General features: G+C 39.2%; 2 protein-coding genes and 2 non-coding genes across 5 annotated transcripts; all 4 read right to left on the reverse strand.

The window, feature by feature from the left end:
* Window positions 1-7968: 7968 nt before the first annotated feature.
* On the reverse strand, window positions 7969-16194 carry LOC143632655 (putative serine/threonine-protein kinase WNK4). 2 transcript variants are annotated; one of them, XM_077101120.1, is made up of 8 exons: window positions 16084-16194; window positions 15797-15921; window positions 14421-14686; window positions 14115-14338; window positions 13782-13939; window positions 13368-13680; window positions 12567-12857; window positions 7969-8420 (listed from the first exon to the last, which is right to left on the reverse strand). In XM_077101120.1, exons 2-8 carry the CDS (start codon window positions 15887-15889, stop codon window positions 7978-7980), a joined length of 1788 nt encoding a protein of 595 aa, XP_076957235.1. In that variant the 5' UTR covers window positions 15890-15921; window positions 16084-16194; the 3' UTR covers window positions 7969-7977. The 2 variants fall into 2 exon arrangements, with proteins under 2 accessions (XP_076957235.1, XP_076957236.1); XM_077101121.1 differs by lacking the exon at window positions 16084-16194 and having other exon boundaries at window positions 15797-15957.
* Window positions 16195-42733: 26539 nt separating this feature from the next.
* LOC143632704 (small nucleolar RNA snoR114) lies at window positions 42734-42818 on the reverse strand. The gene has a single exon (XR_013153558.1). It is a non-coding gene; the product is annotated as a small nucleolar RNA snoR114 (small nucleolar RNA).
* A 6-nt stretch (window positions 42819-42824) lies between these two features.
* TRNAG-GCC (transfer RNA glycine (anticodon GCC)) lies at window positions 42825-42895 on the reverse strand. Its single transcript has one exon. It is a non-coding gene; the product is annotated as a tRNA-Gly (tRNA).
* Window positions 42896-43676: 781 nt separating this feature from the next.
* LOC143632657 (uncharacterized) lies at window positions 43677-50071 on the reverse strand. Its single transcript, XM_077101122.1, has 9 exons — window positions 49526-50071; window positions 48742-48927; window positions 48528-48620; window positions 48227-48409; window positions 48046-48148; window positions 47073-47258; window positions 46194-46966; window positions 45102-45466; window positions 43677-43968 (listed from the first exon to the last, which is right to left on the reverse strand). The coding sequence occupies exons 1-9, from the start codon at window positions 49751-49753 to the stop codon at window positions 43908-43910; spliced, it is 2178 nt and encodes a 725-aa protein (XP_076957237.1). The 5' UTR covers window positions 49754-50071; the 3' UTR covers window positions 43677-43907.
* Window positions 50072-68879: the final 18808 nt, after the last annotated feature.

Genomic DNA, 68879 nt, shown 5'->3' on the forward strand with positions numbered 1-68879 from the left:
TCGCCGGGCTGAGTTGTGATTCTTTTTCAGGTACTCATCCTTCTCATTGCATCTTGTTTTTGATTGTTTAAAATATTGCTTTCTTTTGTGTAATAATGGTAATTTGAATGACTAAATTTAAATTTAAATTATTGAATTGGTATTTGAGTTGAATGATTGAATATAGGTTTTATTGTATGACCCGATCCGAACCGGATTGCCGACCCAAAACATAGGGAGTGGGAGAAAATTTTTTTTGACATTCGTAAATTTCGGTCCATCCATGCTAGATATTTAAGATTCACCACTGGACACCGATGATTAGTTTTACATTTCGGATCAATATGTCAACAAACTTTTAATTGACAAGACATGTATTAAGTTACTCTCTGCATCACATCGTTGTTTTTTCTCCATCTCGGACACTAATTCCCACATCAAACCATAGTGTGAAACGACATTTTATCATACCCTAATATAAAGAAAATTAACTTTATTGCAACTTGTACATTATGCAACACACGTAGTACATTATCATATATATGACATTTAAGACATTAAAAGGTCCCACTCCATGTGTCTTATTGGACATAACCAAAAATACAGTCCTTCGATTTTAATATAAGTGAGTACTTTGTCACTACAAGAAATAGTTAAGGAGCCAAAATTCAAAGAATCTCAATTATTCAACTTTTTATCAAGATTTCTAAGATCTCTTTTCAATTTCTCATTTCAAAATTAGGGTTGAGGAAAATCAATAAATTAAATTACCACTTTTTTTTTGGAGGAAAAAAAGGATAAAATTACCAAATAAGAAAATAATTGAATTCATAACAACGATGTTATAATCTCCTGTACCTTATGCGTTCATGACAATGATGTGGTAATCTCTTGTACTTTATGCAGTGTTATTCCGCCACAACCGTGGGGCTTCAACGGGGCGCTAGAGCCCCTCCGCTCGCGCCCCCCAGGCGCTAGCACCACACCACCAGGGCGCTAGCGGGGGCGCTAACGGAAAAAAAGAGAGGCGTGAGCTGGTTAGCGGCTGAAGAGAGAGAGAAACTTGCATTGGGTTTAGAAAAAGAGCCGTTGGGCTCTTAAATATTAAAAAAAAAATATTTTCTTAAACTATAAATATATACCTTTATAAAATATACTTCATTTCACAATTATACACATTTCCTCCTAAAATTCTCTCAAAACTAACACAAAAAAAATGTCGTGGTACTCGTCTGATTCCAACTCCTCCGAAGAGGATGATTTGCTTCTTCATGTAGGGGGAATTTTGACGGCAACCGTGGTGGATCTCTTGCAAAATCAAGCCCATCAACCTCGAGTCCCGAGAGTTAGAGCACCATCTCGTGATCGTGATCGATCGGGTGCTAACGATACTTTGATTAGGCATTATTTTAGCCCTCAACCGGTATACGAGGAGTCGGATTTTCGAACTCGTTTCCGAATGAGCAGACAATTGTTCATGCGTATAGCAAGTGATTTAGAGGCACGGTATCCCTTTTTTCAACAAAGGGAGGATGCTAGGGGTCTCCCCGGTTTTACCTCTCTTCAAAAATGCACGGCTGCTATCCGTCAATTAGCGTACGGCATCTCGTCGGACGCTTTGGATGAGTATTTACAGATGTCGAAAAGGGTTGCACGTGAATCCCTTCATTTTTTCTGCCAAGGTAAAAAACATTAATTTTAGTTTTTATTAAATATTTATTACATTTTTTAATATATATTATATGTTTATAGATTATTTTATATACGTAGGAGTCATATCGATTTACTCTCAGAGATATCTGCGTAAACCTACAATGTATGACATCCAACGCATATATGAGGTGCACGCAGAAAAACATGGTTTTCCTGGGATGCTAGGTAGCATCGATTGTACGCATGTTGGATGGGCTATGTGTCCAACGGCCTGGCGAGGTCAGTTCCACCGTGGTGATCATGAAGGGCCGACCCTTATACTTGAGGCGGCGGTGTCACAGGATCTTTGGTTTTGGCATGCTTTTTTTGGTGTTGCTGGGTCAAATAACGACCTTAATGTTATCGATCAGTCACATTTGATCAACGACCTTATCGACGGGGTTGAACCACCTCAATCTTTTGTTGCAAATGGAGAACTCTTCAAGTACGGGTACTATCTGGTCGATGGTATTTACAACGAATGGGCTTTGTTAGTTCAAGCTTTTACAGATCCAATCGCCGATAAACGGAAGTATTTTAAGAAGAAGCAAGAGTCTGCTAAAAAAGATATTGAAAGAGCTTTTGGAGTTTTGAAAAAACAATATTATGTGCTGGCGAACCCGATACGTTATTGGACTCGGGAGAGGATAATGGACGTCGTCTACACGTGTCTGATCCTACACAACATGACGTTAGAAGACGAGGGCAAAGCTATCTGCCAAAATTACCAAGGTGACATTCCGCCACAACCGTCCACAATCAGTGATCAACAAAGACTTCATAACATAGCAAATATCAAGAGCCGTGAGATACACGGGAATCTTCGACATGAGTTGGTTGAACATTTGTGGGCGAGACGACCCGATGATCTTGTATTAGATTAGTGTTATTATTAAGTATTATTGTTTGTTTAATTTTTAGTATGTTTTTTTTTGTAATTTAAATTTTAGATATTAATGTGTTTTTTTTTATTAATGTGTGTTTTTTTAATAATTTATAAGTTTTTTTAATAATACGTTGTTTGAATATATTTATAAAAAAATAAAAAAAAATTTTCGCTGGAGCCCCTGCTGGAGCTTCTCCACACCAGGGGCCATGGCTCCAACGGGGGCTCCAACAACCCCCTTATCCAGTTTCTCTCTCTGCCACACGTCATAATATTATTGGTTGGAGCCTCCACTAAAGCTCCCATTAAAGCCCCCCACACCCCTTAGTCTTATTGGACATAACCAAAAATACAGTCCTTCGATTTTAATATAAGTGAGTACTTTGTCACTACAAGAAATAGTTAAGGAGCCAAAATTCAAAGAATCTCAATTATTCAACTTTTTATCAAGATTTCTAAGATCTCTTTTCAATTTTTCATTTCAAAATTAGGGTTGAGGAAAATCAATAAATTAAATTACCACTTTTTTTTAGGAAAAAAAGGATAAAATTACCAAATAAGAAAATAATTGAATTCATAACAACGATGTTATAATCTCCTGTACCTTATGCGTTCATGACAATGATGTGGTAATCTCTTGTACTTTATGCAGTGTTATTTATACATTTAATCACCATCAATTTCTTGTATGCAAAGGGAAAATGATCTCGATAGAGATGTTTAATATTCAAATCAAACTCGAAAAACTCAAAATTTGATTCCATTCCAAATTTTGGGTCTTATTTTGAACTCGTCTTTCAAATTTTCATTTGGAATTAGTCTTTGATTCGAATTTAGATTTCAAATGGAATGTGACATTCGTCAATTTCGGGTCTTGTTTGTATTCGTTTTTTTATTTGTTTATTATGTAAACTGACCCGATTTGTAAACCGAAGCTTATGTTATAATCAAAATGATGGATTTATGTTACAATATTTTTTCATACTTGTTGGGTCTTGAAAACATCCTATTTTTATTTGTATTTTTATTTATTTATTTATTATTTATTTATTTGTTGTTTTGTGTTTTTGTCTTGATCCATTTTGCATGAAAACTCTTGTGTCTCACACCCATATTTGACCACCAACATTACCCTATATATACACCACCTTTCCTCTTCATTTTCCCTTGCTACAACTCCAAAAAAAAAAAAACAAAAAAAAAAAAACTCTCTCAAACATCAAAGATTCAAGGTTATCTTCTTAAGTGTTCTTGAAGGATTTTGATCTTTCATCTTAATTAGTTTATGTAGCCTTATTAATACTTGTTTATGGTTGTGCAACATATATATATAATATACACCCCTTGTTTACCTTTGGTAGTTACTTCTCCGATTCCGGTCGGTGAGGTTTCGGAACCCATAAGGCAAGGCTTCATGGAAGACTTCGTGTCCTTGATATATATACATCTATATAACTTGTTCATACATATTAATCTTGCTTATTTTAGTTTGTTGGTCATGTTTACAAGTTCCATGGTTATGGTTTTTTAAAAGTCTATGCTTCGGTTTAACCGTAAATAGCTCTAAACCGTAAACCGAACTTTGTTACTAGTTTTGTTTGTTTAAACATACTTAGTGTTAGATCTAAGTTTCTAAAATCATTTTTACAAATTCTATGGTTATGGGTTTGTAGAATCTTACATCGGTCTTAACCCGAAATACGATCCGAACCGAAAACCGAACTTTTGTTTAAAGACTTTATTGTTAACTTTTGTTTTTTTTTATTTGTACATTATTATACAAGTTCTTTAGTGTTTGGACATGTGGAAACCATCTATGAACTTGTTGTGAGATGGAAACCTAATCAAACCGATTCTTGCTCGCTTATGACACACAAGTGTGTTTTTTTTTAGCCATCAAGACTTGTATATTTCTTTAAAAATAGTTACAAATTGATTTTTAAATATTTTCTTAAGTACTTGGAAATGTTGGATCCAACTTGATCTCATAACAAAGTTTGGACCTACAAAACCGAACACTCGCTTAACGTGCGTTGTTAGTTCTAAAACAATGGAACTACATACTTGGTTAAGTCTTATTAAATTTTATTGAGTTATCTCATAACATTCAATATTTTGGAAAGTTGACTTTGGGTTTGACCAATTATCAAGACCCGAACCGACAACCCGAACACTCGATAAAAAAACCCGTTTTAGTATCTTTATTCCAAAGGGATTTGCATTCTTGCATTTTATCCACCTTATTACTTAACATAGGTTGAGTAAATATTAAGGTTAGATACTTTAACCCGGTTTCGAGCAAACTTACATTTTTAAAGGGTTATTATTATAAATTCTTAAATAGTCACATTTTAAACCTTGAACTTTAATTATTTACATTTCTCAACATTTATTTTGTTTAAAGACCTTCAAGACAACCTTTCTAAATTCAAGACTTCTTTTCTTTTTAGGCATTGTGCGTTAAACTCGTCGTTCCGACAAATCTCCAAATTATCATCTTTCAAGTTTACCACTTGAAGGTGAGTACTTCATACCCCATTTTCCATCTTTTATTTTGGGGGGTGACATTTCATACTTATTCAACAAAATGCTTTATATTTGAATCTTAAACCACAAACGTAGTTGTATACTTTACCTAAATAATTGCTCGATTTGGTGTTCTATGCTTATATGCCTATGTGTTTATCGCTTTTGGTTGGTGGAACTATAAAATCCTAGACTATTTGGCATCCCCTTATAGCAAGGTGTCCTTAACGTAATGCAATTAACGATAACTATAAAATCCTAGACTATTTGGCATCCCCTTATAGCTAGGTGTCGCTAATGTGTTTAGCGATATCTATTTATCCAAATTACCACTTTTATTTATCGTTTCGTATGCAAGTTTTGTGGCTATCTTTATTATATACTAATATGATCAAACTTATGAATTGCTCACCGACCTTTGTGTTGACAAACTTTATTTTATGAAATGTTGCAGGTTTGCATCTTGGTTGATTTATGATTGTGAAGAAAACGACATCAAAGACCTTAGGATATTAGTAAAAATGAACAATATCAAGTTGCCATATTTTGTGATATCTTGTTTATGGTTATTTTATGGATAATTGTTATGTGACATTTTCGATGTTGTGAAATGAAATGAGTTTATTAAATACTGTCACTTTAATTAGTGTCATGTGCTTATAGACAATCGTTACACCTCGGCATGTTCCGCCGCCTTTGGTCGGGGTGTGACATGGAACTAGCCCGAGATATAGTATATCGTTATGGTGGCCAGGGGTCATTAACTTACCTTGACTGAGTAAGCCGGGTAGTATGGGGAAACCAACCCCTCCCAACAAAGTAAGTTCTTTTGAGTAGTTAGAGCTGAGTATATGTACTCAGGCTGAGTGTATTAAGTGCAGTTGGGATAGTTTTGGTTGACTTGAGGTGATATTATCTTATTGGTTAATTGCTAAGAGAGTACGTTGTTAGCCCCCCTCCCCCCCACCCCCTTTGTTTTCTCTAAATTGAGCAGTGTTGAGTATATTTTGGGTTGTTTTGAGGTAACATTACATTATTATTGGTTGAGTTTGGTTGGTTCACTTAGTAGTTTGGATGCGTATGTAAAATAACCCCCCACCCTAGACCCGTCACCCGACCCATGCCCTTTACTAGACGTGAGCCTTTTGTAAATTAGTGAATTACAACTCTCTTTGGGCCTGAACCGTTGACCACCACCAAGCCCTTGGTTAGTTGATTATGGTAGAGAAGTTTTACTTGTTTGTTTTATAATTTATTTTTTTTCTTTGATGTAACCCATCCTAAATATTTATTTAACTATTTAAGCAAATCAAATTAAAGCTGATAAACAATTATGAATAAATTTACATGTTTTCGGTTTAGTTTTTATTCGTCATGTAAAAACTTTTTTTCTTGTTTGCAAAAAAATTTTAACATTTTCAGAAGGTTATTTTGTTAGTGTTGCGACTCGAAGAGTACGTTCATCACAAATTCCATCATATGTTTGCAACCACTTGTTTTAATCAGCGATAGATTTGTTCCGTCGCACCATGTCGTTGTTAATGCTCAATTTTGTAGTTGTGATCCTGTGTAGGATCCTTAAAAGTATAAAATCTTCTTGCATATATCATATGATTGCGATCTTATCGATAATCATGTTAAATAAACTGAAAAGGCAAATGAATCAAAGTGTTATATAGACGTTATTCGCTTTAATAACTTACTTACCTTCAACCCTCCTAGAATCTAAATCTCTAAAACATAAATTAGTAACATATGTTATTATGTTAAATGTTAATTATAATAATAAAGGTAATCACACAATGGTTTCTTTTGAAAAAATCACACATATACTCCAACTATTTGCTCAACCATATAGCGTATTTCTAAAGAAACCATAAAAGACCCCACACTCATGCATAGCGTGGAACTACATTTAATCTGTCTTCTATGTCATTAAGAACAACGTTATATTGACCTGTACTTTACGCAATAAAGATAGTACTTTATCACTTATTTGACCATTTTAGACATCATAGGCCCACCCCATGTGTAGTCTTATAGCACAAAGCCAAAAAAAACAGTCCTAGGCATAAAAATTTAAATAGACAAGTACTTTGTAACTACCAGAAATAGTCTTAAGGAAAAATTCAAATAATAATAATAATAATAATAATAAAAGATCTATTAGTCAAGAAAAAAACATAAATTCAAAAATAAATTACCATCATGTCGACAAAAAAATTTCCCAATTTAAAAAAATAGCTATTTCATAACAACAAACTATATAATAAGTAATCTATTATTGTATAATAATAAATAAGTAAATAAGAGCAACATAATTTGTCCCACTTCTGTAAACCATCGTTTACCTTCGTCAATTCTATTAATCACTTAAATAATAAGTTTGTTTCTCGTTACTCTTTTTTAATTTGTAAATCATTACTTATATCATTTTATTTTCTCGGTTCTTTTTTTTTCCACCTGATAAATAAGCTTGTTTTACGTTTCTTCTTCTTCTTTTTTTATTTCTAAATCTTTGTTACTATGTAATATTTAACTTAATATTTTGTTTTATTCAACTCGTGTAATATACAGATGGAATATTAAGACTAAAATATTACATATTGAACCCTCTGAATATCACAAATGCTGGTTTAACATACACAAGGTTCTAGCGTATTAAACTGTACTTATGCAATTAATTTTATATATTATTATCAATTTTAATTTTTATTATTTTTATACACTAAGGCAGCCCTTTGGAACTAGCCCAAGATATATTATGGTCCTTATACTTGATGGGCCCGACCCAGCCTGGCCCGATATGAAACATGTCTTGTAAATTTACAATTCTTTCCACAACACACACATAAGCTTATTCAAAAGACTATTAACAAACCATTTTTCCCTAGTCAAACTCTTTTCCCTTTGTGCCTTAACCGTTGACCGCCACCGAGCCGTGACCTGGACCCGACAACTGGCACCTGGAACCCGACATCTTCAACGGTTCCAACCGTTTTCGACAAGCGGCGTTTACTAACCTCCTCCACTAAAGATTTATGAAGCAGTTGACTTCTCATGTCAACCATTGACTGGTTTCTTGTTAGCCTCGGGCCTGCCATTGTGCTAGCTTTAGATGTTGAAGCTTTATGAAAGTCAACTGTGACGTTTGACTGGTTTTCTTGATTCCTGGAAGCTTTCTCTTCATGACCAAACCTTGTAGAGTTGTGGGGTCCGTTTTTCGGGCTCAAAAGGTTGTGATTTTCGTGGTGGTTCTCAGCTGAAATGTAACTTAAATTTGAGTAGGTTCCTGAAACTACAGATCCTTGAGAACTTGTGTCATCAAAAACTTGATCTGCAAGAACTTTAGATTATAAAGATGGCTCTAAAATCCTCATAAAGAGTTTGTTTTGTTGCTAACTTGCAGTTCAAGATTTGATATTTACCGGTGGTAGGGTGTAAGCGACCCGAGTTTGGCTCGCTTATTAATAATTTATTAGTTAATTTATATACACTAATAACTAATTCTTGTATGTTCTTATAATTGTAACTTTTATATATAACATAAAATATATATTTTTTAGTTATTTTTATAATAATATGATAAATAATAACTATTATTGTGTAAATGTATATATTTAATGCACTAAATAAAATTATGTGATAATCAGCCCATTTAAGCTCACAAGCTTACTCAAGCTCGTTAAGTGAGCATTCGCTTGTTTATTAAAGGAGTTTATTTTTAGACTCAAGCTTTAGGGGTGTAAACAAGCCGAGCCAAGCATGACTAGATTCGTGCTCGGCCGATTATTAATTATTAGTTAATTTTTAATCATTTATAATTAATTGTTATATATAATTATATTATACTTTTTATATATAACTAGCCCTGCTTGCGGTGCGCACATATGATGTATATATGTGTGAACCCTCGGGTGGGCAAAAGTGAAATTGCACTATTTTGACGTTATTTTACTAATCTCGTGAAAATAACGTTAAAAGTGACGGACGGTTAATCAGGCATCATGTAGTGGCGTTGATAGCTGAAAGATAAGGGTACATGCACCGATCAGCCGGTGTCCCGATGATTGAGTGCTATGTGCCTTATGTCTAAGGCTTGATGCAAAACTACTATCGAGCCGGGGCTCTCACCGGAAGCAGCCTCTCTATCCCTATGGGGTAGAGGTAAGGCTGCCTACATCTTACCCTCCTCAGACCCTACCATAGCTTTGCTATTGGTGGGATATACTGAGTACGATGATGATGATGATGACTTTTTATATATAACATAATATATATATATATATATATATATATATATATATATATATATATATATATTGTTTGTTTATTTTTATCAGATCTTTTTTTTAACAAATACATAAAAACCTCAAAACTTGTATGATTGTTTATTGGATTACATCGAAACAGAAGGCAAGCGGGCAACAAGCTGCGCCGCTACTCCTTTTTGAATCGCAAAACCCAATCTTTTAAAAACTATATTTGCTGATCTTGGAGTCATAACATTATTATGCATAACCCGCTGAACACGGGTAAGTAGCTCCACAGCTTCAGGCGCGAGGAAACCAAAAGTGTCAAAAGCAAAAGGAATAAATACATGTTGGTTGTCAAGACACGCCTTTTCATGTTTTGCCACCTTACCTGAAGCAGCTTTTAATGCGGCTTGACCGACCGCGAAACCACTACTCCCTAAGCCCACCAAAGGAGAAACCCCTGTTAAATCCACACACACGTGTTTCCCTCCTATCCATCCAAACACCAAAATGTCAGCCGGTCGAAGAGATGATCTTCCCTCCGACGGGTCAGTCAGGAAATTCACAGGTGCTTCTTTCTTAACAGAATTTCCAGCTCGCCTGAATATATCAAAGAGCACATCCCTAACCAGATCGTGTCGGTACTTGAACCCCGGGAGCTCTTTACAGTGCACCGCGTGCTCCCCATATGAGTCTAAACACGCTTTACGACAAACAGGACATATCTCATCAACCGGAAATAGAGGAATCATAAGGCGATACTTAAGGATACTACGATACTCCACTTGAGACATATGCTGGCCTAACCCATCTATAGGGATAGCAAGAAGAAAATCTTGAGCATGTGGTGCTTGTAGACACTCAAAAATGGCTTTTTGTCTGCTTGTCATGTTAAAGTGTGACTCCATGTCGTGAACAATTTTACTAAAAAGAGTGCTCGCCAATGCATGCTGGGCTTTAGAGGGGGCGGTCTCTTTGTTAGAGAAACTACTAAAATCGAAGCTTGGAATCATATCACGAAGACAAGCCAGAGCACAAGAATAATCAGAATCCATCCCACATATACCACTGTCTCGCAAAATGTGATCCTGAAGCACCCACGATTGGGCTCTCGAGGCCACAAACGCATAAGAGGAAGCCTCTACTGCCGAATACAACCCCAAACCCCCATTCTTAATGGGTAAGGAAGCAAGTCGCCATTGGAGGTCTCCAAAGAAAGGACCTCCACAAACTACAATGTCCTCGATCGCCTCACGCAATCCCTTGTCAAAAAACACCGCTGCCTCCATCATGTGTACAGGTTGGCATGTTCTCAAACCGAAGAAAAGTTTAGCAATACCCATACATGATCGAAGCAAAAGTAACTCACTCTGCGGGTCACCAAGTTTTGGGAGAAGACGCATCAAATCAACAGCATTAGTAGCTCTCTTCTTTGCCAAACCCTTAATAAACCCGGTGTCTTTACTAACAGCTCCCCCAAGAAGCTTCACCCCTAATAATGGTCTCCCGATGTCAGCAGGGAATAAACCATCACGAGACTTCGTACCATCACAAGAAGGCCAAAATAGCTCAGTTTTCTTAATATTCAGTTCAAGACCCAAAGTTGGACCCGTCACCTTAATGATATCCAGCACTTTAGCCACCTCCATTGAATCTCCAATGACTGTCCCATCATCAAGATACCAGGCATGAAGAAGAAGCTTGCAATTGTCTCGAATCTGATGCACAAGGGGGTGTAAAACCAAGGAAAAAAGGAGTGGTCTCAATGGGTCTCCTTGTTGAACCCCTGTGGTGGACCAAATATTATCATCCCCAAGATATAGTCTTGATGGCTGCCCATATAAAAATTCCACCCACAAGGAAATAGAAGGGCATCTGATCCTTACCTCATGAAGTAAAGCTGATCTATCCACCATATTAAATGCATTAGAAAAATCAACTGTAAGCATTGCAAGAGACCCATCAGTGTGGCGCTCACTCAATACCCTGTCGGCGCTATGTAATATGGCCTCCGCACCACCCGACACACCAACCCCAAACTGGAAATCATTAAGGTATTTGGTCATTTCTTTGCCAACCCCTTTCATAGCCACCTTAGAAACCAAACGCCTCCATATAGTACCCACTGCAATAGGTCGGATCCCGTTGTCGGGTTTTAAAAGCGGTGTAAGAGGAGCAGACGCGACAAACTCTGCCAAAGTAGACGGACATCTCCCTCCTAACCATAAATTAACCATGCAGTGATAGCACATATGAGGTCAGTGGCAATAGCCGACCCTTCTCCACAAAGAGCATCCAAAATATGTTGCGCTAACCGTCTCTCCCACACGAAGTTCCTTTGGGAAACGATTTAATGCAACCAAGGACACTATCAACCTCTGCCACAAGAGGAGGCTCGGAATAAGTCATGTTCGGCATAGCCGGCGGCTTCTTGTACGGGTGTTTAGCTTCTAAAGCCTTTGTGGTATCAGAATTGTAAGGTGCAACACCAGATGAGCATAACACCTTTACTGCAGCAGTAAAGTGACCATCCGCAACTTTTCGAAGACACTGTTTAACGTTATTGTTGACAAGATCCCCCTCCTTTTGAATATCCATGTCACCTTGGCCTAAGGACCTCAAACTAGAACCATTTAACAGATTTTTAATTAACATGGTAATACCGTCAACTTTCCCCCATGTGGCTAAAGAACTCATTATACATATAAATAATCATTATACAAATATATATTTAACATATTAAAATTTTATATAAATACTAGGTTCATTTAGGCTCGCGAGCAAGTTCGAGCTCAATAAATGAAGCCCGGGCTCGTCTAGTGAACAAGCATATTTTTAGGCTTAGGCTCGGCTTCGGGCTCAAGCTTGTTTAAGCTTGGGTAGATTCGAGCTTTTAGCAAGCCGATCTCGAGTCGCTCACAGCGGCTTGGCTCGTTTACACCCTATCGAGCTCATTTAAGCTCGGCTTGATCCAAAATTTTAACGAGCCGATCTTAAGTAGTTCATGAGCGCCTTGGCTCTTTTACACTATTCAAAGGTGCAAAAATGAGCAAATTGGGTAACCCGTCAAAATAACTAATTTTGTTACGGGTTGGGTTGACCCAAAACATCTTTTTTTCCGCAACATTTGAATAATAATGTGAAGTTATTATAATTATATATGTTTGACCTGTTAAGATAAAACATAACCCGAGTCAACTCATTAATAAGTATACGGGCCAAAATACCTTGTGACCAATCCGGTCCGTATGTCATTCCATCTATCTGTCGCGAGCCTGAAAACGATAACTGAGATGACGAGGAAGACGAAAACGAGTGGAACGAATGGCTGTGATCATCTTCATCTTGATTAATATTATTCCAGTCAGGTATGAGGCCGGAAATTTCACCTTCAATCATATCAGAGATATCACACGGGTCCCAGTCTGTGATCTCGAGCTCCTTAACCATTTCATATGCAACTTCATATGGGGTGTCATTTAATATATCAAACGGGAAGTAAACGTTTCTCACAGAACCTGCATACACATGATAACCAATATTAATAACACAAACCTTAAAAGATGCATCTCAGAGACATTTAGTAATTAGAGCTAGTCACACTAAAGGTAGTTACACTAATGGGCTTTTTCACTCAAACGTAACACGAGTGGTCCTTGGCACTAGCTGTTCTATTAAGTTTCTGTAGAAAGACTATAATAGCCCTTTTGTTAGAAAAATAGAAACTAGACAGAGAAAATAAAGGGGCATTTTAGTCATTTCAACAGAAACTTAACGAAAGAAAAACTAATGACACTTGGTTCCAATGACCATTCGTGTTACGTTTGAGTGAACGTTGGGACCATAAGTGTAACTTCCCAGACATAGGGACTAACCTGCATTTCAAGGACCATTTGTATAAACCAACTATAAATTTATAACTTTTTTTTTTTTTGAGATAAGCATTTTTATGCATATCTGGCATCTGATGTGTCAACTGACATGGCAAAACCGACAGCTCCAAAACAACTAATCCAAATGAAAATTACCTTCACTATCTACAATTTGAACCCGAAGAATAATGGTATCATCATCCGGATTCAACTTTCCTGCAATGGACATATTGGTTCGTGGCGGATACCCGTTCAAATGCAGCCTCTCAATTTCAATATCATCATTCATAAACGGTTTCTGATGAATATATTCGGCTGCAGGGGCCCGTTCAACGTCATCCATGGCTAAAAACGGGTCAAGCATTAGGTCCTTAGCCGATAACCTATTTGAAGCGTTGACCAAACATTTTCCAATGAAGCATTGGGCTTCAAGATCTTTGACTTTGTAGAATGCCCTTGGAAGCTTGCCCTGAAACATTTTATTAATAAAAGCTATATTATTATTGAACAAATCTTTGTGATACTATATGGCTCAATAATAACATAACATAACATAACATATGAGCGTACCGATGTTACTTTCTTGTAGATTTGTGCAGGATTAGTGCATTCACTATATGGATATTCATGAGTTAGCATTTCTAATATACACATGCCAAACGAGTACACGTCAACCAACTCGTTGTAGTTTTCTTCGTAGAGTTCTGGGGCCATGAACTCAGGTGTGCCTGAAACAAATTGGTCAAAAATAGTGTTATCTAAACCTTTCACTTTCACTCATTTGACCAAATAAGGATAAATAAGTCAACTTTGACTCTGTTTGACCAATTTTTGATTATCTAGTATTTATCAACTCAACCCATTTGGCTCGCTAACAAATCATAGAAATGGGTTCAAACATACCGATAACAGTATGTGCCCTACATGAGCCACGTAGGATAGCAGCAAGCCCAAGATCACCAATCTTTACTTGGCCCAAATGGCCATTAACAAAAATATTGTCACACTTAAGGTCTCGATGGATCACTGGCGGGTCATGACCGTGCAGATAAACCAGGCCCGATAAGATCTGGCGAGCCCAAATCTTTATAGCCCGTATATCCACTTTATCATATTTCTTTCTGTATCTGCATAAAACAAATGCACATCAAATTAGCATTAGAATCAAAGTTGACCAAGATTTGGTGATAAATGTAATATTATTATTACTCTTTGAGTGTTCCTGAAGTGAACATTTCGGTTATGAAATTAAAGGTTCTTCGGTCCACATCAATCCACGATGTGTAGAACTTGATGATTGATTCATGGTTAAGGGTGCCTAGAAGGTGAACCTCGGAGTATAGACGTTGCAAATCTTCGGGAGACCTAAGCAAGTCGTGAAGTTTGACTTGGCCCCATGCGACTTCCATACCGAGAACTTCATCGATTGCTTTGTACACGGTCTTCATAGCCCCTTTTCCAAGTACTTCCTTGAACTGAATATTTTTTATATGTCAATAAGATTAAAAAAGAAAAGATTAAACCAACATGAAACTGATGAAACAAGAATTCAATACGAGTAATTGTTTGAGTTGGGACAAAAGTTCAAGATCAAACATAACTTGAGTCGACCTGTTCACAAGTAACGGGTCGAATAAATGAGATTGATAAAAAAAATCCCACAAGAACTAGAAAAACAATATAGAATTTGGATCTGTTTAAGATTCATGTAGGTCCAAATAGAAGAAGCTCCAAATGGACTTAATTGAAGGCAATTAGGCAAAAGGTACAAGCTTTTTTAAGAATTAAATGAACTCCTTAAATCCAAATTGCCTTAAAAAAACTATAAAATTATCCAAGATTCATAAATTTAAAAAAACTTTTTAATCTAATTGTATTATTTAAGGTCAGACATTCCTTATGTATCCCATATCTCTCCTGTTCATCGCCGGTTCAACTATTATCAAGATTAATTATTATTGTTTTTATTTTTATATAATAAGTGAACCATTTAAAGAATTATTTTCAAGAAAGCTGCATCAAATATCCCTTAATAATATTTCAAGGCGCAAAAAACTGGATATTTCAAGAACATCACATTCCACCAAGTGGTAAATCTTAATTACAAACCTTCATAGGACTAAAACTTAGGGGCTGCTTAGTAGTCTTTTGATGGTCATTAAGAGTTTACCTCTTAATAGTTCATAGCGTTTTAATAGTTGAGAGGTAAACTTAAGTTTAAATGGTTAATAGGTAACATCTTAGGGGTTGTCTGGTAGCCTCATAGCCACTTAATAGTTAAGAGGTAACTTTAAGTCCGAATGATTAAAAGGCTAACTCTTAATGGTTACCTTTAAATATTCATAATAATGCTACCCCTTAACGATTAAGAAGTAGTATCTTAATGACCACTGAAAAGCTATCAAACAGCCCTTAATATTGGATTGATCAATTCTATCATACCAAGAATCCAAGATTAAACTTTACCACCATAATCATAAAACCTTTTAGCAAAAACCAAAAATAAAAACATTTTGCATCAAGAATCGAAAGCCCAACTCAAAACTAAGCATCTGCATGAAATGATGAAACATAAGACATCTTACCCGCCCGTATCGACCCGTTGGATCGGTCTCAGCATACCGATTACTACGACCATCTTGATCACCAAACCCAGACCTTGATTTGGGTTTAAGCATGCTTTCCTTAACCCCAAAAGTTGCTTAGAAAACTATATAAAATAAAGTTGAGAAGATACGTGTGTATATTATTAATTCAAGAATAATATTATGTAAAACAGAGGACAAGACATAGAGATAGCATAACAGGAACACCCACTATATAATATATCTTAATCTAAATATAAAGATTTTAAAGGGTATGTATTATTTACCATCACAGAACACGACACCAAACATGCACCAAATATGACAATATTAGAGGATTCAAAGAATCAGAACTACCCATCTCTGTTATCTTTGACAAGTCATGATTGTTATGATTAATGTAAGTATTTAGGGTGGTAAAAAACATTTGAGTTTGAGATGACATGGAGAATAATGTTTGGTGGGTCAAAAGTTTGGACAATGGAGATGAAGATGAGACACAACTAAGGACAAGTGATGACAATGATAAGGATCTTGGAACTTAAAGGATATGTGGTTGTCGTTTCTTGGAGCTAGTGCTGGTTGACTAGTGAGTAACTAGTATTTTATATTTAGAAGTTACATGAAAATCATTTGGAATTTTGGAGTTTATGCAATTATCATGTGAAGAATATAAAGAAGATGGTTTGAATATTTGTAGCACTTTGTGGTGTTGGTTTAGTGGTAAATGTTTTGGGATAGAGGATTAGAGTTTAAATTCTGGCGTGAGACAAAATATTATATTGGTAAGGTTTAGGAGTAGGAAGTTGATGAACGTATAAGTTGTCGTTCAAAATAAGTTGTATCATGTGATTCATGTTAAATAGTTAAATCATCTAAAATTACAACTTTGGCATTTCATCACCTTCGTCTTTCGACGTTATTGCTAGGGGTTGTAAGACGGGTATTGGTAATCATAGTCGCATACCTATCTATGTAATTATGTAGCATGCTCGCCCAATACACATGGGCATTGGGCATACCAATTTTCTTTCCATTTCTATTTTAATACTAATTTATATTTTCAACTATAAATAACATCATCAAAACAGATATTATGAAGGAAATTTTCATTTCGTAAAATCGAGCATACTATTGGTATCGGGTATATACAATCTTCCAAAATACTCAAACTTTTTGTCAACCGGTCTTAATAATGAATGGTATCTGACCTGATCCATGACGATGTTTCCACGGATTTTCGAGATGAACGAACCACGCCTTGATCTTCTTCTCCGGTTGCTTGAGACCTGCAATGGTTTTTCAGGGGTGTGGAGGTGACTGCTAAGAAATCTCAAAGATCTCTTGTTCACAGACACAAAAAAGTGGTGGTGGCTCTTATTGAGCATGACCCCTTAATAAGGAGGTGGAGACCTTCTTATATAGAGAGTCTCATGGCCACCATCATGGTACCCTAATGGGCCTAGCCCAGTTAGGGTTACCTCCACAAAACCCCCTCAGCCCAATAACATTGTATTAGTCCATATAATAAAATAAGCCAAACATAATAAATTTATGGTTGTAAAACCGGGTTTAGTACCATACCCCTACAGTGGCCATGAAGATCTTCGAGTCCTGACATCCACACAAATTTAGTTTTTGCATGTTGATGACAAAAAAATCTGGCTAAGGAGGGTAAGCATGCCCAAAAAGAACTATTTTTCTTTAGTGGTCCAGTGATTCAACTTCGGCTTTTATAATAAGATTGTTCAATATAAAAAGTTCAATTATTTAGAAATTGAAAGTATGAATCTACTTCTTTTTTTTTCTTTTTAATGAAAAATTGGATTTTAATCATCCAAAGTTCCAAACTATCACATGTATAAATCCTATGAAAATCCATGACAAAAAAAATCCTCATTTGGCATTAAAAATATTTCACAGCAGCAAACGGTTATATAATGTCTATGAAAATACTTCAAAGCAGTTAGAAAAATAATTCCTTTTCACTGCCTGAATTGATAAATTAGCTGGGACAATCCGTCCATGGATCGATCGTAGATGATTTCGTGAGCCTAAACCGAACAAAAGTATTCGGAACCCTTTTTTAAATTAAAAAAAGAAAAGAAAAAAAATTGATTTTTAATGATCTAAACTATCACCTATTGGTCGATAATACTCCATACTTATATTTTGACCAATGATAATCCTAACTTTCACTTTTGCTGCCAAAAGCAATCCTGGTAGCATAATTAACATAGCTTTTATAGTGACTTTATATTTGATCTATTCTCTATTTTGCTACTTCATTTCTCCATTCTTTCATAGTCACTTTTGTGAGAGAAATCGATTGATTTGAAATCGAGTGAAAATCAAGTTTACAAATAGATACCACAAATTCTCAATCGCTCAGCTAGTATCATCATTAAGGTAACACCAGTAACTTTTGTGAGAGAATAGTAGTCTATTTGTGTTTTCAAAGGAATAGCTTAAAGTGAGTACGTCCTGTGTTTTTTTTTTCTTTTTTCCCCTCCTTTTACAACTAGGAAGAAATGCATACATTTAGATTTTAGATGCTTCAAAAGATACATGACTCTTAAATTGTTTTTCTATGTGTTAAAAATGAACTTTAACAACTTAATTATGTGAATCTACGGACTTCTTTCAAGTCAACAAGCCATCAAAGTGTGCTAGTGAACAAACCAAAGTAAACAAGTTAAAAAGAATGAACACGTTAAGGCATGCGAATGAACTTGTCTTAAGTGTTTGAAGAGGTAGGTCCCAGCAGAGCCCAGTTGGACCCGCAAGACTCACCTTGAAGAGGGACGTCTGCGCAGAAACCAACTGGATCCGCAGGACCCACCATGCTCAGAGACGTGACGTCCCTACGCGCAGTACGCAAGCTGTTCTCGCAGGAAATGCCTCCCAATGGTGGACTCTGCCTGTTCCCGCAGCTGCGGATACAAGCCATCAGGGAAGGCCACCCGCGCAGCAAGGCTACACGCACAAGGCACTTAGCTCTCACTCAGTGTCACCTGAAGGAATGAGCAAAGCCGGGAACAATCCCGCACAAAGGCGGGAGGGGGAATACTCCCGCCCAAAAGCCAGTCCGTACGATACGGGAAGATCTTCTGTACTGTACCTGACGAGATATGGGCAAAAGATCTGACTAAAGATACGACAGCTTATTGACAACAGTATGGCGAGCAGCATGCTCCTGTACTGTATGTCACTATTAGCCGCTGCCTACTCACCAACTCCTGTCATACCACGTGCATAGCCGGCAGTTGGTGGAAAAGGAATAGTACACAGTAGGCCTGGTCACTATCAGCCGCTGCCTACCCACCAACTACCAGCAGGGCACGTGCGTAGGCCACAGTTGGTAGAACAGGAATACTATTCAGCAGGCCACACCTCCTTGGAAACCTACCTTCGGCTATAAATACCACAAATGGTATGATCATATTATCATCATATTATACCTGATATCTGCTCTAGCAATCTCTTAATATACATTTATATTTAAAGAGCAATCTAGTCTGATTCTCACGCCGGAGGGTGGTCACAAGGAGGAACCCCCCCCCTTTTCAGTGACAAGCTCACGGTGTCTGTTTTGCAGGTTATCAGAAGAACCATCTTTGCCTGGTCTAACCCCTCGTGGGAAACATCTATCTAACCCCCAGGTTACCCGTAATCTGCCCGGGGTCAGGTTAGTGTTTCTTCATTGGCGCCATCCGTGCATAAAAGCTAGAACTTCATTTCAGTTTTTTCAAACTTCTGGAAAGATGGTTAAAGAAACTCCGGTAACCACAACCCCAGTTACTGGGGGGAATACCGGCTACACAGTCTTTACAAACACTACCCCGGTTACCCAAGCCGGGGCAAGTGAAGTAAATTTTACAAACACTACCCCGGTTACCCAAGCCGGGGCAAGTGAAGTAAATTTTACGAACACTACCCCAGTTACCCAAGCTGGGGCAAGTGCAGTAAATAATCGCTCACTGGGATTCACCGATACCCAGTTAGAGAAACGAACAAGACTCCCCCGCCAAACACTCGATGAAGTTAAGGCATGGGCGGAGGCACGTCAGAAGGAATTCCAAGCTGAGTTGGACGAACGCTTGCGTTCCGTCCAACAGGCTGACGAATTCGAAGAATACTTGGACGATGACTCGGAGGAATCCAACACCGACGCGAACCCTCGCCATAGGGAAAAAGGGAAGCGTAAAGAAACGGACTCCCAACCGAGAAGGCGTTTTGGTGAAGCCTTCAAACCAAAAAACCCAGGTGGAAGCCCACGTGACTTCTCCAAAACATTTAGACCAACTGTTGCAAATGCGGGAACGTCCAAATTTGCAAGGGACATTGCGGAAGCAATTGCCCCAAAAAGTGCCAAACAAATGTCCAACATAGGCACATATGATGGTATATCTGACCCAGATGATCATTTGAACAGATTCATAGCGGGGGCAACCGTCAGCAATTGGACGGAACCTACGTGGTGTTACATGTTCCAAATGACGCTTGTTGGGCCAGCTAGAGCGTGGTTCGATCGTCTACCGGTCAACCACATCTACGACTGGGCAGACTTCCAGCAGAAGTTTAGCCAACACTTCAGCCAACAACGAAAGTATACCGAGGAGCAATGGACAATCCTCAAATGCATTCGAGAGGAAGATGAATCTTTGCCAGACTTCATCACTCGCTTCAACTCAAAGAAGCTAAGTCTGGGTAACATTAGCGAAGAGGAGCTCCCATGGCCAAAGCCTCCAATAATCCGACATCGTCACAATGCTGATCGGAGCAAATACTGTGACTTTCACAGGACAAAAGGCCACAACACTGAAGAATGCATAGACGTAAAGGACATGGTCGAAGCATTTGTCAGAGATGGGACGCTCGCGCACCTCGTGGCGCAATGAACGCTGAGCAGGCTGATGCGTGTAGAACCCCAGCTGGGGAAAACACGAATAAAATTGCAGCTTCAATGTTGGAGACTACATACTGCGCAAACAACGAGATCCTGAACCAGGTGCATATCGGCTCGATGGCACTCCCATCCCAACAACATGGAAGGGAGCTCAATTACACAGTTTGCATGTAGATCAATTCCAAATTTGTAAAGAAAAGGCCCAGAGCCACTTCTAATGGAAATGATTCTCCTTAGAACATCGACGCTGATGATTTTACATTTATACTTTATGAACTATCAACACTGATGCCGGTCTTCACCGCATACATAAGTGTGAAAGTCGTTGCATGGGGAAGGCGGCAAAACCCGCATAAACCCAAAAAACGACAAACCTTCACGCAGGTCAGTTAAAGGGCAAAGTTCAGTCATCCCACTAAATGAAAGTGCCGGTCTATCCGCATGAATCATGATAGAGGAAACTGAACACTAACCTATTAACAACCGCGCGTCGAACGGTTAATTTATTCAACACGGATATGCCGGTTTTCACCGCATAATTACGTGGAAAGTCGTTGCGTGGGGAAGGCGGCAAAACCCGCATAAACCCAAAAAACGGCAAACCTTCACGCAGGTCAGTTGAAGGGTAAAGTTCAGTCATCCCACTAAATGAAAGTGCCGGTCTATCCGCATGAATCATGATAGAGGAAACTGAACACTAACCTATTAACAACCGCGCGTCGAACGGTTAATTTATTCAACACTAATATGCCGGTTTTCACCGCATAATTACGTGGAAAGTCGTTGCGTGGGGAAGGCGGCAAAACCCGCATAAACCCAAAAAACGACAAACCTTCACGCAGGTCAGTCATAGGTAAGCTTTGGCCAACTAAATGAAAGTGCCGGTCCTAACCGCACAAATCATGAGAGGAAACCGAACCTATTGACAACCGCGCGTTGAACGGAAAACTTATTCAAAACAAAATTTCTAACAAAAGGATGAGGAAAACCTACACGCAGGTCAGATGTACGTAAAGTTTAGCCATCCTACTAAGTGCAAGTGACGGTCCTACCCACACAATCACGAAAGAGGAAGCAAAACTTCAACCTATTATCTACCACGTTCAAAGGTTAACTTATCCTAAACACTTAGAAATTTCAAAAAAGATGAGGAAAACCTCCACGCAGGTCAGATGGTAAAGTTTAGCCATCCTACTAAGTGCAAGTGACGGTCCTACCTGCACAATCACGAAAGAGGAAGCAAAACTTCAACCTATTATCTACCACGTTCAAAGGTTAACTTATTCTAAACACTTGGAAAATTGCTAATTTAAACTAAGTATGCAAGTCGTATAACGTTTATAAAGCAAGGAATACAATGAAAATAGCGGTCTTACCCGCACAAAGATTTATATTTCACAATGATTCATTACAAGAATGGCCGGGTAACTACCCGCCTACAAGAAAATAAATCTATACAAGCTAAATCTATCCTAGCAGTGGGAAGGGATCTTCAGGATCAAGCTTCAGGGCCACTTCCACTTGGACCAGCACCATCAGTAGAGCGTGGCAGTTCAAGGAAAGCTTTAAGGATAGCTAGCCCATCATCAGCAGCAGCAACTTGGTTCACCTTCTCCACCACCGGATGCGGGAAGGCAGCATACTGATTCACTGCTTGGTCATAAACAGCTTCAGTATCAACATTATACAAAGGGAAGTTGGAAGGCGGGATGCCTTTCTCAACGAACCCTAGACCAAGCAGGAAGCCGGCCTTTTCCCCATCCTCGTGAGAAGCGTTGAGGGCTGCGCTCATAGCATCGTCGTAAGACGTCTCCGTGAAGACTCGATGCACAACCTACAAAAAAGAAAATACAAGTATCAGAACCTTTTCTATTTACAAAGAAAAGCGTAAAGACATGAAAAGCATACCTGAGACAACGCTTCTCGAAGAAGCCATTCCTTGGCAACCAGAGCCTCCTGGAGGGCAGCTTGAGCTTCGTTACGGGCGCGTTTGGCTTCACTCTTGTTGAGGTTGGCAAGCAACACTTCTTTAGCCGCAGCCTCTTCGACGCCCTTTAGCTTCCGCTCAGTATGGTCAAGCACCCCCCTCTGGTCCAAGATTTCTTGGAGCTTTTTGGCGTCTTCCATCGCCAAGGCATCATGAGCCTGCTGGAGAGCCTCTAATTTGACTTTAAGCTCTTCATTCTCCACGCGTAGAGGCTCAGCAACAGCTTCAACCTTGGTGGCCCTTTCAGTTGCGTTCCTGGCAGTTTCCTTAGCCAGCCGAAGCTGTTCATTAACAACTTGGGCAGCCTTGGAACGGGCCTCGAGACGGGCCTGAACCTCAACTTCAAGGGCCTTGAACGCCTTCTCCTTCTCCGCAGCAGCCGCGGAGAGCCTCCTATTCTCCTCCCGGACAGCCCGCGCCTGAGCTACTTCTTGAATGCGAGCTGCTTTTAACTTGTCGTTTTCACGACAAAGCAGCTCGACGCGCGGCTGCATCCGGGCCATGAGAACCCGAAGCTCATTGCTTAGCCTACCCTCCTGGTAGCTAGCCATGGCATCCCCCAACGCACCATTGGGAGCAGCGTGACGAGCCCACTCCACGCACTCCACAGGTGTGCGAAGGGTTGTTCCTCGGCGGATGTTCCATCGTGGAACATACACTTCATTGGAATCCGATACTGTAAAAAACAAAAAGCAGTTAGGAAAAGATGATAAAAAAATATATAAAATAGGCCAAAAGAACCCTACGCACCTGTAGGGTCAATAACATGCCGATAGCCGCCAAACCCATCACCTGAACCCAAAGGAAATCCATCCAAGAGGTCAGGCAGATGGGAATGAGGCAGAGGTTGGCGATAAGCCCCATGCATACCTGAAGGATCGGCCGTCGTTGCCGATAACGGAGGAGGCATGGTAAATGCTGCCGCGGCCGCCGCGGTCGCCGCTGCGGAATCCGCAGCAAAAGTAACCGCCGGCTCTGTGAAAGATGCGGTAAAAATGGCACTCACAGCCGGCGGTGACGTCATCACAGCTGGAACAGTCGGCTCAAAGGAGTGAGCAACTGAACCAGCGGAAGCAGGCGCAGGCGCAGCCGCCTGGGTCGTCGCCTCAGGTAGGCTGACCAAGCCTACAGTCATGGGCGGAGGGGTACTCTGAGCTCCACCCTGGAATGCGTCAACATCCACGCCTGCATAAAGAAGATAAGTATTAATGATGGAAAACTATGAAGTTAAAGATAAAGGAAGTTTGTACTTACGGGTTTTCTTGAGCCTAAAGGTACGGAGAGGCGGGGACGAACCCGATGGAGCCGGCCTCTTTGCGCCGCTCACCGTCGTCTTCCTGGGCTCTCCGGAGGTGACAGTCGCAGCCTCCGGAGCGGTGGTCTTATCACCACCGGGATTCCCCGCCACCTCTTCGCTCTCGGTCTCCGAATCAGACCGAGGCACCGGATCGGCAGTGGAGGCCACCTTCTCCTTCCCCTTCCCGCCGGCAGCCTTCTTCTTCCGCACCAACGGAGGACCATCTGCGGATTCCTCATCAGAACATAAGATTAGAGGAATTCCAGCAGAGGTTTCAACATTGAGGGGTCGAGGGTTGAATATCGCCTTACCTGGCCGCCTGGCGCTAAGGATCTCGTGGCCTAACGGGTAGACCTCCACGAACCGATCCGCCGTTTGTTCTAGGATGGGCAACTCGTTCTCGTCTAGAGCGCGAGTGTGACATCTGCCCCGATCCGACCCGACCCAGGTACCCGTTTCTCCGATCCGATCTCTTTCTTTTATGATTTAATATTTATTTATACTTATACTTTACTTTTAATAATAATAAATATATTTTCCTTCCCGCCTCTTTCTCTCTCTTGTCGTTGTTCCGCCCTTAAGCCTTGAACCCCTAACTGTCCTTTGTTCCTTCCCGCCTAAGGTTGTCTGCGCAGCTCCACGCGCCAGACTCCTTACAAGGAAGCCTGCGCGAAGACCAGTTGTTCCTGCGATACGCGAGGCGAACTGTTCTCGCAGCGCGCTAAGAATTGTAGTTCTTCTCGCAGCGCGCTAAGAACGGAAGTTCTTCCCGCGACGCGCTAAGAATTGTAGTTCTTCTCGCAGCACGCTAAGAATGGTAGTTCTTCCCGCGACGCGCTAAGGATTTTAGTTCTTCCCGCGGCGCGCTGTGGACTGTTCTCTGTCTGCCTTCGCCCTCGCGCGTGCGCTCGATGCCTTCTCGCGCTAAACCCTTTAAGTCTTCTGTTTAATCTAGCCGTTTACTTTTGTGATGTCTTATCTCCTGTGTTGTTGACCTGACCTATCTTGTGTCTGAAAAGCCACTTTTGGCAGCATGCGCACCAACCCCATTGGTTGACAGAAAAAGTGACTGACATTATCTTTTGAGATCTGCTTTTTCCATGCTTGACCTGTACCTTTATCTGACCCTCCCATGTCTGTTTACTGTTACCTGTCAGCTTTTCCTTTGCCCCCTGCAGCTGCCATATCTTTTGATATCTTTTGCTTTTGGAATCTTTTACTTTTTGAAGATCTTTTCCCCCTTTTCTAGGGATTGTGTTCCCTAGGGTTTCCCTATAAATAATAATGCTATTTTCTTAACACTACACACACAAATACTTATTATCTTTCTCTTCCTTTGCTCTCTGCCGTTGATCCTCTGCCGTCTCCTCTCTCTGCCTTCGTCCTCTCTCCTGTTCTGCCCTGTTTTCCGGTAATCTATAATATATAATAATTTGTTTAAGTTACTTATTAATTATGACTTAGAACCAATCGTTAAAATAATAATCTTATTTATAGGTTAACTTGTGCTTGTTTAAAGTTGGTTCTTGCTTTATCTTATACCGCATCGTTTATCAAGTGAGTAATCTCGTACCTAATCCCTTTTTATTTTTAATGTTTTGGGATGTTCATGTGTTCATACAAACTTAGAGTCTTAAACTTATTTATGAACTTTAGTCGCGCAGTATCCCATGTGTTGAGGACGTAGACTTGGCTGTTTATTTGTATGTGTGGATCATTAACCGTCTTGTCGGTCTATTCCGCAGTTCTCATGGTACCATTAGATGAACACGGGAGAACTATCGTTTATGATTTTCTCTTTTGTTTACACTTGCACAGTCTTTCTTGTTTGTGAGCTCAATTGTGAGCACTGGCAGTCTATGAGTATGAATCTTAGAGTTGGTCCCGATCGGATTACACCCTTGTTGAAAACCAGACATACACATGTTGCGCGCAGATTTATTGTTATCTATGTATTGTATTAAACTTGATTTCTCACCAACACGCAAGTGTTTGACGTTTTATTTTAACACATGTTCAGGTTTGCTGTAGCTACATTTGGAGCTTGTGGACACGTAGGACGTTTTTACTTTTGGACCTAGATTAAAATGTATCAAGACAAGTTATTGTTGTTCGAATATTTTGCCTTATAATATATTGATTTATGTTATCTCGTGTTTACGTTGCGCGTGCGTGAATGAATATATTTATTAAATATTGACACCCAATAGTGTCACGAGTAATGAAACAATATGTGGCGCCCCGATGTATAATCCGCCTTTGGTCGGGGTGTTACAGATTGGTATCAGAGCTCGTTGACTTTAGGATAGGTGGTTAGACGTAACGGCCTAGAATACCTAAGAGTCCCTTCTCGCGCATGAGAGAAATCTCATGTTTGCGCGCTTATTGTTAATTACTCGTTATTTATAAATATGCTTGCGCAGACGCAGCGTATGGTTTTATGTTTTATTTCGCGATATTTCGATTTTTGCTGAATTTCGATTTTTATTGGTTTTACTTACATATTCATTTGCTGGGATTGAAAATCCGAAAAGTCATGGTGATACATGAATAGTTGATTTTCAAATTCCATTTACGATTATGTTCTGAGGTTGGAGACTTGAAAAGTCATGGTGATACATGAATTGTCAACCTCCAATACTCATTTTCTTGTATATTTTATATTGAGGATTGAAAAGTCATGGTGATACATGAATCGTCAATCTCCAATACTCGTTACTCGTCATTTTAAATTGAGAATTCGGAAAGTCATGGTGATACATGAATTGTCGATTCTCGATTCGAATTTGTTATCTGTATTAAGTTTGCATTCAAATTTATGTTTTACTTTAACTGTTGATGGTATCTAACCCCGCGAAACCAAGCTTTATAAGATTATGCTTTGCGCTAAGATATTAACAAACTAAAACTTTTATAGAATGCCTCCGCTATCTCGCCGTCATCAGAGGAGAGAAGCCTCGCGCAGACGTTCGCTGCAACGTTCCCAGGAAATGGCCGCCGCAATAGCCCAAGCTTTGAGCCAAAACAATACCTCCGGTTACAACATTAAGTCCTTTAACGCGGGTAACCCTCCAAAGTTCACAGGTCTTGAAGGAGCCACCGTGATGCTCCAGTGGCTTGAGAAAATAGAAAACACTTTCCTCCACACCCAATGCCCCTCAGACAGACGAACCCTATATGCCTCCAGTGTCCTGGAAGCAAGGGCGCTTACATGGTGGAATGGAGTAGCTCATGCGCGTGGCGCAGAAGCTGCTTCTAGCATGACATGGGAGGAATTCAAGGAAATTCTGACGCGAGAATTCTGCCCTCCCAACGAAGTTAAGCGCCTGGAGGAGGAATTTTGGAATCTTAAGCAATACAGCGGTGAAGCGCGCGAGTACGCGACGCGCTTCCATGAACTAAGCCTACCTGTCCCTCACCTTGTTACCCCTTCCCGCCGAGCCATAGAGAAATTCCTTGGGGGTCTCCCCATGGAAATTCAAGATTCTGTATGGGCCAGAAACCCAGTTACCCTCTCTGACGCCATCGAATTGGCCGCTGTGCTCAGCGACAACCATGTCAGAGCAGGAACCCTGTTCCTGCGGGGAACTGAGAAGACCAAACCCACCAAAACTGTCCCTGAACCCGCAGAAACCAAACCAGAACCCTCAAACCATAACCAGAAACGTAGGCGCAGACAAGTCTACGCGCTTACCAGCCCGCCCATAGTCCAGCAACCCGCCTACCAACCTCTAGTATACGCGCCTAACCCACTGTCAGCCTACCCAACTCCCCCTGTAGTCCACAACTATGCCCTAACCAATCCCGCACTCCCTGCCCCGTCAACTAAGAAACCCTACACAGGAAACCACCCCTTTTGCCCAACCTGTAGACTCCACCACCCACCTCAAGTCCCATGTCGACTTTGTAACCGATGTGGCCGCGCTGGTCACCTTGCAGAAAACTGTAGAGTCCTTCCCGCCAATCCAATTGCGCCAACACCACCAGTCTACCCGCAGAACCCACAACCAACCTACCAAAACCCACGACCCAGATCGTGCTTCAACTGCGGTGATCCCAGTCATTTCCGGAACGCATGCCCGAGGCTACAAGTTCAGATTACGCAAGCGAATCCGGTGAACCAGATTTCGAACCAAGTGACACGCGGACGAGCATTTAACATAACCGCGCACCAAGCGCAAGCGAATAATGACGTAGTTAATGGTACATTTTTGCTTAACGGATTTTATGCTTCCGTACTTTTTGATACTGGCGCCGATAGAAGTTTTATTTCTCGCGCGTTTGAGCAGAAGCTTGCGCGACCGCGCGATAACTTAAAAGAAAATTTTTCAGTTGAATTGGCTAATGACGAAACTGTTTTAATTAACTCCGTGATTAAAGATTGCACGCTTAACCTTAACGAAAACGATTTTCTGATCGACCTCATCCCCATGCCTCTTGGAAGCTTTGATGTTATCATTGGTATGGACTGGCTCTCGAATAATCGCGCCGAAGTTATTTGCGCCAAGAAGTTGATTCGCATTCCTCGAGAAAACGGTGATCTTCACGTCTACGGCGAGAAACCCTCCAGTGGTCTTAAGCTCATGTCTTGCGCCGAAGCCCAAAGACTCATGCGGAAGAAGTGTATTGCATTTTTAGCCCATGTGGTCAAACCCGATGAAGGAAAGAAGAAACTTCGCGAAATCCCTGTTGTGCGTGATTTCCCTGAAGTTTTTCCTGATGATCTTCCTGGTATCCCTCCCGCTCGTGAAGTCGAGTTCCGTATTGATCTTGTCCCTGGTGCTTCCCCCGTAGCTAAATCTCCTTACCGTCTTGCGCCCGCTGAGATGCAAGAATTGGCAAGCCAACTTCAAGAGTTGACCGCTAAGGGATTCATTCGCCCTAGCTCTTCGCCCTGGGGTGCTCCGGTGTTGTTCGTTAAAAAGAAAGATGGTACGTTTCGCATGTGTATCGATTACCGCGAGTTGAACAAACTCACCATTAAGAACCGGTATCCCTTACCGCGTATTGACGACCTCTTTGATCAACTCCAAGGTGCCTCTTGTTTCTCCAAGATTGATCTCCGCTCTGGCTATCACCAGTTGCGCATCCGCGATGAAGATATTCCCAAGACTGCTTTTCGAACTCGTTATGGCCATTTTGAATTCTTGGTCATGTCCTTCGGTTTAACCAACGCACCCGCCGTTTTCATGGATCTAATGAATCGGGTGTGTAGGCCTTTCTTGGATAAATTCGTGATTGTGTTTATCGATGACGTTCTGATTTATTCTAAGACCAAGGCCGAGCATGAGCAACATCTTCGGTTGGTATTGCAAAAGCTTAGAGCCGAGCAGCTCTTTGCCAAGCTCTCCAAGTGTGAATTCTGGTCGGATGAAGTACAGTTTCTTGGTCATGTTGTAAACAAGATGGGTATTCATGTCGACCCATCCAAGATTGAAGCAATCAAGAACTGGATTACGCCATCCACTCCTACCGAAATCCGTTCCTTCTTGGGCTTAGCTGGTTACTACCGGCGATTTATTTCGAACTTCTCAAAGATCGCATTGCCTTTAACAGCTCTAACGCACAAAGGTAAACCGTATATTTGGGGCTCGAAGCAAGAAGAAGCCTTTCTGACGCTCAAGCGTTTGTTGTGTGAAGCTCCTGTCCTTGCGCTACCTGAGGGTAATGAAGATTTTGTCGTGTATTGCGACGCCTCCAACCAAGGTCTCGGTTGTGTACTTATGCAACGAGGCAAGGTTATCGCTTACGCGTCAAGGCAACTTAAAATTCATGAAAAGAATTATACAACTCACGACCTCGAACTAGGCGCAGTGGTATTTGCCTTGAAGATCTGGAGACACTACCTTTATGGTACCAAGTGTATCCTCTACACTGACCATAAAAGCCTTCAGCATATCTTTGATCAAAAGGAACTCAACATGAGGCAACGCCGATGGAACGAACTCATCAGCGATTACGATTGTGAGATCCGGTATCATCCTGGTAAGGCTAATGTGGTAGCTGATGCGCTCAGCCGTAAACCCAGCCAGCTTAACTGTATCTTGCCGCGCACGCAGCTTCACTTTGCGCCGATTCAGAGCAATCTTGAATCACGCATTCGCGACGCGCAGCGCGCATCCATCAGTAATGGTAACCTTCGCGCCGAGTTAGCGTGTGGCGCGGAAGCGCACTTTGTCCCTAATCTGAGTAGAATTCTCTGCTATCTCAATCGCATCTGGATCCCCTTTGATGAGAATCTTCGCGCTGATATCCTGAGTGAAGCGCATAAATCTCGGTATTCTATTCATCCCGGCGCTGATAAAATGTACAAAGATTTGCGCATCACTTATTGGTGGCCCGGTATGAAAAAGGATATTGCGGTGTTCGTAGCTAAATGCCTGACTTGTTCTAAGGTAAAAGCTGAACACCAACGCCCATCTGGTTTGCTCGAACAACCAGAAATTCCTACGTGGAAATGGGAAGGTATAGCGATGGACTTTATTACAAAGTTACCTTTGACAGCAAGCAAACATGATAGCATTTGGGTAATAGTGGATCGTTTGACTAAGTCTGCTCACTTTCTGCCCATTCGTGAAAACTACCGTGTTGAGCAACTCGCGCAGCTTTATGTCAAGGAAATTGTCTGCCGCCATGGTACTCCTTTGAGCATCATATCCGATCGCGATGGCCGTTTTATATCTCGCTTTTGGAAATCTCTCCAATCTGCGCTAGGAACTCGCTTGGACATGAGTACGGCATATCATCCTCAGACTGACGGTCAGTCTGAGCGAACTATTCAAACTCTTGAGGATATGCTCCGATCTAGTGTTCTTGATTTTGGAGGTAATTGGGATTCGCACCTGCCTTTGATCGAGTTCTCTTATAATAACAGCTATCATTCCAGTATTGGTATGGCCCCATTTGAAGCACTTTACGGTCGTAAGTGCCGCTCCCCGATTTGTTGGAGCGAAGTGGGTGAAGCTCAAAACACAGGACCCGAACTTGTTCAAGAGACAACCGATAAAATCGCCAAGATCCGTGATCATCTGCTGACTGCCAGAAGCCGACAGAAGAGTTACGCAGATCGCAGGCGAAAGCCTCTCGAATTTCAAGTTGGTGATCTTGTTCTCCTCAAAGTGTCGCCCTGGAAGGGTGTTGTCCGCTTTGGGAAGAAAGGTAAGCTTGCTCCTCGATATGTTGGACCATTTAAGATTCTCGCGCGTATAGGAAAAGTTGCCTACAGACTTGACCTGCCGCCCGCGCTCAGTAATGTGCATCCAACGTTCCATGTATCCAACCTCAAGAAGTGTTTAGCTGACGAGAACCTTCACATTCCACTTGATGAAGTTCAAGTTGATGAATCTATGCATTTCGTTGAGAAGCCTGTTGAGATTATGGATCGCGAGATTAAGCAAACCAAGCGCAGTCGCATCCCTATCGTGAAAGTTCGCTGGGAGTCCAAGCGCGGAGCCGAGTTTACATGGGAAAGGGAAGATCAAATGAAGATCAAGTACCCGCACCTGTTCTCTGTGCAACCTACTTCGAGATAAATTTCGGGACGAAATTTCTTAAAGTAGGGGAGACTGTGACATCTGCCCCGATCCGACCCGACCCAGGTACCCGTTTCTCCGATCCGATCTCTTTCTTTTATGATTTAATATTTATTTATACTTATACTTTACTTTTATTAATAATAAATATATTTTCCTTCCCGCCTCTTTCTCTCTCTTGTCGTTGTTCCGCCCTTAAGCCTTGAACCCCTAACTGTCCTTTGTTCCTTCCCGCCTAAGGTTGTCTGCGCAGCTCCACGCGCCAGACTCCTTACAAGGAAGCCTGCGCGAAGACCAGTTGTTCCTGCGATACGCGAGGCGAACTGTTCTCGCAGCGCGCTAAGAATTGTAGTTCTTCTCGCAGCGCGCTAAGAACGGAAGTTCTTCCCGTGACGCGCTAAGAATTGTAGTTCTTCTCGCAGCACGCTAAGAATGGTAGTTCTTCCCGCGACGCGCTAAGGATTTTAGTTCTTCCCGCGGCGCGCTGTGGACTGTTCTCTGTCTGCCTTCGCCCTCGCGCGTGCGCTCAATGCCTTCTCGCGCTAAACCCTTTAAGTCTTCTGTTTAATCTAGCCGTTTACTTTTGTGATGTCTTATCTCCTGTGTTGTTGACCTGACCTATCTTGTGTCTGAAAAGCCACTTTTGGCAGCATGCGCACCAACCCCATTGGTTGACAGAAAAAGTGACTGACATTATCTTTTGAGATCTGCTTTTTCCATGCTTGACCTGTACCTTTATCTGACCCTTCCATGCCTGTTTACTGTTACCTATCAGCTTTTCCTTTGCCCCCTGCAGCTGCCATATCTTTTGATATCTTTTGCTTTTGGAATCTTTTACTTTTTGAAGATCTTTTCCCCCTTTTCTAGGGATTGTGTTCCCTAGGGTTTCCCTATAAATAATAATGCTATTTTCTTAACACTACACACACAAATACTTATTATCTTTCTCTTCCTTTGCTCTCTGCCGTTGATCCTCTGCCGTCTCCTCTCTCTGCCTTCGTCCTCTCTCATGTTCTGCCCTGTTTTCCGGTAATCTATAATATATAATAATTTGTTTAAGTTACTTATTAATTATGACTTAGAACCAATCGTTAAAATAATAATCTTATTTATAGGTTAACTTGTGCTTGTTTAAAGTTGGTTCTTGCTTTATCTTATACCGCATCGTTTATCAAGTGAGTAATCTCGTACCTAATCCCTTTTTATTTTTAATGTTTTGGGATGTTCATGTGTTCATACAAACTTAGAGTCTTAAACTTATTTATGAACTTTAGTCGCGCAGTATCCCATGTGTTGAGGACGTAGACTTGGCTGTTTATTTGTATGTGTGGATCATTAACCGTCTTGTCGGTCTATTCCGCAGTTCTCATGGTACCATTAGATGAACACGGGAGAACTATCGTTTATGATTTTCTCTTTTGTTTACACTTGCACAGTCTTTCTTGTTTGTGAGCTCAATTGTGAGCACTGGCAGTCTATGAGTATGAATCTTAGAGTTGGTCCCGATCGGATTACACCCTTGTTGAAAACCAGACATACACATGTTGCGCGCAGATTTATTGTTATCTATGTATTGTATTAAACTTGATTTCTCACCAACACGCAAGTGTTTGACGTTTTATTTTAACACATGTTCAGGTTTGCTGTAGCTACATTTGGAGCTTGTGGACACGTAGGACGTTTTTACTTTTGGACCTAGATTAAAATGTATCAAGACAAGTTATTGTTGTTCGAATATTTTGCCTTATAATATATTGATTTATGTTATCTCGTGTTTACGTTGCGCGTGCGTGAATGAATATATTTATTAAATATTGACACCCAATAGTGTCACGAGTAATGAAACAATATGTGGCGCCCCGATGTATAATCCGCCTTTGGTCGGGGTGTTACAGCGAGTACCCATCCGAGCGGGACCGTCAGCCTCCCGCGGGTACAGGAGCGACTGCAAGTCGTTCCCCTCTGAAATAAACAGGAAAGAAGTTAGAAGAGATTCTAAATCAACAAAAAGAAACAGAGCATACCGTAAGGAACAGAGTTCGAACCGTATTCAAGGACGATTGGGATCTTTTGCGCATCCGCCTCCTTCCACACCCGGCTCATCCCGAGCATCACCATCCCGGACTCCGCAAACCGGTAAACCGGAGATTGGACTCGGGATATCTTCGAGAACCATTCCGCCTCCTGGTAGTTGGAGGCGTGAAGGCTGGGAAGTGCTTGCCCATTCTTGAATTTCATGGCAAGAGGGATGGCGCGAGCGGAGATGTAGAAGAACTCCCGCTTCCACGAACGAAGACTGCGCTCGGTCGCGCAAATCTTCAAACCCTTGATCCGGGTTATCAGGGTATACCACCCATGGATGCACCTCCAAGAGTAGAAGGTCATCAGGCGGTCAACATAGGGCTCAATGCCCAGAATCCGGCACACCCACTCGAAGTGCCGAATCTTGGCAATCGCCATCGGGTGCACCTCGGTCAGGTGCACACCGTGCCTCTCCAGGACACGGTACACAAACTTTGTCAACGGGAACCTAAGATTCCCATAGACAAAGAATGCAGCATAAACCCCGATCTTGCCTCTGGGGGCATCATACACCGTCTGATGGGGTTCAGGAAACTCAGGCTCGAGAGACTCGAGCATGAACTTCCTGACGACGTACTGATACAGATCGACAGGCAGAGCACACTGGCACTCGCCAACAGTACTCTTGTCATCGGCGAACGCCCCAGCCTCCTGGGCTGTAGATTCGAGATCACGAGAAGACATCTTGCAGATGAAAGAAGAAAACGATTTCAAGGGAATGACTCGACTGAAAAGATGAGTATTCGCCGGAAATCGTTTTGAAGATGAAGAGAAGTGAAAGTGTGAATTACAAAGGACCCTCTCCCCCTTTATATACTAATCGCAATTAATGCGATGAATTTAATGCGGAGGAGAGAGAAATCGAAGGTGCAATGAAACTATGACGCATGGCAAAAAGTAAGCTGGCAACAGCTGTTGAAAGGACGTGTACCATTAATTTCGCGGCCACGCGCCCGAAAAATCGGGCCCACGCGCCTGAAAAAGCGTCTGGAATGACCATGTACAGTCATGTCACCATAACTTCCTGCACGTCCTGACACAGTCAGAAGAAACCGTCGCACGACGTTTCAGAAGTTTGGACTGTTCTTATCCTTTCACCAACTCTTCGAATTTCAAAATTCAAAAAGATTCAAAAGTAAGCGGGAAAATACCCCTTACCTTGGCAACCAAGTAACCATAAGACGGATGCGGGTACAGTGTTAAGGAAAAACCCTTCACATACCTAGCACCCGCAGGGAATTGAAGCCAAGAATACCTTGGCAACCAAGTAACCTTAAGACGGGTGCGGGTACAGTGTTAAGGCAAAACCCTTCACATACCTAGCACCCGCAGGGAATTGAAGCCAAGAATACCTCGGCAACCAAGTAACCATAAGACGGGTGCGGGTACAGTGTTAAGGCAAAACCCTTCACATACCTAGCACCCGCAGGGAATTGACGCCAAGAATACCTTGGAAGTAAAGTAACCGTAAGACGAGCGCGGGTACAGTGTTAAGGCAAAACCCTTCACATACCTAGCGCTCCGCAGAGAATTGAAACCAAGAAGGATCTTCTGGGCAATGCTTGCGGAAACGGAAATAACATCCCCGCATAGCGGGAACGTCGAGAACTACATTGTTTGAAGCTCCAAGATGGAATTGGTGGTTTTAACATAATTGATCACTATGTTCAAAACTACCAAAACCTCATGGAGAATCCACACAAGTGGGACTCAACGCTCCTGACTTGCGAGGAGGTTACAGACCTACCCGCATCATACCCAAAGATCAAGTAGGAAAGTCGGGAATTTCTGCAAGTGACAAGGACTTCCGCGGGAAGAATCCCCATGGAAAACCTTAAAAAACCCTTTTCAAAACCCTTTGCTTAAGTCCAAAAGTTCACCTCACTTTATTAAACACTCATGAGAAGAACATTGGACTGGGGGGACTTGAAGAGGTAGGTCCCAGCAGAGCCCAGTTGGACCCGCAAGACTCACCTTGAAGAGGGACGTCTGCGCAGAAACCAACTGGATCCGCAGGACCCACCATGCTCAGAGACGTGACGTCCCTACGCGCAGTACGCAAGCTGTTCCCGCAGGAAATGCCTCCCAATGGTGGACTCTGCCTGTTCCCGCAGCTGCGGATACAAGCCATCAGGGAAGGCCACCCGCGCAGCAAGGCTACACGCACAAGGCACTTAGCTCTCACTCAGTGTCACCTGAAGGAATGAGCAAAGCCGGGAACAATCCCGCACAAAGGCGGGAGGGGGAATACTCCCGCCCAAAAGCCAGTCCGTACGATACGGGAAGATCTTCTGTACTGTACCTGACGAGGTATGGGCAAAAGATCTGACTAAAGATACGACAGCTTATTGACAACAGTATGGCGAGCAGCATGCTCCTGTACTGTATGTCACTATTAGCCGCTGCCTACTCACCAACTCCTGTCATACCACGTGCATAGCCGGCAGTTGGTGGAAAAGGAATAGTACACAGTAGGCCTGGTCACTATCAGCCGCTGCCTACCCACCAACTACCAGCAGGGCACGTGCGTAGGCCACAGTTGGTAGAACAGGAATACTATTCAGCAGGCCACACCTCCTTGGAAACCTACCTTCGGCTATAAATACCACAAATGGTATGATCATATTATCATCATATTATACCTGATATCTGCTCTAGCAATCTCTTAATATACATTTATATTTAAAGAGCAATCTAGTCTGATTCTCACGCCGGAGGGTGGTCACAAGGAGGAACCCCCCCCCCCTTTTCAGTGACAAGCTCACGGTGTCTGTTTTGCAGGTTATCAGAAGAACCATCTTTGCCGGGTCTAACCCCTCGTGGGAAACATCTATCTAACCCCCAGGTTACCCGTAATCTGCCCGGGGTCAGGTTAGTGTTTCTTCAGTGTTCAAATTAAAGAAGTGGTGGCGCATTAAGTTAGACCCCAATGAAGTAAGTGTTGTATAGAATAAATCTTTTCTTTTTTAATTGGTTATATTAAAAAACGCTGAATTCGGAAAGAAGCCGAAAAATCAAACAAACAACTTACATCAAGTGGAGAGGGGTTTCTAACCACTCGTCCCAGGAAAATAAACTTTACGATTCCTATAAGCATACCATAAATACAAATAATGTAAAATAGTTCAATAGAATAAAAAAATCTCTTTGTTCCTTAGCTTGGATGGTTGAAAGATAAGCGTGCGATCTCCAAAGTACCCATCATGTTGTATAGAAAATTTAATTGTAAATTTCCAATTGGCATGTTGTTTTGAATTAATAGTTTTAAGTGCTTAATTTTAAGCATAAGCTAACCATGTTAGCAAATCATGTATTACAATATATTATAAGGCCTCCAGTAGTGATGATAAAGAACGAGCGTTACAATAGTCAACTAATACTTATTTGAAGAAATTCTTTGGTGTAAACTTTGGTTTATTAATGAAGTTTTGAACATGTGCTGAAGTTAGCTTAAAATAAATCGTTTAATCTTTAGTTGTTTTCGCTAATTAAGTGGCATTATTGGAGAAATGTGTAAATATAGCCTAAGGGTGTCACTTAGTTCAGGGATTGTAAATAAATCATTTAATCTTTAGTTGTTTTCGCTAATTAAGAAACTGAAGATTTCACAGTTTGTTGTGATGCTTCCAAGTCAGGATTGGGATGTGTATTAATGCAACGTGAAAAAGTTATTGCTTATGCATCCAAACAATTGAAGAAGCATGAAGAGAATTACACAACACATGATTTAGAATTTGGAGCAATAATTTTTGCCCTAAAAATCTGGAGACATTATTTGTATGGCAGTAAGTTTACTGTATTCACAGATCATAAAAGTTTAAAGTATATATTTAGGCAAAAAGAACTTAACATGAGGCAAAGACGCTGGATGGAAATTCTTAGCGACTATGATTGTGAAATCCAATATCATGAAGGAAAGGCAAATGTAGTAGCTGATGCATTAAGCAGAAAAGAGCACGAGAAACCTAAAAGAGTACGAGCTCTAAGATTAGAACTTCAAATCAATTTAATTGATGAAGTGAAAAATGCTCAAAAACAAGCAATGGAAGGAAATAACATTGCTGATGAAAAAAGAAATGGTACAATTGACCAATTGACAAAAGGAAATGATTTGATCCTCCGTATGGGGAATAGAATTTGGATACCAGTCATTGAAAATTTACGAGAAAGGATTCTCGAAGAAGCTCATAAATCCAAATATACGATGCGTCCCGGAAAAGATAAAATGTATCAAGATTTAAAGAAAACCTACTGGTAGATAGGAATGAAAAAGGACGTAGCTAATTATGTTTTGAAATGTATAAATTGTTCGCAAGTTAAAGCTGAACATCAAAAACCATTAGGATTACTTCAACAATTAGAAATGCCAGAATGAAAATGGGAATTAATAACAATGGATTTTGTTACTAAATTACCTACAACAAGAAGAGATAATGACACAATCTGGGTGATTGTGGATAGATTAACAAAGTCAGCTCATTTCATACCAATGAAGGAAACTTTTAAAATAGAACAACTAGCTAAACTGTATGTAAACAAAGTTGTCTCATTACATGGAGTTCCATTATCCATCGTATCTGATCAGGATAGTCGTTTTACTTCTCATTCTTGGAAGAGTTTCCAAATAGCCATGGGAACAAGGTTAAACTTGAGCACAGCATACAGTCCACAGACTGACGGTCAAAGTGAAAGTACCATACAAACGTTGGAGGACATGCTAAGAGCTTGTGTGATAGATTTTGGTGGAAATTGGGACAACCATTTACCACTGATAGAATTCTCTTACAACAACAGTTATCATACAAGTATTAATGCTGCCCCATTTGAAGCACTTTATGGACGAAAATGCAAAACACCAGTGTGTTGGGCAGAAATAGGAGGAAAACAATTATCAGGTCCTGAAATCATACAAGAAACTACTGACAAGATAATTCAAGTCAAGGAAAGATTAAAGACCGCACGAGATCGTTAGAAGAGTTATGCAGATCATCAACGTAAATCATTAGAATTTCAAGTTGGAGATAAAGTATTACTAAAGGTATCTCCATGGAAAGGAGTAATCCGATTTGGTAAGAAAGGAAAGTTAAGTCTAAGGTTTGTTGGACCATTCCAAATTATTAAAAGAATTGGACCAGTAGCCCATCAGCTGGAGTTACCAGAAGAAATGGCCGGTATACATGATGTATTTCATGTAAGCAACCTAAGGAAATGTCTAGCTGAAGAATCATTAAAAGTACCCCTTCAAGATATAAAGTTAAAACGAAAGATTGAAATTCGTTGAGAAACCATTACAAATTGAAGATAGGAAGATCAAGAATCTCAAGCATAAAAGAATAGTTTTGGTCAAAGTAAAATGGGATTCAAAACGTGGACCAGAATATACTTGGGAATTAGAATCAGAAATGAAGCGGAAGTACCCACACCTATTTCAATAGATCTCGAGGACGAGATCTAAAATAAGGAGGAGAGACTATAACAAACCATAATAAAGAATAAAATAATCAAAGAAAGAAATGAAGAAATGAGAAATAAAAGATAAGAAGTAAAAGGAAGAATGGAAAATATAAAGAAAAATTCCATCCCAAATGGAAGATTCCATCCCACTCGGCAACCCTACTGCAGCTTCGCGATACGCGAAGATTCCTTCGCGATACGCGAAGATGCTCAAATTCAAGCATAAATATAGCAGCAATCTGGATTTCACAAACTCGTCCCAAAAAATCATACTTTCTCTCATATTTCTTATATAAGGTTGATATTATACCCGAGTAGTTGTAACGGTACCTTTCCGATCGAAAGGAACTTATACACGAATCCAAAAGCTCTACCTAACCAAGGTATGATATTGTGCCATCGTGTAAAGTTTCATGTCTCGTGATTATCGTTATAATTATGGGTTTATACTAATATAGATATACTACATTGTGCTTAATCTAGGTGCTTAACATTAGAAGGCTTATTAAATATAAACTTGCAAGGTGAGACATTCGAATTTTTGCATAACTCACATTTGCGTGAGACAATTGATTTTCCAACACTGTCATGATGCTTTTTCAAAACCATCAAACTCATGACTGATAGTTTAAATATTTTCAAAGGATTTAAACTACATTGCAGTGATTAAGTCTCTATAGACTTACGGGATGGTTACTACTGGTATTGTGGGGTTTTTACAATGCTTGCCTACTGGGCTATTACACGTTACGTATTGGACAAGCGTTAGCCAATAAGTAATATGACCACAGTCACAGATACGGTCGGGTGACAAGTACCTTTTGGTAATTTGTAAGCAGACAGATGTAAAAACATCTTAATGTCGTAACTGTAAAATGTGTCATTTATAAATGAATGGGCTCACCAGTATTTCCTGCTGATCAAATATTTTTAAACATGTTTCAGGTGACCTGTTAGAGACAAAGGAATGATGTCTGCGGGCTTCCAGCTTAAATAAGTGGCTTGTCACCAGAATAAAGAAACGTGTTTTGTAAATTATGGTTTATCTCTATAAAACTTATGTTTTGTATAAAAATGAGTTTTTATCTCAGTTTATGAAATAAGAATTATTGTGTTTTTATAACTCTAATTAATTTTGCTAACTACGGTTCTGATGAAATATTCGCTGCAAATTATTTTAATAAACATCGATACCACCACTCAACGTTCACGGCTCCCCTCCCGGGATATAGGGGTCGGGGGCTGTGACAATATCAAAATGTCCAAATCGTAATAAGGCCGATCATGACGTGTGGTGTTCGGTTTGTAGCATTAATATCATATGTGAATGATATTCGACGATTTAAATATTTTAAAGACAAATTATAATGTCGATGTCATATTGAGGTCGGCCATAATGTGTGGTGTACGGTTTGTGGAATTAATACGGATGTGAATGCATAAAGATAACAATTACATGTTTGGGCAAGTCGTGTTGCAAACAATTAAATAATAGCGTAGGTAAGTTTACTATATTTTCCGATAACGACCTGCATTAAAACATGGTTTTCCCATTATTATGTTTTTTAAGTACTTACAACATTAAAACATGCAAAAGAAAAGTTGAAAGAGTAACATAAGCCCTACCCAAATATGTTTAAAGTCGTTTCTAGGATACCTTTAATCTTAAACATTTTAACTAATCATAAAACATAAATCTTTACACCAAATACTTTATTTAATTCTTTACATCCATAAACATACAATGATACAATTATTTTGATAAAGACATGTTGTAAGTTAGAAGCATGAGAACAGCTGCACGCCACTTGCATAAAAGTGTGGGCCCGCACTCTTAGTAGCTTACAACTGTCTACCTCTCGTTTTCTAATTCTTTCAAACAAGTAATTACAAATGCGTTGACTCCAACTATTATATTTCAATATTTATAATTTTATTATAAGTTTGGACCAAGAAAACATCTTTGTTAATCATCTACTCACACCAATCAATATTGTCGATCTTGCTATTAAGATAAAACATAAGTGTAGCAGATGGGTTAGTTAAGAGAAAGTATCGTTACGTCCTTGTCACGCGATAAACGAATGGGGATGCAGTAACTTTGTCCTCAAACACCCGCAATTGGTTTAACCAAAAACTAGTTATTTCCATCTTTTTCTTTACACAAGTGATAATAGAGTATTGCGATTGGTTGAATTTGTAGCTGGCCTCACCTTTTGAAGCCCCTTGTTTGTTACTGCACCAATACTCAAACGGGCATTTCCTAGTTTGGCGTCAACTGAAATGGTTTAACATTGAAATGTAGGGTGAGGTGGCAAGAGTGACGCCTCCCAGAGTCCATACCATCACTACACTTGGTGTAACTAACTCACAATTTGTTTATATTTTCTTAACCTTTAAAGTGATAAAACTTAATTTTTGTCTAACAGAATTTTTTTTCTTTGAATTTTGTTCCCACTGATTTCCTATCATAACATCTAGAAAGCCATCCACTCAGAAAATGTCATGAGATCCCTGATCACGTTAATTAGTATGTACTGGTGAGTCCCGTGAGTCTTTGGTTCTCATGGTTTCCAAATAAACGTTGTTTCTTGTTGTCCAAATGAAAATTTCTCACAAAATCATTCATTATGGAATTATTTTTACTCAATCATATTGAAGGCCATTAGAATTACATTTTTCATATGAATATTGTGTTCATTTGGCCTTCAATATAATGATGCATTATCCTCTTAGTATATCAATCACGTGTTACGGCTCTTGTTACTTTCAAAGAACAAGTCGCACACTCACTTTATCAATAATATGGTCAAATCATGTTCACAAATGATAATGAAGTATTATTAGATTAATTTTGTTTATTCTGTTTGATAAAGTCGAAGACAAGTTGTAGCTTACAAAATAACGACGTACTTTAATTTTCATTAGTTATTTGGCTACGAAACGTAATTTTCGTGATGTAGTATCTCAAAATTTAAAAACTATTAAACAAAACTAGTTATCATGACATTCAGATTACTTACGAGATTTAAATTTCATGTTTTAAAGTGTTAAAATCAAATATGATTAGGAATTCGGATAACATTGAGTTTTTGTTTTTTTTCTTTTTTAAATATACGCATACTGAAGCAACGACAAGGCAAGTTATCCAAATCAAATCATAGAATTAGTTATAGATTTGTAGACGTGTTGTATCTTATAAATCAACAACGTACTTTAGTTTTCATTGGTCATGAAACGTTATTTTCGTAATGTAACATCTCAAACTCGAAAATTATTAAAACAAACTAGTTATTCGTGACACTAAGATTACTTACGAGAGTTGAATTTCATGTTTTAAAGTGTTAAAATAAAGTTTTTTTTTTTTTTGAAAATGGCGATGGCCATCCAAGATCAATTCACGTGTATTCTCATAACATATAGATACATATTGGGTACAATATGGTTAAAAAAAAACCAAGTCTCATATCACACCTAATGTATTGCTATATTCTTGATTTGGTTTCGGATTTCTAAGTATTTGGAATTTTATATTTTAAGAAAAGTTAAATATAAACCGGTTAACATGTGAACCTTACCCGTTTAGTTAATAAAGGTCCCGTAACCAAACCCACATAAATTTCACTTAAGTTCTGTGAAAAACTTATACACATAATCTAACTGTTTAAAAAAACAATAGCTCAGATTCGCTTACCAATATTCGAAATATCGAACTGTTATGACGACCAAACATCACATTAAGCGCACTATCTTCACAGCTAAATAAATGCACCAGCCGGGAATCGAACCCGGGTCTGTACCGTGGCAGGGTACTATTCTACCACTAGACCACTGGTGCTTGATGCTCATTGTCTAAGGAATGCTTTAAATCAATAGCAGGTAAATAGATTGTTGTAGAATCAAGCAAGTTTTGTAATTTGTAGTGTATTGATGGTTTATCATGACTAATTTATATGCTACAGAAGTATAGTTATTTTTATTAGTGTGTGTGTTTAAAAGAAGATTTACTAACATTATAAGAGGACTATTCTAGAAGACAAAAGTTGACTTGTTTAATTTTTGTATTTAAAGAGGTTAATGCCTGGAGTAACAAAAGTATCAGGGTGATGACACTTGGAACGGCTGGTGATGGTGGGCTAAAACTTGGCATAGGACGTCGTTATGAACTCTTAATAGGTTGTTTAGGCATTTATAATAACTTGTGGTATTAGCCGGTGATAGACTATGTTATTAACTTATTATTATGTTTTGGATAGTCATCTGTTGTGAGTATTGGCGTACTGTGTTTTTAAGATTAGATTTATCTTTAAAAAAACGAACTAAATTTGACAAGAGCTCCACTTCACACGGTTCAGATGATTGAGCAAACCTTAGGGAGGTGATAGCAGTTTTAAGTGGCAAATGCACTCTAGGCAGCATTACAAGCCATGGTAGCTGAACTGGAGGGTGACGGCCAGGCCTCAAGGCAACGAAACCCGAAAACCCATGAGACGGAATACCGGAAGGAGATTGAAAGTTCGACGAAAAGGACACCTTTTTTATATCCAAACCAAGGCACAGTTTTTTTCATACCTAAGATCCATGTGAGGGAAAAAAGTCAAAAACATCAAAAACCACCAGAAAAGATATGCAAACATCATTTGAACAAAAGATCCCTATTTTCTTAACCTTCTCAACCGTTTTCTTTCTCTACAATATATCACAACAAACCAAAATCCAAAAAGATATGTTTGATAGAGAAGCACCCAAGTAAAACTAGCAAAAAAGACCTCCATCCCTAAGGTATGTTATATCTAACGATTACATCCTGTTTTTCGGATTAGCTCTTTTGCACACGTTCATCACGAAATTCAGGATGACAGTGGCGGGAATTCCTCTTCATTCTTGAGGTGGAATGAATTCTCTTTGATCCTGAACACCCACAAAAACAAAATTAATGAGTCAAACCAAGAAAGTTACTTAAAAATAGACGGGTCAAGCAGGAGATAACATGGTTGAAAGCCGACTAAAGTGTGATTTTAATGTAAAAAGTAAATTATTATTGCGTAACATAATTTGTAGCCGTATTTGGCATGCTGAATATTTATACCCAAAAGAGTTTGGAATCAACCCGTCCCAAATCTGACATCTTTTTTATTCAAAAAAAATTAGATTACTACTAAAATAATACAGTATTTAATCGACACTAACTATTTAAACAGTATTTGAAATTTTTGACAAAAGTGTAACCTGGCCAGCCAAAGCCAACCCATTTCAACCCACATTACAATTTACCTGTTTTGACTAGGGGTGTGCATGAAACCGAAAAAACCGATCCCTAACGAAAAACCGAAGATTTGGTTTGATGTTTTCCTAAAAACAGATTTCCAGACCTCCGGTTCGGTTTTGCACGCAACTAAAATTGAAAAAAAAATTGAGCATGGATAAACATAAATGGATTAATGTCATCGAGTAAAAATAATATAATTGAGTTAAATTAAAATACTAACAAAAACTGGAAAAAAAGAAGGCTCTAAACCGGTTTTGTGGGGGTAGGACAAAGATTCGAACACGCAATGACCAGCTTTCAAGTCATTCGATCGGTATTGATTCGGTTCGTTACAGTACCAGCACTAAAAGAACAAAAAAGAAAACAATTAATAAAACCAAAAAACAAAGCAAAAAAGGAAAAAATAAAAATAAAATAATAATAATAATAATTAAAAACAAAAACAAAAGAGAACAATTTAGGACACAAATCCCAAAATTGCAATTTTAATAAACAAAAAAGATTTAGACGAAAATTCATTATTCTGGACCAAATTTTTTTTATTTTTTTAACCCAAATTATGAAACCAAAAATAAAAAAAAACCAAACCCAAACCGAAAAAACGAAAACCACTCAAAAACCAAATTTCGGTTTGAGCCCAAAAACAGCCCATGTGCACCCCTAGTTTTGAAAACAATTTTGACCCTTTACCCCGAACTACCCATTTTATCAACTTAATGTAAAAAGAAGACATGAAAAGAAGATAAAAAGGCAGTAAATTCAAAATTACAATTACCTCCCCTGTTTTCTGCCATATGCATGATTTCCTTTTGGGCTTTGCACATGAGGTGGAGGTGCCTCTGCTGCATTAGACGGGTTCTCGTTCTCGGTCATACCCCGAAAAGATCCAAATTCAAGTCTCCTTGATTGGTTTGAAAAACCATTGACCTGGTGAGTTTGGTTTGATGCATTACCATTGGCACGGGCTTGTCGTGGGGACCATTCAAGCTGGATTTGGGTTCCATGGTTTGATTCAAGGACCGATTTTGGTTCACTAGAAGGAACCCGGGCTCGGTAGTGATGACCATTAGAGACCTGTGGTCCACGGCTCCTTCCTCTGTACCTTGTAGGTGGCACTCTATCCTCGCATGCATTAGAGCTCTGCAACATGTTTTTCATTAAATTGATGAAACATAAAATCACATGTATGTTACCATATCTTCAATTATTTAGACATTAACTATTTTCATATTTGAGAAGACACATGCGTTTCAGGTTGACCCATTTTTGACCAGTAGTACAACAAAACCCCTTTTGACCCCTACTAACAAATAACGCTTTTTGACCCATACTACAAAATTATATGTACTGCAAAATAGCCTGCTTTGACTTGTACTAAAAAAAAGTACCCGTTTTGACTTTTGACCTTTACTACAAAATACTGTTTTGACCCCAACAGTTTTGTAGAACCCGCTAGGCTGTATCGACCGGTTAATCGGATTGAAATTTTATATGTAAATTTTCACATATTCATTTATATACCAAATTTTATATATAAGTCAATGGGGGCACCGACTAGCGATTAATCAACACCTAGGCGCGACCTTTAGAACCATGGACCCGAACTACAAAACTACCCGTGTTGGCCGGTACTACAAAATTACCAGAATTACTGACAAAGTTAGCTGTTTCGACCCTTAGTACAAAATAACCTGTGTTGACCCATACTACAAAACAACCCTTTTGATCCATACTACAAAGTCTAAACTACCGTTTTGACCCATACTACAAAATTACCTGCTTTGACCAAAACTTGTTTTAACCTGCTACCCAACCCGGCCATTTTGTCAACTCTAAATGTAGCACAAAATGTGAGTAAAAAACATACCATTACAGGAATATAAGGCCCGGTACCACGCGCTGCACCATTACCCGAGTTGCGATTAGACCCATTAGCATGCTTGTGGTGTCCCGTCACTACACCATTTGCTTTCACTTTAGAACCCAAATTCTGTTGAAAGGGACCGGGCCATGAATGCGCAGCTGCAGACAGGTCCCACGAGCTCCTATTACCATAAGGTGAAGTAGGCGGGCTCGGGCTAGTCCGAACCATATTCGTAGACAATGCATAACCATGACATCCTTGGCCATATAACAAACTCCTTATGTGAGCATCATAATCACCCGTTAGATCAGAAAACGGGTTCAGTATTTCAGTTTCCAAAGTACCATCAGATGACATGTCGTTCTTTCCCTTATTAATACACAAGCAAATTGTATCTCCATCCACTAATTCAGACCTTCCATTTTCCATAAAAATTTCAAGACCTGTTTTGTCATCAACGGGCTCGCGTTCTAGGTTTGACTCGGTTAAGGGAGTGGTATTATGGTCATTTACATAGTCATCCAAATCACCATTTGAGAATCTTGACAACAAATCATCCTCATAATAGGGTTCACTACGTGACGAAATGGACAACGTTCCAAACCCGTTAGCAGTAAAGATTAAGTTGGAATCGGGCCCGCATTTAGGTTGATGTCTTTGTAAGGTGTTTCTAAAGAACATCTTGATCTCATCTTTAATGTTGGTTGGTTGTTGCAGGATTTTACCAAGTCTGCGGGCCCCATACCTGAATGCACTCCGTATCCGGAAATAATTTCCTACAAGATTACCAAAGAAGGGTATATTTGGAAAAGGAAAACTTATTTATAATTATAACCCTATTGGGGCTTTTAATAAACTTAAAAGAATAAAGAGAGTTAATACCTTTGTGAACACTTCGTCCAAGATTATTGTTTTCTTTCAACGGGTCAATAATATTCAGATTCTTGAGGTTAAAAGCCCGAAGATCAGGCTCGGTTCCCTTAGAAGGCACTATGAACATATCCATACAATTTTTCCTAAATTCAGCACCCAGTAGCACGTCGGTTCCTTGATTTTCGTGGGTTTCCACTGCATAGTTAATGTATTTATTAAGATTACAAAAAAAATTGCATTTGACCGTTCTTTTATTTTCCTATTGAATACTTAATGTGTTAATTCTGAACTGCAAAAACAACATTCCAAGATTAATCTATAAATGAGTTAGGAGGTTTGTCTGTCTATACTGAAGTACTCATTGGTCAACTTCGGACCGGTTTGACCCGGTCTTCTAGCTAAAATTATTTATTAACAAATTGGGCCCATTTGAGATTGAACTAAACCCCCCAAAATGACCACTCATAAGTCAACGGAGTCAAAGTTATCACTTCTAGAATGTTGCTCTAATCTTTCCATGAAAAGTCATTAATGTATTAATCAAGATTACAAAGACACTTATTTTGAGTTTTTAGCCACTTTTATGTTTCTATTGAAACAATGTGTTAGTTCTGACCAACAAAAACAATAGCATTCCAAGATTAATCTAAATTGAGTTAGGAGGTTTGTCTATATGAATAATAGACTTTGGTCAACTTAGGGACTTAGGGTTAGTTTCACCTGTTCCTGTTTTAGCTAAAGCTTTTAATTGACCAATTCGACCCATTCCTCTTTTAGCTAAAGTTTTTACCTGACCCATTTGAGATTAAAACGCCCCAAAATTGACAAATTCATAAGTCAGCGGGGCATAAAAGCCACCTCTAGCATGTTTCTATAATCTTTTGGTGGCAAAATAGATAGGATGAGTTATGGTCAACTTCTTAAATGTCTGGCCCGTTTCCATATTAACGGGTCGAAATCAGCCCGTTTACATTTTTCTTACCCGTTAATCTAGGCAGGGAAGATTTGCAAACCGGACCATCCAAGCTGACACAATAGTTATCCCAGTCAAACTTGGCATAATAATCCAAAAATCTGTAGAGAACCTAAAAATGAAGAAAAAAAAGGATCATCATTTGATAATTAAAACTATGATTTTGCGTGCTAAAATGAAGATATGTTACCTCTAACGGGCCATTTAAAGAAGCATGGTAAACATGGAATATGTAAAGAACTAATGTTTCCAATGCGTAAGTGGATATTAATCCATGATGAGCCCCGAGTATTCGACTTTCATAGTAACACCATGCTTTTATTAGAATAATGCTCCGCTTGAAAAGATGATCTTTGCCAGCAAGACGGTCCACCTGTCATCAATGTATGAACGGATGAATGAATAACAATTAATAAGATGATGATTACTTTATAACAGGCAATCGGTAACATTAACAACTTTACTTATTGACATAAAGATCCACATCTTACTTGTTCAAGAAAACAGAGTGTACAGAGTCCACCCAACTGATTAAACGAGATATCTATGACGATGTCTTGAACAAGACATTTCACGAGCTTCACCTACCGGACAAAAAAACAAAAAACTAATAAGATCAGCAAACGAGGATCGTTGCCTAAACATCATATTAATAGATGTCTAGAATATCATAATTTACAGTAGTGTAATGATGATAATATTAACCTCAGCATCAATGAATTGTGTGTCCTTTAACTTGAATTCCTTATTTCCATACATCTCTTCTTCCTGGAGAACACGAAGAACTTCACGAGGCAAAATATCATCCAAATTAGGAGTACTAAGAACCGTTAGATCAATGTCTCCATCAGGAAGATAAGTCTTTAACGGTACTGAACCATACGGAAACACCTACAACAGTTTATATACAAATTCAATAAAAATCATCATCATAACTTATGCACATCATCAAACACAAAATATATGAATATGAATATGACTGTTTTCCCTAAAATCATCATCATAATTTACGCATATCATCAAGCATGAACAATATAAAATTGAAAATGACTGTCTTGCCCTAAATCATCATAACTTACTCATATCATCAAACACGCAGAACATGAATATGAAAATGATTGTTTTGCCCTAAAATCATCATCATAACTTATGCATATCATCAAACAGGAACATCATGAAAATGACCGTTTCGCCCTAAAATCATCATCATTATCTTAACTATGCATATCATCAAACATGAACAATATGAATATGAAAATGAATATTTTGCCCTAAATCATCATAACTTACGCAAATCATCAAACAAGAACAATATGAACATGAAAATGACTGTTTTGCCCTTAAATCATCATCATCATCATCATCAACATAACTTATGCATATCATCAAACAAGAACAGCAAGAATATGAAAATGACTATTTTGCCCTAAATTCATCAAAAGCTCATAACCAAAAAAAACCAGAAATTGTGAAAAATGACAGTTTTAACCTCTAATCTGAGGTTGAATCTGATAAGCTTCTGCACATATTCAATCACATCTTTCCTCTTCTCTTCCGAATCCAAAGTCGGGTATATACAATTCAACACCTCCTGGGCCGGGTCTTCCGCTAACCCCCACGTCTCCACCCGAATCGTATTCGGATCCGGGTTGCACAACGGCCCAGCAAACGACGGCATAATATTCGGGCGATCCTCTTCCATACCCAGATCGCCCATAACACACAAATCTTGTTTTTAACGCAAAAACCCACAAAGAATCACTCACCAATTGAGGCTTCTAAACTGAAATTGAGCACATGGGTATTGATAATTGAGTGAAAATATTGTAGGGTTTATGGGTATTTGATAAAATTGAAATTGAGACGGTTGTTGTTATCTGGTATGTAGATATAGACGGATACAGATGATATGTGTTTGTGTGTGTGGGTTTATATGTAATTGTGTTATTGTGTATGTATATGTATATTGGATTTGTGAAGAAAACAGAAGACCAGAAGAGACGCGACGAGACGCGACGAGATGGTAAAGAAGGGATAAATAATTATGGAGCAATTAGCAGACAGCATCTGTTGATTTTGGGTTTAATATGTGTCCTTCTACTATTGGTTGCTTCATACTTTGTGGTTTTTAACCTGTTACGAAATTAGTCGGTATCATTTAAATTCGTTAAGGTACCGGCGCTGAATCAACACATGAATAGGTTATGATCAGACTAACACACGTATATTTAATCGATATCAATTAGGTTTGTTAAAGTATTAGAAAAAAACCGAAATTTTAATTAGTAATTGTCAAGAATAGTAGTGCTGTATGTGTTGCTTATAATTCAAAAAATAAAAATAAAGTAGCATGCTTAAAATGTTGCGTATTCGTTCAGTAAAACCTAGGCTTTGTGACGGCAAGTAGATATGAATTCGGCCGGCATTGGTTAGATATGTTATGATATGAGAACTAAGCCCAAAAACTTATCTTACCAAATTAACATATTAAACTAAAAAACGAACCGACACTAAACTGGAAAAATTAATCTAGCAAGCGTTTGATATAATTGTGACACTCATATAGCTTATTATGCAAAATAATATGTTAAAAAAACGTTCATTTTGTCTGTAAAATCCGGGCGTTGCGGCCTTGAGTTGACGCAAGTTGAGTTAGTATCGATCAGGTTTGTTATGGTACCGGAATTAAATGGTTGATAAAACCCAGGTGTGAGTCAGGGGGAATTCGATCGGTATCTATGAGGTTTGTTACGATACCTGAAATAAACCCAAAAAATTATTTGGTGAAATCAACAAAGAAAAAAAGTAAACTAAAACAACATATAATTAAAATAAAAATAAAAAGAAAACAATAAATAATTAAAAAGGAAAAGGGAAAATTTCAACAGAGAACTTTGATTTTAATCTTATGTTTAATTTAGGGGTTCGTATCGGATCACTTTGTATTTATTACGCTTTGTTAATTAACAAAAACGTGTAGGATAACAAAACAAATGACTTTAGTTATTTTATATTGGGTTGTTTGTGAACGGGTGAAATTGACTGGGTTATCTAAATTAAAGCAAATGGATTCACTCTTTCAATCAGCTGTAGATGATACATGAGATATAGTACTGACTACTTATTCAAGCTGGTCAAAGTTGAAATTGCAAATGTTTATTCAAATTACTTTATAATAGTAGTTAGCAAAATAAAATTTTAACTTTGATATTTTCTCATCTACACCCAATGTTTTAAGTTTTAACACAGTCCAACAACCCTTCAATTGTCTCATAATAACCCGGTAACGGTATTGTAATGGAATTTTAGTGTTTGTGTGTGGGAAATTGTGGTTCGTCTAGAACCAGAAAGTGTTTGAAGGGAGGATGGTTTCGGGCTACAATATAATGGCGGATGCTAAAGAGGACGCTTTCTTTTGGATTCGAAAACAGCCAAAGATGCGTACAATTAATGGGAACAGTTGGGGTTTTGTTGGACGAGTTTTAGGGCATGTTTGGGATTGAGTTTGAAAATAACTTATTAACTTATTGGTTTTTCTCAAAATGCCAATAATTTAAAAAGTTGTTTGTCAGTCACAAAAGTCTTTTTATTTAATTTATTTTTAACCTTTAGAAATGGTTAAAAAATTGTTTTATAAAAGCCACAAATCCAGGTATTTTAAAATGACTCTTGGCTTTTGTACTGAAAAATTACTTAATACGCTAACAAACACTTTATTAAAAGCAACATATCGAGCTACTAGTTTTCCCACCATAAAAACTAATCCAAGTAATTTTTAAAAACTCCTTTTGAAAAAGTCATAAGTCTATAAGTGTAATATCTATGAATTTTTCTTGCAAAAACGCTAGTCTTTTGTGCTCGTATTAATTTCATCATCTACATTTATTAGTGTTGAATTATGTGTCATTTATTGAATAACATTTTCTTTATATGCGTAATTATATGATCCTATATTCATTTCATCATAACCGTGCTTAATCATTAATATAACACGTTGAACCGGAATGCCTAGATTAATATTTTATAACATGTAACAAAATATTTTGTTATTATTATTTTTATCCTAAGTATTTAAATTAATCATTTGATTTAAAAAAATTGAGCATTCTAGAACCTTCTATATTAACCTTGTTCCACAATTAAATTTATCCAATTCTTGTAATTTAAAAAAAAAAAGTCAAAAAAAAAAATAATAATAATAATAAAATAAAAAGTGCCGTGCACTTTTGAATGCACACACACATATCTATTTTTTCTTATTATTATTGTATATATTATTATCATTATCATTATTATAATTAGTTTATCTCTTAAGTTTTAAACAAGTTTTATCTCTATCTACATCATATTCAAACCTCAACTTTTGGCCTATAAATAGAGCCCTCATTCTCATATTTTTTTTCACACCAAATCCCATTCTCTCTTTTCTTTCTAAGCACAATCAAGTAAGTTTTACATATTTTTCTTTGTTGTTCTTCATATATCTTTGATTTTGATCTTGTTCTTTTGAATTTCTTTTAGTTTGTTCCTATGTTCTTGAGTTTTCTTTTAAATCTTCATAATTGTTCATATACTCTCACCATGATCATCATAAATTGTTAATAATCCCTTACTTTTTGCTCTAAAAGATTATGATGATCATGTTATTCCAAGAAATCATAATTGTTTTCTCATAATTTTGGATTAAATTATAATTTTTCCATGAACAACTATGAATATTCTTATGATCTTCAAAAAAAAAACTCATAAAGTTATCATAACTAAAAATTATATTTGCATAATTGGTCCTTATACTTTCATAAATGTCAATAAATATCCTAAATTATAATATTTACACTTTAAACCATATACTTTCATAAATGTTAATAAATATCCTAAACTATAATATTTACACTTTGAACCCTACACTTTCTTAAATGCCAATAAACACCCAAACTATATGATATTACACTTTTAACCCCGTACTTTATTATTTATGAAAACCATTCTAAAACATTTTGAGTTAGTATACAAATAGAGTATAAACCGGGTATGTGTGTATCTGACAAGCAAACGGTTCTGTCTAAGGCAAGAGTGGCGTAAATAATCCCATTGGACCCGTGACTCTTACCTGGGAATCAATTTGCTGGAGGTCATGCTCTTGGTTTAGAACATTCTAGTATGCGACACTCTAACTAATTTAAAAATCAAACTTAATCTAGGGCATCTCGTAACCGGTTCAACAAACTCTTGCTCGTGTTCGTGTTCATCCGTCAAGCAAGGTGAGTTCATAGCCCCTTTTCATGCTTTTAAACGTTTTATACTTCGGGGTGGAAACATGCAACTTATTTACTTTATGTTTTATACATGCTATTTGATTCAAGATTTATTTCATTATATTCGTTATGTGTAATCATTACAAGTGTATACTTAATCGCATGTACAACCATTAACTTCTTAAGCTCGTGGTAGTATGATGATAGATCTATTGGCCCGACCCGCCCACGCAGGCCTTAGGTTGAGGCTTGTGTGTTCAGAATCTGACGATCGTTAAACATTAAACATAATAGTCTAATCGTGGATTAGACGACTCGCTAAACGTGTCAGAGGTTTGGTTGTAATCACAAAGTATACAAAGTAACTTAACACATATGGAATGTTTTCAACATAAAACTTATTTTTTTCAAAACCTATGTTCTCACCAACTATTTTTAGTTGACACTCTCGCATGTTTTTCAGGTGATGGAAATTAAGTTATGAAGATTCTTGAAGTTTCATATAGGGCATGAGTCAGACTTAGAAGTTGAATGAATAAAGTGCTATGTCATATTTTCTATTTGGATTATATTTGAATAATTCGTTGGTTTCTTTTAATAGGAGTTTTTACATTTAATACCATGTGCATGATTTCAATCTACGCACGCCCCGGCGTTTCCGCCTTCGGCCGGGGGGGTGTGACAATAAGTACTATCACACCCCAACCTAACAGCGGAACATGTCAAGGCACGACATAATTTGTATCATAGCTCAAAGACACTAAAATAAATATAAAGTGTCAATATCTAATTTATTTATTCAAATCATTGTACACAAGAATTTCACAGCAAACTAACTTAAAATAATTACATCATACTAACCAAATAAATTGTTCTTTATTTTAATAAAACTTAAAGTCCAACTAAGTCTTACATCTTCAATAATCCCAAATAGTTACCTGCAATATGCGTAAAAATATATATTTTGTCAACATAAAATTGAGCAAGTAATTACAATTCAGATATGCATAATAATAAAAATAATAATTCCTTGCGATATCATGCATTGCTTCAACTAGCATAACATAAATTAAATTTGTTTGGCCATGATTCATTTAACACAATCAATGGCTATTAAATAATAAATACAGATAATGGTGTCGTTTGGCCATTATCCATCGAACACGATCTATTGCTACTAAGAATGGTGTGTGATCATACTATGAGGATGGGGATGAGACACCAACCAACCATAAACACTGTAAACACATAATCAAGTAGTATTTAACAACTAATCGAGTAATATCATAATATGCAAACAATGGAATTGAGTTTGATAATTTAATTGAATGTATAAACAAACTTGGGTTTTGTGTACACATAAAGTGCCCAAAACAAAAATAGAAAAAGGGGAGTGTTATTACTCACCTTAGGGAGATAGGCGAGTTAAATAATACTTAGGGATATAGGCGAGTTAAATAATACGAGGACGTGAAATAAGTGAGTTGAGTCAACTTAAGAAAATAAACATACAATTATCACATAAAATAATATAACTAAAAAAGAGCATTTAGAAACTGAAATCGTGTGAAAACTCTATATGGTTCTCAAGTTATTTAAGCGAGCTGAGACGGGTCAGAATCTAAACAGTGAATTTTTTTGTTTCTGGTCCGTCACATGTAAAATGTGAAAACAAAGCTAAAACTCTTTTGGAGCGAAAGCTAATTTTAATCAGAAAGTGGTGTAATCGAAAATTCCCAATTTTACTTACTTTGTTAACCCTAGCGGGCCAAAACGAAATTGTGTTATTAAATCGCCTCAATCAATGAATTGATTGAGGGCTTTTGTTTAAAATAACAAAATGAACATCTTTCATGTTCAACACTTATCCGAAAAGTGGATGGAATGAATATAATCGGATAAGTCAAACTTGAGGGTTATGAAAAGCCAACCGTCAAGAACTTGAGCAACTGAGCATTAAAAAGTACAAATTGGAGGTAAAGTGAGATGGGGTGAACGATTATGAGGAGTTAGGGTTGTTTATAAAGGATTAATTGAGTTTGGAGGGGAATAAATCGTTATAAGTGGGTGAAGAAACACTAAGTGAACCCACAAGCAGATTATAGATAATCTGGGGGTTAAGTAATGTTTCCCACGAATGAGGTCCAGCAGAGAAAGTTGTTCTTCGGGGGACCTGCAAAACAGACACCGTAAGCTCGTCACTGAGAAGGGGGGGGTACCTCCTTGTGACCACCCTCCGGCGTGAGAATCAGACTAGATTGCTCTGAATATAAGTGTATATTAAGAGATTGCTAGATAAGATTGAGATAACAGATGATGTCCTTACCATTCCAAGGTGTTGGAGTATTTATAGCCGAAGGTAGGTTTCCAAGCAGGTACAGCCGGCTGAATAGTATTCCTGTTCTACCAACAGTGGACGTACGCACAGGCCATGCTGGTTGGTGGATAGGTTACGGCCAACAGTAATAAGGTCAGCTGTATACTGTTCCTTTACTGCCGGCTACGCACTGTTCCACCAACTGTAGGCTGCGCACGTCCCCTCGTAAGGGTTGGTGAGTAGGCAGCGGCTAATAGTGACAAACAGTACTAGAGGTTGCTCCTCCTCGTATTGTTGTCGGTGAGCTGTCACCCTGTGATTAGTTCATGGGATGCTCTGGTCAAATTGTCTGTTCCGCCCATACCTTAGTAGGTATAGTACGAAAGACCTTCCAGAAGCATACGGACTGGCTCATTTAGGCGGGAGTATTCCCGCCTTGCTCATTCCTTCATGTGACTACTGAAGTAACGAATGCCTTGTGCGTGTAGCCTTGCTGTTAGTGCGGGTAGCCTTCCCTGATGGTTTGTATCCGCAACTGCGGGAACAGGCGGGGTACTTCACCATTGGGAGGCTTTCCCTGCGGGTACAGCTGGCGTACTGCGCGTAAGGTTCTTTGAGCATGGTGGGTCCTGCTGGAGCAGTTGGTCATTGCGCGGACGTCCCTGTTCAAGGTGAGTCTTGCGGGTCCAACTGGGCTCTGCTGGGACCTACCTCTTCAAGTCCCCCCAGTCCAATGTTCTTCTCATGAATTATTAATAAGTGAGGTGAACTTTTGGACTTAGCAAGGGGTTTTGAAAAGGGTTTAGTTTTTCGGTTTTCCGTGGTGATTCATCCCGCGGTTTTCCTGATGTCACGCAGAAATTCCCGACTTTTCTGCTTGATCTTTGGGTGTGAAGCGGGTAGGTTTGTAACCTCCTCGCACGTTAGGAGCGTTGAGTCCTACTTGTGTGGATTCTCCGTGGGGTTTTGGTAGCTTTCAACATACTGATCAATTACGCTAAAACCACCAATCCCATCATGGAGCTTCGAACAATATAGTTCTCGACGTTCCCGTCATGCGGGGATGTTGTTAGGACATGAAATGTCATGTGTATGTCCCCAGTTCTATCAGGATGGTTCGATATGAAAATAACGATCGTGAAACCAAGTTAACGGACTGAAAATGTCAAAAGAAACTGATTCGATCGAATCAGTGACTGATTAGATCGAACCAGGACTCATTCGATCGAATGAGATACTCATTCGATCGAATCAGTATACGATATATAAACGAAACTTAGGAAATTTCACAAGAGAGAGCACACATTACACACAGTCACGAACCTGCTACTGCCGAAAATCCTCTCTGCCCATCTTCGTCGTGTCGGTCTTTTCCTTCGTCCCTAGGTGTCAAACCGTCTTAGGAATCGTAACCGTGCGTTGTTGATCACCACCGAATCGCCGTGTTAGAGGATTCCGCACTCTAACACGTTGCCCCGTGAATCGTTGGGAAACCGTGTCCCGCACCGGTCCGACAAAGTGGTATCAGAGCCTTTGGTTCTTGATTCACGTTAGATTCGTGGTGAAATTCGTGTTTTTCTCGCGAAAATCGTAATTTTTGCCGGAAAATTCCGAATTTTTGGTGTTTTTGATCTTGGTGTTCGTCGTGTTCTTGTCAAAAACTGTTAAAATTGTCATATTTTGGTGTTTTGATCTTAGAATTGTGTGTTAAAAGTTCGAGTTTCGTCAAGAACGTTCTTCGCGTTCTTCGTGTTCTTCGTATTTTTGGTGGTTTTGATCCGTTTTTTGGTTGGTCTTAAGTTGTTTTTGTGTTAAAAGTCATATTTCGATCTTAATTTGCCTCTTGATCTTTCAAAATTCGTGTTTTTGATTCAAAATTCGAAAATCCGTCAAAATCTTCTAATTTTAGAATTTCCAGAAATTTCGATCGAACCAGTCTATTTTTGGAACTCATTCGATCGAATAGCCTTCCTATTCGATCGAACAAGTTTGAACTTTGACCGAATCAGTTTTTCCCGCCGAGAATTACTCCTAGTTCATTCGATCGAACCAGATTTGTTCATTCGATCGAATTAGTCACCATTCGATCGAATAAGTCTTTTATTCGATCCGCCGATTCGATCTTTGTCTTATTCGACTGTCAGAACCCGTTCGATTGAACCAGAAACTCTTTCGATCGAACCTCTCAACCCATTCGATCGAACCAGATTCACATTCGATCGAATAACTTTCAGAAGATCAGATCAGTATTTCAGAGAGACATTCGATCGAACCAGAACACATTCGATCGAATAGGTCACTCATCCGATCGAATCAAACCCATTCGATCAACAGTTCAACGTTAAAGCAAAGAAACAAAGATGGCTGCAAGTTCGAGTACCAACAAGAGGATTCAATCGATTCTCGAAAGTGATTCTGAATCGGGAAGCTATAACAAGCCACCAAAGCTAATGACTTTAAACGATTTTACAACCTGGAAGACAAGATTTCAAATTCATATAACAGGTGTGAATCCTGGACTTTGGGAAGCTGTTCAGACAACTTGGGTGCATCCGACAAATGATGATGGTGAGACTTTGAGTTACTTTAGGCTGTCTGAAGATCAAAGGATAGCCTTTGATGCTGAGAAGAAAGCCTTCTCGTTACTGTCACAAGCACTTTCAAGCGATCTCTTCCATCAGTTTAACCAGTTTACAACAGCGTCAACTCTTTGGAACGCACTGGTTGAACGATGTGAAGGATCTGACTCACTTAGAGAAATTCACGCACGGGAGCTCAAGCGTGAATTTGATTTGTTTGGTCCAGAATCGGGAGAAGACATTGAATCGTTACTGTCGAGATTCTATCATCTAATGTCAGAACTCAAGTCCTATAATGTCAAAACAACAGGGACTGAAAAGGTTAGATGTCTTGCTCAAGGACTTCCAACCAGCTGGAAAACCTTCCTGACAGTAATGAGAAGAAGTCATCAGCTGGAGACGATTCTCCTGTCTGATTTTATTAAAGAAATCAGACAAGAAGAGGCTGAACTAAGAGCCTCCTCCAGAAAACCGAGATCAGCTTCTGACAAATCACTCTACATGTCAAAACCTCCTATGTCAGATTCAACTGATCATGCTCCGATGAAGACCGCTTTTGTCTCCTCAACGTCAAATCAATCAAAGGGGACTGAAACGAGATCTTCCGTCCCATCATCAACTTCTGGAAATTCAAGTACTAACTCCGGACCCAAGTCAACGGAGAAAGCAACGTTGAATACTGAAGGCTTGGGAACAGTAACAGTGGAGGTTGCCAAAGAACACATGGCAACTCTAGGCACGATAATTGAGTCCTACAGTTTAATGGTGGCGGGTAAGCTAGGAAATAGTCATCTGGACAGTGATGACTATGAACAGCTTGACGAAGATGATATGGAACGCATAGACATTATGTGGGCTCTTGGCAGTGCGTTCCGAAGGGCCAGAAAGTGGACGAAGAAAACAGGTCAGGCCCTCTCAATAAACAACAAATCCAAGTTCGGCTTTGATAAAAACAAAGTAAAATGCTACAACTGTGGCGAACTTGGTCACTTTGCCAAGGAGTGTTCGAAGCCAAGAAGGGAAGGTCACCAATATCCCTTCCGAACCACTTCATCATCATCCACTCCTGCTGAAGCTGCTGCAACTGTCAACCTTGAGAGACAACTGGTCCCTCAAAATCAAACCGCAGCAAACAACGTCAACATCAACAATGAAACTGCTCTTGCAGTTCAAGGGGATGAAGGCGAGACATGGAACTTCAGCATCAACATGGCTGATGTCACAATAGTAGATGGAAACTCTGATACCGAGTCTGTTGTTTCCTCGACCAATGAAGAATATATTGTCGATGAACCAGCTGCTGAAGTCCATGAAGAAGAACCTGAGGTTGAAGTGGTATCTTTGGAGATTAAGGAGGATCACGATAAAGAGTCAAATGTTCCTCAAATATCTCCATGTTCGACAATTCCCGCAGAGGCTGCTAAAGTTGAAGAAGTCAACGAAGTAGAGTCTAAAGCAACTTCTGCATCGTTTCTGGAAAAAGCTGGGAATCTTTGCTTTGCATTCATGGCAGAGACATCAAATGCCAAGGTTGCTCTATATGATCCAAGATTCAACATGTGGATCATAGACTCAGGAGCTTCCAGGCACATGACTGGAAACATGAATCTCCTTTCAAGTGTCAGACAAATAAAAGGAGGTGCAGTTTCCTTTGCAGGAAATCAAGGAGGTTATATCACGGCCCAAGGAATTGTGTCTAATGGGCGAATTTCGTTTGAGAAAGTTAATTTCATCAAAGAGTTGGAGAACAACCTGTTGTCGATAAGTCAAATCTGCGACAAAGGTTTCAAAGTTATGTTTGACGACCGAGATTGCCACATCTTGGCTAAGGATTTCAACTTTCCTGAAGACAAGGTTTTAATGTCAGCTGCACGCCAGAGTGATCTCTACATTCTGGATATGGCTAAGGCAGGGTCATCGTCTCCAACGGCGACATGTTTTGTGTCCAAGGCATCCGAACGTGATACTGTCTTATGGCATAGACGGATGGGACACATAAATGTCAGGAACATGAACAAGCTTGTGCACAACAGACTAGTTGAGGGAGTTAATCTGAGAAGCTTTCGTCTCCCTGATTCGTGTGTGCAGTGCAAAGCAGGAAAGCAAATAAAAAGGTCCCACAAGTCTAAGAGTTTCCACTCGATTGATATTCCGTTGGAACTCCTTCATATGGATCTTTTTGGCCCAATAAGCGTCAAAAGTATCTCTGGGCACTCATACTGTCTAGTGGTTACTGATGAATATTCTAGATTCTCTTGGGTGTTTTTCTTGAAAGTAAAATCAGAAACGTTTGGATGTATACAACTGCTGGTTACAACTATTGAGTCTCAATACAATCTGAAGGTTCGAAGAATGCGGTCAGATAACGGTACAGAATTTAAAAATGCGAATGTTGAAAATTTCTGCAAAGAAAAAGGGATCGTTCAGGAGTTCAGTGCTCCATATGTTCCACAAATGAACGGGGTTGCTGAAAGGAAAAATCGTACGTTAATCGAGACAGCAAGAACAATGTTAGCCGACTCAGTGTTACCTGTTACGTTTTGGAGTGAGGCAATTGCCAACGCCTGTTTCACATTAAATCGGGTAGGCATTGTCAAGCGCCACGGCAAGACAAGTTTCGAGCTTCTTCAACGACGAAGGCCTAACTTAGAGCACCTGGAACCATTCGGAGCTCTTTGCACGTTACTTAAAAGGCACGTTGATAATAAGTTCGAGGAGAAGATTATCAAGGGTTATTTTCTGGGTTACAGCGTACCTCTCAAAAGGGTCTTCAACAGAACAACAAAATTAGTTGAAGAATGGTACCATGTCGATGTTCAACGCTACACAGAACCAGCCAAGGGGACAGGAGAAGACTGGTTGTTTGATTATGACAAATTGTTCAAGTCTTTCAATCTGTATGAGATTGCTATTCAAATGATGTATGAGGCGCAAAATGCACCTCCTGATGAATCTTTGCAATCTTCAACTCATCCTGGTCCGTCATCATCTTCCTCCACAGAGTCTAGCGATCAAGTTCAAGAATCTTCCGAATCTGAATCTGAAGATGAATCTCCAGCAGATGATGTACAATCGGCACCAACTCAGGTTACTTCACAACCTTCATCGTCAAATCAAGAAGTGCCGAATGCAGATCAGCCTCTAACGTCTACTTCAGAGGCACCACAATCCGCTCCAGTTCCTGAGCCGAACTTAACTAACTTGGAACAAAATGTTGTCGTTCCTGACAATCCGGTTGTTAGGACTGAACGTGATCATCCACAAGACAACATTATAGGGGACATTCAACAGGGTGTCAAAACTCGTCGACAGCTGAATTTTGGTCTCTACACAGAAATGATGGAGTCAGGATCAGTTGCTCTTAATGCCCATGAATGCTTCTTAGCACAAGAAGAACCACACAGCACCACCGATGCGCTGAAAGATCCCAACTGGGTCTCAGCCATGCAAGAGGAATTATTGCAGTTTAAAAGACTTGGTGTGTGGAAGCTGGTGGATCTCCCCAAAGGACAGAAGAAAATTGGCACTAAGTGGGTACTAAAATGTAAACGTGACGATCGTGGAGTGATTGTTCGCAACAAAGCCCGCCTGGTGGTCCAAGGGTTTAGGCAAATCGAAGGCCTAGACTACAATGAGGTATATGCTCCGGTTGCTCGTTTGGAGGCAATCCGGATGTTCTTGGGGTATGCATCTTTCAAGAAATTCAAAGTATATCAAATGGACGTCAAGAGTGCCTTTTTGTACGGTCACATCGAAGAGACCGTATATGTGGCACAACCTCCAGGTTTTGAAGACCCATATCACAAGGACAAAGCCTATCTGCTCAACAAGGCTTTGTACGGTCTTCACCAAGCCCCGAGAGCTTGGTATAAAGAACTATCCAAACACCTTCTGAACAACGGGTTTAGAAGGGGAACCATTGACTGCACGCTATTCTCAAAAGAAAAAGAAGGAGATCTAATTATGGTACAAGTGTACGTGGACGACATCATCTTCGGGTCCACGAATAAAACACTTTGTAAGGAGTTCGAACAAGTGATGAAAGAAAAATTTGAAATGAGCTCCATGGGTGAGATGAAGTTCTTCTTAGGACTTCAAGTTGATCAAAAAGGTTCCGGTATCTTCATTCACCAGACAAAATACGTCAATGACATCTTGAAACGGTTTGAGATGTTGAGTTCTTCTTCACAGGGAACTCCTTTAGAGGTTAATCACGGGATTAATCCTGACGAGAAGGGTGAATTGATCAATCCAACTCACTATAGAGGGATCATCGGATCTCTAATGTACCTGACTGCTTCTCGGCCAGACATAATGTTTGCTACGTGTCTCTGTGCACGTTACCAGTCAAAGCCGAAGGTCTCCCATCTGATTGCAGTCAAAAGAATTTTGCGTTATCTGAAGGGTACTCCAGATTGGGGTCTTTGGTATCCTTATGATGACAACTTCGATCTTCATGCGTATAGTGATTCGGATTATGGTGGTTGTAAACTCGATTACAAATCAACAACAGCAGGATGTCAGTTCTTTGGAAGTCGTTTAGTAACGTGGCAATGCAAAAAGCAGACGTCAGTCTCCACTTCAACAGCTGAGGCGGAATATATTGCGGCTGCCAGTTGCTGTTCTCAAGTTATTTGGATTCAGCAACAAATGCGTGACTACGGTATTGAATGTTCTACTACTCCCATATATATTGATAATTCTGCTGCAATTTCAATTACCAAAAATCCGGTCCATTTTAGCAAAACGAAGCACATCGAAATTCGATATCACTTCCTTCGTGACTGCTACGAAAAGAAGTTAATCGATGTGATAAAAATCCCCACTCAGGAACAACGCGCTGATCTCTTCACTAAAGCATTTGATAAACCACGGTTTTTATATTTACTAGAGATCAACGGCGTTAAACGTATATCAGATGATGTTCCTGAAGATATCATTTAAATTGTTTTCATTTTTTCTTTTCTTAAAAATTTGAAAAATCCAAAAAGATTTTGTTTTTTATAAATTCTAGGGGGAGAAAGGTTTCAAGAAAAACCAAAAACAATATAAAATACAAAAACCCAAAAACATTAAAAAAAATTTCAAAATTTTGAGAAGTTGATCTTGTTACAAGAAAGGTGATAGTACACAGACGCTATCATACTGAGACATCAAAAAGATTTGTTATTTCTGTACAGCTTATTTTCATTTTTCTTATATTAAATTTTTATACATCACTATCGCTTAAAATTATGTCGGTTACCTCAGTTTGATGGACACATTTTCGGATGTGTTTTGGTCCTTACTTCTACTAGTAGATTATGAGGATAGCCATTAACCAGATGACTGAAAGTGATCGGGGCGGGTTTTGATGGGTTTTTATTCTTTCGCTGAAAAATAGTCGGTTATACTTAGTTAGAAGGACACATACTCGTATGTGGTCGGTCCAGTTGATCCATTGGATCTTCAGGATAGCCGTTTACCTGAAGACTTTGACTTGATCGGGGCGAAATAATTTAAACGTTATTTTTTTTAAAAGACATTCATATATATTCAGAAAATGAGAAATTGATCCAACCTTGGAAAATGATAGATACACTGATTCTGTGTGCTTAACTAGTGAAGTTATTAGGCTTAAAAGGCTTTAGAACGGTCATTGTGTGTCATGGTAGCTTTTTATGGTGCGTAAAAGTAGATGTGATACAAACTAAATCTACTCGATTTTACGTGGAAACTCCTTAAGAGTTTTGTATGTCTTCATATATATCTTTCCGAATGATAGGCAGAAAAGCGATTACCCAGTCATACACGAGCCCATAAGTGTTCTGATTCCTGTAAAGATAGTGTGTGAAGAAACTGCAGTGATCCAGATTCGGGACTTGCAATTATTTACTACTCTGAAGTCTATGTAACATTCAAAAAAAAAAAAAAAAAAAAAAAAAAAAAAAAAAAAATTTACCTTATGAGTGATTGAAACATTCTAGAGTTAACAATGTCAAGACTTCTCAATCATGGAGTAAGAAAGAAAACGGGAAGCAGATGAAGACACTTACAACCTTAATCAGACACTATGGGTCAAGGTCAATTCGGGGTGACTTGGGGAAAGCCAAATACGCTTTGAGAATAGATAGGAGGCATCATAATCTCTGAGTTGTTACCCACTTAAATTTTGAGACATAATTGAACCTAACTCGTATCACAGAAACGATGAAAACCATTTTAAGTTATTTACATGCTCACAACCTGTTTCTTTATGTCATAATACAGCTAAACACGGATCTGTGTGACAGTCACGTAATTAGTATGATTCCTGTTCGGATCTTTCTCACAAAAAGAATATTCATTATGTCTTGTTTAACTTCGTATATTCTGCTAAAAAAAAAAAAAAAAAAAAAAAAAAAGTCTCAGTAGATAGTCATATACGTCTGTATGATTTCTTATTATAGATCCTTCTCAACCAAAAATAACGTGTTTTAAATTTTTGTACAGTTGTTTATTTCAGTTTGAATTTTATAAAAAAAAAAATAAAAATAAAAATAAAAAAAAAATAAAAATAAAAAACATACAAAAAGATTTTTATTCTGAATTAATTTTTTTTTAATTTTATTCTGTTTTTTTTTTAATGAGAAATCATCGTGACAGGTAGTCTGATCCCTGTCTGTTCCTACTAAATGTTTATCCAGTGTGTAGGAATGAAAGAAAACTTCATGCAGGTTGCTAAATGTTCATCTGTGCAACAGGCTGTGCATGAAAGAAAGAATGAAGTGACAAGAAAACCCAAAGATGTTTGAGCCTGATATTTTTCCATTTGTTACTAATGTATTATGATCTATACGTTCTGTAGGAACGAAGCTCTCAGGATTGGAAAATGTCTAAGAAAACTAACCAAGTGTCAAAAGTTTATGTTTTCGTGCAGGTTCAAAGGCATCACGATCGATGGACGGGAAATAAGAAATTTAAAAAATTTATTTTTCAAATGTTTTCCCTCATTCGATCGAATAGGTTGCTATTCGAATGAATAACTCGATCGAATGGACAGTTTCGATCGAATCAGTGTGTGAGAGAATGCGAACAGTTGTGAAGAGACTCATTCGATCGAATAGAATCTCATTCGATCGAATGATCCAAACGAACAAGTCCATTCGATCGAATAAGTCCAAAAACAGTATAAATATTCAAACTTATTCGATCGGACAGAATTATTCGAAAAATATTACGGATTTTCTCTCTCAAATTTGTTTTTCTCAAACCCTCTTTTTGATCCGATCACTTTATTCAGTTTTTCACGTAGATTACAAAAATGTAAGTTTTACTTGTTTTTAACCGTGTTTTGATCGGGTTTTTGGTCGTTTTGGTTTTCCGGGTTCGGGTGTTCTTCATTTCTGGGCTTCTGCTTGAATGAGTCGAATCAGTCTATTCGATCGAACGAGTTCCTTATTCGATCGAATGTGACTTATTCGATTAGTAGTTCGATCGAATCAGAAGTAAATGATAAGATCTATCTCATTCGATTGTCTGTTATCGAACCAGATCTCATTCGATCGAATGAATAGCTCACCCGATCGAATGTGTTGCTCGTTCGATCGAACTAGTCCAGAAAATTTGAAAATTTTAAACGCATTCAGTCGTTTCGATATCTGTTCGTTCTAACACGTTTAAGTTTACAGATTCAATGGCTGAAGTTGCAGAAGTGGTTGCTCCATTCAAAACGTCTATCAAGCACAATATCGTGGCTTTCCTGGACGAAAAGTCTAGCCACGGGAAGGATTTTGCAACAGTTATCAAATTTCTGAAGAGGTCAAGGATTTCTGGACCTATCTCGAGGATCGTTGAGCCTATAATGTCAATTCAACAAGAGTTCTGGAGGAATGCCACGCACGACAAAACAGTCGTGCCGTCGGTTATTCGCTCCACGGTCAGAGGGCATGCCATCGTAATATCTGCCCAGGTAATCCGAGAAGTCTGCGGCTTTGTAGACTTAGAATCAGACCCTACATCATTACATCCTGCGGCAACTAGAGGATGTTTCGCAAGAATGAAGTATGACGGCGATCTCAATGCCGGTCTGCTTCACAAAGCCAACCTGTGCCCCGAATTCAAGTATCTGGCACACGTGGTGATGCATTGCTTGGGGCCTCAACGAACTAGCTTTGACAAGCTGAGGGAAAGCATGCAGTTCACCGTAGCTGCTCTAGTGATGAACCGCCCCTACAACTTCTCTCAAATGACGTTTGGTCATATGGTGGAAAACATCACGTTGAAACAAGGGAAGAGCGAGAAGTTTCTTCAGTACCCGAGGTTCGTTCAGATGATAGTTGATACTCAAGCACCGGGTCTACTGAAAGAAAATGAAGGTGATGTGGTGAAACTGGACCACATGAAGAATGAGACTCTCAACCGTCTCAAATCCTACAAAGAACGTCCCACCAGGCCACCACTCAAACGATGCTTCGGGCATATAGTCAATCCGTCCTACAGGGCCCCTCCGAAGAGGAAGTGGAGAAATGCTGCCAGTGATTCAGACGTCGAGAATTTACCGTATCAGGAATCCAGCGACGATTCTGACACTGAGGAGGTGGCGGTCCCGGAAGACACAAGGACAGAAGAGGAAAAACAGGCTGATTGGTATTTAAATGTTGAGGATCTGGAGGCTGGTGAAGAAGTTAGAGCCGAGAAACAACCGGCTGAGATAGATGCGACTGAAGAAAGGCCTGCAAAGAGGCAGAAGAAGAAGGTTACAAGAAAGTATCGGAGTTTATTTTCCGATCAACCACGTCCTTCAATGGTACCATCAGTTGGGACTTCTGCTGCCCCTCCTGCTCAACCAGCACAGCCACCAACACCGCAGTCAGCACCACAACCTACTCCTCAACCTCAACCGGAAATGTCTATACCTCAAAAGGTTGCATCTGAAATTGCTGATCTTCACAAGGCTATGATGAAGATGTTATTGTTCAAGACAGAGCAAGAAGAACAGAATCGACTCAGAGATGAGCAGATTGCTAAACTTCAAGCTGAGAACGAAATGCTCAGGCTTGAAAACAGTCAGCTAAATGCTACTGTCGCTGAACAAGGATCTTCGATCAACAAGCTGAAAGAGTCAAATCTAAGCCTTGAAGCAAAAGTGACCGAGCTGAAAGGAGATGTTCTTCGTCTGGAAGGTCCAACCAATGTCGATGTGGACACAGACGAACTGGACTCTTCTGATGATGGAGGTGAAGGTATTTAAGAGGAATTTGAGTGAATGTAGTGAGGACTTAAATGTTAAATCTTTTTAATTAATGATTTGTGTGTAAACTTAGTTTCATATGTAATGGTATTGTATTTCATGTTTATGATATTACATATGTTTATTTAAAATTTGTGTTACATTGTGGTTTTTAATCAACCAGGTGATGCTGATCCGTTTAATGTCCAACCGCTGCAATCAAAAACAGCAGCGGAATATTTCACGTTTTTACTGGACAATCCATATGAGCAGCAAAACTTCGCAAGTGGAGACTTGGAAGAAGGTGAAATTTCACACAATTTCACAGAAGAAGAACTGGAACAAATGTTTGAGCTATACAATGAAGAAACAGGCAAGTATCTGGCTTTGCCTTCAACAGAACAAACATCTTCTTCGGCTGCTACACCTGACTCAACATCATCTACGGCCGCTGATCCCTCTCAATTTGATGAAGTTGAAATGGAAGACTTGACACAGGAAGAATATCCAGAATACTACACGTCTCAAACTGACAATCTTCCTAACTCTGCAAGTTTCTTCCAAAATGTAACAGAGGAGGAAATACAGAAGAAGGCTGACAAAAGGTCAAACACAATGAAACAGCCTTCTGAAGCAGATCAAGCCGAATTCGTTGAGAAAACAGAAGAATGCAAGAAAGCTTTCAACGCTATTCTTGAGAAGATAAGGTCCAGACGACAAGCAAAGCCGACCATTCCTCACACAACGTCTTATAAGATGAAGGGTCGTAGAACTTCAGGAGAGATTATTGCTTGGGCGTGTCTGAAGGATCTTAATTGCATTGCTATCAAGAGAGAAAAAGGGGTTGAGTACTTTCAACGTATCACTGACTTGAAGACTCTTCCTACTTATGATCTAAACCGTCTGAACTATCTTGATATGCTTTACGCCAGTTCATCTCCATTTGCCACGTACTATCAGAGTGTATTGCGAAAGGAATACAACTCAAAATGGAAGATGATCACTCCACAGAGGCCAAAGAGATATACAAGTAAAAAGGAGATCGATCCGATCACCAACAGGCCAATGATTATCTTGAAGTACATGCCACCACTCACGATGAAGAAGATTCCTCTAAGAAAGATGAAGCAGGACTTCTACAAAGCATTCAGGCATTGGTACTATGATGGAAGACTGCATGAAGCAGTTATCGTGCTCAACGACAATGGAAATTGGAGCACAATTCGCATATTTGATCCTATGTGGCTCACAAACTTGTCACGGGAGGATGTCTATACACTATACAAGACAGAGATTCTTTATGCCCCCGAAGACAGAGAGCAAGCATTAACGTATAGAAATGTCATTAGGATTTGCTTTGCCTATGACATACATGCAGGATCAAACTGGAAAGAGCAACAGAAGAAGTATGCACAAGAAACTGAAGCTTAATTGTCATGTTTATTTTGTTTCTTGTTGTAATTCAAGGTTTATTCTTCTGATTGTAATTGTTCTTGAGTTGA

The sequence above is a fragment of the Bidens hawaiensis genome, unplaced genomic scaffold (assembly GCF_021521415.1).
Source record: "Bidens hawaiensis isolate Kalapana, Puna unplaced genomic scaffold, B.hawaiensis_p1.1 tig00006520_1, whole genome shotgun sequence".
Taxonomy (NCBI): Eukaryota; Viridiplantae; Streptophyta; class Magnoliopsida; order Asterales; family Asteraceae; genus Bidens; species Bidens hawaiensis.

Coding starts and splice junctions, on each gene's coding strand:
- LOC143632655 (XM_077101120.1), bottom strand. CDS start 15,889: ATGCTTAAACCCAAATCAAGGTCTGGGTTTGGTGATCAAGATGGTCGT. Junction 14,687..15,796: donor CAACGGGTCGATACGGGCGG/GTAAGATGTCTT, acceptor AAAAATATTCAG/TTCAAGGAAGTACTTGGAAA. Junction 8,421..12,566: donor CGGACCGGATTGGTCACAAG/GTATTTTGGCCC, acceptor AAGTTCTTGCAG/ATCAAGTTTTTGATGACACA.
- LOC143632657 (XM_077101122.1), bottom strand. CDS start 49,753: ATGGGCGATCTGGGTATGGAAGAGGATCGCCCGAATATTATGCCGTCG. Junction 48,149..48,226: donor CTTTAAATGGCCCGTTAGAG/GTAACATATCTT, acceptor CTTCATTTTTAG/GTTCTCTACAGATTTTTGGA. Junction 43,969..45,101: donor TATGGCAGAAAACAGGGGAG/GTAATTGTAATT, acceptor GTGGGTGTTCAG/GATCAAAGAGAATTCATTCC.